The sequence below is a fragment of the Manis javanica genome, chromosome 2, assembly GCF_040802235.1.
Source record: "Manis javanica isolate MJ-LG chromosome 2, MJ_LKY, whole genome shotgun sequence".
Classification (NCBI taxonomy): domain Eukaryota; kingdom Metazoa; phylum Chordata; class Mammalia; order Pholidota; family Manidae; genus Manis; species Manis javanica.
The window spans coordinates 136803020-136875108 of NC_133157.1; the positions used below are offsets into that span (position 1 = coordinate 136803020).

Below are 72089 nucleotides of genomic sequence, written 5' to 3' on the forward strand. Positions count from 1 at the left end.
TACAGACTTCCCCCTTCAGCCCCTCCCCCTCCTACAACCCCTCCACCCTCCGCCGCCGCTGCGCCTCTTTCCCCATGGCAGAAGCCTCCCGTCCTCTCCCTTCCCCTTCTTCTCCTACAAGAGCCCCTCCCCCTTCCTCTACTGCCGCCACCGCTCCCGCCTTTCCCGCGGCAGAAGCTTCCCATCCTCTCCCTTCCCCTTCTTCTCCTAGAAACAGCCCCTCCCCCTTCCTCTATCACCACCGCCGCCTCCACCCCCACAGAAGCCTCCCATCCTCTCCCTTCCCCCTCCTCCACCATCTCCTCCTGCACCTCACCACCTCCTCCTCCGTCCCCCTCACCTTCCCCCCTCCCCCAAATCGAGCCTGAGCCTTTCAGCCCCCCTCTAACTAAGTTCCAAGAGCCTCGTCCGTCTTTGCCCCCTCCGATTCGGTCCCGAGAGCCTCCCAAAATTATCGCGGCTTTGCCCCAATTACCTGTTTCCCCTGCACAGACTGAGCCAGAACCCTTCAGTCCCCCTCAGACTCGGTCCCGAGGGCCTCCCAAAACTATCGCCCCACTTCGGGAGGTAGCAGGATCCGAAGGCATCTTGCGCGTTCACGTCCCTTTCTCCTTAGGATATTTAGCCCAACTAGAGAAACGCCTAGGTTCCTTTTCCACTGATCCCACGACCTACATCAGGGAGTTTCAATGGACCCTCCAGTCTTACAGCCTCATGCATCATGACATTTTCATGCTCCTGGCCAATACTCTCCTCCCTGAGGAGCGTAGACGAGCTTGGGACTTCGCCCAAATGCATGCTACGGAAACCCACAGGACTGACCCCACCTGTCCCCCTGGTCCCACTGCTGTCCCCGAACAAGACCCACACTGGGATTATAACACCGCTGTGGGTCTCCACTCTCGAGATATTTTTGCCTCCTGCTTAATAGCAGGTCTAAAAAAGGCAGCTCGTAAAGTAGTCAATTTTCAAAAGCTCCAACACATAATTCAAAAGAGAGACGAAACCCCCTCCGAGTTCTTAGATAGACTCACTCAAGCCCTATTACAGTATACCAGCCTGGACCCAGAAACACCTGAAGGAAGACAGGTCCTTATGACATACTTCCTAGCTCAAAGCTACCCCGACATTAAAGCTAAACTCAAAAAGTTAGAACAGGGCCCCGCTACCCCACAGACTGAGATCCTAACAGTGGCCTTTAAAGTCTTCCATAACCGGGAGGAGGAGAAAGAACGCCATAAACAAAAAGCCGATAAGGCCAATTTCCAGATGTTGGCCCAGCTGATAAAACCACAACCTGGGCGCCCCTCTACAGACAAGCCCCCCCCAGGAGCTTGTTTCAAGTGAGGAAAAGAGGGACATTGTTCAAGGGCGTGCCCCTCCCCAAGATCTCCTACCACCCCGTGCCCCAGATGCCACAAAAAGGGCCACTGGGGGTCTGATTGCCCAACCACCCGAAGGGGAGGCTGGACGAACAACCCCCATCCTAAGCCCGCCGTAGTGGGGCTGGCAGAAGAAGATTGATGGGGCCCGGGGGCTTCTCGCCCGACCATTTCCATCACCAAACAGGAGCCCAGGGTTAGTTTAACAGTAGACGGTCGCCCCATCTCCTTCCTCCTAGATACAGGAGCCACCTTCTCAGTCTTGTGAGAATACCGGGGCCCTACCACGCCAGCCATTACTCCTATAGTCAGAGTAGGAGGTAAACAGATTTTCCCATTAACCCCCCCCTCTTTTATGCACAATCCTAGACAGTCCCATACCTTTCTCCCACTCCTTCCTAGTTATGCCCCAGTGTCCCATCCCTTTACTAGGACGAGACATCCTTTCCCTCCTCCACGTTTCCATAACTATATAAAATCCCACCACCCCCAGTACTCCCTTTCTGATGGCCCTCATAGCCGACAACCCCCCTCTACCCAATGAAAGCTCCAGTTCTGCCCTTATGCACCCTGTAAATCCCAAAGTTTGGGACATTACAAGCCCCTCCATGGCCCTATGTCCCCCTGCCTCTATCAAATTACGTGACCCCTCTCAGTATATCTGTCAGGCCCAATACCCCCTAACCACTTCAGCCCTCATAGGCCTCCAACCCATCATTCAAGATCTCTTAAACAAAAACTACCTCAGACCCACTCACTCCCCATTTAATACCCCCATATTAGCTGTGAAAAAAAACAACGGATCTTTCCGCCATGTCCAAGACCTTTGCCTCATCAACATAGCCGTTGTCCCTATCCATCCCTTAGTTCCAAATCCATACACCCTTTTATCGCAGATCCCTGCTTCTGCATCCCACTTCTCAGTCCTAGATCTCAAGGATGCATTTTTTTCTATTCCTCTAGACCCCTCCTCCCAAGATTTTTTTGCCTTCACCTGGACGGACCCATACACCAGACATTCTGTATAGCTTACTTGGACAGTTTTACCACAAGGCTTCCGAGATAGTCCCCATATTTTTGGACAAGTCCTAGCTCAAGACCTCAAACAGTTTCACCATGATCACCCCGAGTCCACTTTATTACAATATGTAGATGATCTTCTGCTCTGCAGTCCCTCGTGGGAACAGTCTCAACTTGACACTGCGTCTCTACTTAACCTTCTAGCTTCCAGAGGTTACCGAGTATTCCCTGTCAAAGCTCAAATCTCTTCCCCTTCTGTCACTTACCGTGGATTCCTTCTGTCTCAGCAAAGAAAGTCCATTACCTTAGACAGAAAACGACTCCTGTCTGACCTGCCCGTTCCCAAAACCAAGACAGAAATCCTTTCCTTTCTAGGCTTGGCTGGGTATTTTAGAGCATGGATTCCTAACTTCTCCCTGTTGGCAAGACCCCTATACGACCTCAGCAAGGGCCCCCCTGAAGAACCATTATCATCCTCACCCTGACACTCCTTCATTAAGCTCCGTCAAGCCCTTGTAAAAGCTCCAGCTCTCCATCTCCCTGATTTGTCAAAACCCTTCTCATTATACATTCATGAGAGGTCCAGTCAAGCTCTAGGAGTCCTAGGCCAATATTATGGCCCATCCTTTGCCCCAGTAGCTTATCTCTCCAAGCAATTAGACCCCACAGTTCGGGGATGGGCCCCCTGCCTACGGGCATTAGCCGCTGGACAGCTCTTGCAGAAAGAAGCTCATAAACTAACATTCGGAGCGCCCCTTACCATTCTGTCCCCACATCACCTAAAAGATCTCTTAACCTACAAAAGTTTACAGACTCTCCCCCCCTCCAGACTCCTGACCTTACTGTCCTCTTTCCTCCAAAATCCAAACATTTCTTTCCTCCCCTGCCCGCCCCTAAATCCGGCAACTCTTCTTCCTCTGCCCTATTCTCCTCATACTCCCTCGCATGATTGCCTGGAAGCCCTTCACAACTTCCTTCCGTGCCACTCCACGATCTCCGAAGGAGCCCTCTCACACTCCGACCTCATCTGGTTTACTGATGGGTCCTCCTTTAAACATGAGGGCATCCACTACTCAGGATATGCAGTAGTCTCCCTCGAAGATGTCATTGAAGCACGAGCCCTACCCCCTGGTACAACCAATCAGCAGGCTGAACTCATTGCAGCCACCAGAGCTTGCACTCTGGCCCGGGACACGTCTCTCACATTGTACACTGACTCCAAGTACGTATTCCACATTCTCTTGTCCCACGCGGCAGTATGGAAAGAACGAGGCCTCCTCACCACAAAAGGGAATTCCATAACTAATTCAGCCTTAATTACTAAACTTTTAGAGGCTTCACAACTCCCACACCGACTAGGCATAGTCCACTGCAAATCACATCAAAAAGATGACTCCCCCATTGCAAGAGGCAACAACAAGGCCGACAGAGTAGCCCGGTCAGTTGCCCTATCAGAAAACGCACCAGACAACAATACGTCTGCCCTTGCAGTTTTAGCCTTATCACAAGACGCCCTCTGCTCTCAGGACAAAGAGTCTCTCTTCTGCCTCTTACATGACCTGTTCCATCCCAGCCCCCAATCCTTAATCCATTTTTTACAATCTTTTTTTCCTCTCTCTCCTGAAGACAAAACCCTACTTAACCAAATCACCTGCAAGTGCACCATCTGCCAACGCACTAACCCTAATACCCCCCTCAAAGCCCGACCCTTCCCGGCTCATCAAGCAAGGGGTAATGTCCCCGCTGCAGATTGGCAAATAGACTTCACTAACATGCCCCCTGTACGACGTACCATATACCCACTCGTGCTAGTAGATACATTTTCAGGATGGGTCGAAGCTTTCCCCACCACTAACAAATGAGCATCCGTAGTTGCCTCTATCCTCCTCACCCAGATCTTTCCTAGGTTCGGGATGCCCACTTCCCTCCAATCAGATAACGGCCCTGAGTTCACTGCCCAAATTATCCAGAACCTCTCCAAGTCGCTCTCGCTCCCCTGGCATTTACATTGTCCTTATCGACCACAAGCTTCAGGAAAAGTAGAAAGAGCCAATAGGACTCTAAAAGACATCCTGACCAAACTATCTCTAGAACTACACCTTGACTGGGTTCGCTTACTTCCCTTAGCTCTCCTCTGCATACGAGCCCTCCCAAAGAAACCTTCCTTCTTGTCACCCTTTGAGATCATGTACGGCCGCCCGATTCTACCCCCAGGGCTCCCTTCCCACAAAGGACCAATTCCTCCCAATACCTCCCAATATAGCCCTTCCACTACTCTCTCTCCTCTGCACTGAATTGTGGAAATATCAGGATTGGCTCCTTCCTGATCCATCCGCCTCCCAAAATCCTCCTGTCTTACAGCCCGGCCAACTAGTGTTTTATAAGCCACCAGAGGATCAGCCCTCTCTCACCCCGAAATGGGAAGGTCCACACCCAGTTATTCTCTGCACCCCCTCGGCCGCCAAGCTCTCACTGCCTGATAACTCTGTCACCCCTTGGATTCATATCTCCAGGTTGAAACCAAATACCCAAGACTCACCTTCTCTGGACACCCAAGACCCATCAGTCACAATCCAGAGTCCTTCGGATACAGCCCAAGATGCTGTCTAGTCTACCACGCCTCATCCCTCTGATCCCTTGAAGCTCCGCATCTCCCGTGCACCCTCTTTGCCATCCATACCTGAATCATGACTTTTTCCTCCTTTACTGCTCTCTCGCTTTTTTCCCTCATTCCTATTGTCTTCCCTGCCGCCCCACCCTCCTTTGTATGGTGATTCAAAGTCAAGCAGACTTACACACAGCATCAAACAAAAGTTACTGCCCTCATTGCCACATCAGACTGCCCTCTGAAAAGCTGCTCTGAGCCTTTGTACCTCCACTTTCCTTCCTCCACTGAAGTATTCATTTACAGCTACCTTTATTCTCCCTACCTCTGCTTCCTCTATGACCAAAGACAAGCCTATTGCAGGCGATGGCAAGACACCTACGGGGGATGCCCCTACTGGTCTTGCACCATTCACTACATGGGTGACTTCCAGTACCCACAGTATTACTCCTCCAACCGTTTCATGAAATATCCCAACGGCTCATTCTCCTTATCAATCCCAGATCCCTGGGACTCTCGATGGGCTGCTGGAGTAACAGCCTCAGTTTACTACAAGGGGTCCTCGACCCCCCAGGGTACCCTTCATATCTCTCGAGAGTATGTTCCCTCTCGCTCCCAGATCTCTCAAGTTGCATCAGATATCAGACATTCCGAAAAAGTCATTATCCAAACTCTTGACGGCGCCTCTTCATCTTCTTATTCCTCCTACTCTTGGTTACAGCTCATTCAAGACACCACCATCTTTCTCAACCACACCCTCAACACCACCAATTGTTTCTTGTGCGCATCACTACAGCGCCCACTGCTGGCCACCGTGCCCCTCAATATTTCCAACTACTCCTTCCATGCAGAAGGACAACCCCTCTGCCCCCTGGCAGACATACCCCTATGGGAACCAGAATACCCAGATAATCTCACCATCCACCACTGTGTAGGCCCAACTCCACCCCCCTCCAGTGCACTTCACTGCCTCTCTATCTACACCCCTACCTCTGGCTCTAAGACTTTTACACAACCGGGACACTTCTTTCGGTGTAATGGCAGCCTTTTCAACTCACTACCTCTCAACTCCGATACACCCTGCATTCTCGTCACCCTAATCCCACAGCTTACACTTTACAGCATGGCAGAATTACTTGAGCTCCAACCTCCCTTGCACTCGCGCACAAAAAGGGCTGCTTTCCTTCCCATCATGGTTGGTATCTCTTTAATCACCTCAGCCATTGGGGCGGGGTTTTCGGGAGGAGCCTTGGGTCACTCTCTATGGGCAGTTATAGATCTCGACGCCAAACTTGAGGGAGCCCTGACATCCACTGCCGATTCCCTAGCCTCTCTCAAAAGACAGGTCACTTTGCTAGCTAAAGTCACCCTTCAAAACCGGCGGGCCCTAGATCTGCTTACAGCCAAGAGGGCGGCACCTGCGTCTTCCTCTGGGAAGAGTGCTGCTATTACATCAACGAATCCGGCATTGTAGAAACTGACATCACCAAACTCACTGACCTTGCCTCCAGCCTCCACTCTGCTTCCAATTCCAACCCATTCTCTTCAATACTAACAAACCCCCTCCTCACCTGGCTCTGGCCCATTGCAGGCCCCATAATAGTCATTCTTCTCGTCTGTCTCTTCTTACCCTGTATAATAAAGTTTATCAAATCCCAAGTCAGAAAAATCTCTAATCAAGCTTTCAACCAGCTTTTACTCAGGAACTACCAGCTTCTGGCCACGGAAGACCCCTCACCCTCACGTGACCTCCTCACCACATGCTGAGATGGACCCCTCTCTCCACTGGAAACTGTTCCTGGAAACAAAGGCCGCAGACACCTGGCTCCTGACACCCATATCCTCTTGGCACCATTGGAATCAACAGGTCCTCAACCTATGGTTACAGGGAACCTTCATTGATTTCCAACCTGAAGAAGTCCACATCTACTCATCCTTACTGTGGGGAGTCCTATCAACCCTTTCCTCCCAATCCTCAAACCCTCAATCCCTTCTCCGCCCCTGTTCAGCAGGAAGCAGTCAGAGAGAAAGCAACGTCCACAAACCCATAGAGGAGAAAGGGGGGAATGAAGGGTCCCCACCAGTAAGATGGCGAACTTCCGGCTTCTTTTCGGGGTCCTCGGTTCCCGCCGGCATCACCTGAAGCCCAATCACCTCTCGCCCCCCTCCCAATCCCAGCACCTAGCCAACAGCCACCAGCCCCGTAGAAGTAACACCACAATCACCCTATGCCCCATCCTATATAACCCAGCACCTTTCCCTAATAAAGCGGAACTCTCCGGTGAATTGCTGTTGTGTGTAGCTCCTTTCCTTTCATATGGTAATGATAAATGAGTATAATGCTAATTTTCTCTAATTTAACAATGTAAATAGTTAAAGGCAAATATGTGATGGTTTAGCAATGCAAAGTTATTACTTTTCTGCAGAGAATTTATATACATTACTTAAATGGGGGGAAAAAACACATTATTTTCTTTGATGAAAGTCTCCTGAACTCAGTAATACACTTTTTGCTAAATTAAAAAAAGATTTGAATGTGCCAAGTTCAAAAGTAGAATAGAATTTTACTATTCATATAAAGTATGGCTGTAATTTTCTTTTTAAGCAGTTAATAGACACAAATATTTTCATCTGACATGGCTGTGGGTAAAATTGCAATATTTCCAGAATCTCTTGCCGGACCTTAGTACATCTTCATATCAATAGTTGTTTCCAAGGGGTGGAGAGAATTAGTCCATCTCCATATGAATAGGTGATTATAAGGGGAAGCAAGGGCATATTGTGACCAGAAAGGTTGGGTGGGGTCCCTTTTCTGCAGCCAGGTTGCAAGAAACACAGGTGAGCAAAAGTGGACAACTGCTTGTAAATGATAAATGGCTTTCTCCCACTTTATTTCTTCCTTTAACTGATTTCAACTTGAAAGGTAGTTGCCCTGAGCTGGGAACATATTCCCCCCACCACGGAATTACACATGCTGATACACTGACCCTTAAGTTTTCAGAGTCTGATAGCCACTGAAGACATAGGGTTTTTTAGCACACACATTAGCATCCCATAATGTATATTGTCTGTGTGTGAAAGAAAAAGAAATAAAATGTGAAGGGTCCCCACCAGTAAGATGGCAAACTTCCGGCTTCTCTTCGGGGTCCTCAGTTCCCGCCGGCGCCACCTGAAGCCCAATCACCTCTCGCCCCCCTCCCAATCCCAGCACCTAGCCAACAGCCACCAGCCCCGTAGAAGTGACACCTCAATCAATTCATGCCCCCTCCTATATAACCCAGCACCTTTCCCTAATAAAGCGGAACTCTCCGGTGAATTGCTGCTATGTGTCGCTCCTTTCCTTTCATTGGTGCCGAAACCCGGGAGACGGGACACCCCAACTGGGCCCCATCTTCCCCCGACACCAGCAGCAGCTTGCCCTCGTCCTCTTTTTCCGGCGCTGGCTCATCACACTCACCACTCCTCTCTGGCCTTTAGGTAAGTTTTCCCCCTGGAGTGGGCCACTCTTCCCTGAGCTATCGCAGTGCCATTGACCGTGATCGTCCGGCAAGGCCCTGACGCTCGGGGATGAGGAGGGAAAGCTCCCCGCCTCAGGCCTTCACGGCTGCGGCGGACCCTCAGGCCCCTCCTCCAAAAGCCATAAATCCCTGCCTCAAGCCTTTACGGGTGCGGCGGACGCTCAGGCCCCTCCTCCGACAGTCATAAACGCATTCACCGTCCCTTCCATCAGTGCTGAAAGTTTTTAAGCAAAATTTCCCCGGGGTGAGCCACTCTTCCCCGAGCTATCGCAGTGCCATTGACCGTGATCATCCAGCAAGGCCCTGATGCTCAGGGATGAGGAGGGAACTCTCCCCGCCTCAGGCCTTCACGGCTGCGGCAGACCCTCAGGCCCCTCCTCCAACAGCCAGAAACGAGGTGACTCCTTTGTGGATGAGAACGCTCCCTTTTCCCCCCCTCCTCCTTCTGCTCCGTCCGCAGAAAACGCCTAGCGCTAGGTACCTCGTGACTCCGGCACTCTGCCTTCTTAGGGAAGTCTGGGTGACGACCCACACTTCCTAAGAAATTCCGACTCATAGACGAGTTTCCACAGACCACCAAGGATCATCGGGGACGCCCTTTGTCTCCTTGTGGTCTGCTTCCAGTCCGAGGATCTCTGTTCATCTTCCCCTGTTTGTCTCCTTCTCTGTCCTTTAGCCATGGGAGCCTCCTCATCCCTCCCCGAAAGTTCACCTCTTGAATGCCTGCTTAAGCATCTGGCACCCTCTCCCTGACGCCTGATATAAAACCAAAACTTCTCCGTAAATATTGCTCCCAAGATTGGTCGACATACCCCCCTAGACAATAACAAGCAATGGCCCGCAGGGGGAACTCTTGATCCTAACATCACTCACGATCTTTTTAACTACTGCCAGCGCCTGAAAAAATGGAAGGAGATTCCCTATATCGAAGCTTTCTGCCTCCTCCTCTCCCCGCCCCCTCCCAAGTTCTCCTAGCCTGCAAGCTGCCGCCCCCGCAGAAGCCTCCTGTTCACTCCCTTCCCCTTCTTCTCCTACAACAGCCCTTCTCCCTTCCTCCCCAACCATCTCCTCCCCCATCTCACCTCCTCCACCTTCATTCCCTGCAAATTAAGCCTGAGCCTTTCAGCCCCCCTTTAACTAGGTCCCAGGAGCCTCCTCCGTCTTTGCCCTCATCACCTGTTTCTCCCCTGTTAGGGGCCGCCTTTGTCTTCTCACATGTTTGTAGAGAGAATGGGAAAGCACCTCCCCCCATGTCTGAATGCAGCATGGGAAAGCACAAGCTAGAGAACAACCGGTGCAGTCCTTAGAAATTATCTGTCCACAAAAACATATCTTTCCAAGACTCCTCACTCTGAAAATAGGGAGACCTTGAAGATGTGTAGAAACACCGCCCCTGCTTCTAGCTATGCCCTTCCCCCACTTGCCGATGTGGCAAGAATAGAAAACAACGCATTCCATAAGCAATTAACTGGAGCCCTGCTGTAGCTCAGTAGAGCATGGGACTCTTAACCTCAGAGTCATGAATTCAAGCCCAACTAAAGCAGCAGAGGCAAGCAGCTGGGCTGCTAGCTGGCGACATGTGGGTCTGATTCTATCTTTCTTTATTTTCTTTGCCCCCCTTCTGCACTTCAGGACCTGCTCGACTAGGCACGGCTAGACCGTGTCACTCCCCCACAGACTGAGCCAGAACCCTTCAGTCCCCCTCAGACTCAGTCCCGAGAGCCTCCCAAAATTATCGCCCTCCTCCGGGAGGTAGCAGGATCCAAAGGCATCGTGCACGTTCACGTCCCTTTCTCCTTAAGAGATTTAGCCTAACTAGAGAAATGCCTAAGTTCCTTTTCCACTGATCCCATGACATACATCAGGGAGTTTCAATAGACCCTCCAGTCTTACAACCTCACACATCATGACATTTTCATGCTCCTGGCCAATACTCTCCTCCCTGAAGAGCGTAGACGAGTTTAGGACTTCGCCCAAATGCAGGCTACTGAAACCCACAGGACTGACCCCACCTATCCCCCTGGCCCCACTGCTGTCCCCGAACAAGACCCACACTGAAATTATAACACCGCCATGAGTCTCCGCTCTCGAGATATTTTTGCCTCCTGCTTAATAGCAGGTCTGAAAAAGGGCAGCTTGTAAAGTAGTCAATTTTCAAAAGCTCCAAGACATAATTCAAAAGAGAGATGAAATCCCCTCCGAGTTCTTAGACAGACTCACTCAAGCCCTATTACAGTATACCAGCCTGGACCCAGAAACACCTGAAGGAAGACATGTCCTTATGACATACTTCCTAGCTCAAGGCTACCCCGACATTAAAGCTAAACTCAAAAAGTTAGAACAGGGCCCCGCTACCCCACAGACTGAGATCCTAACAGTGGCCTTTAAAGTCTTCCATAAGCGGGAGGAGGAGAAAGAATGCCGTAAACAAAAGGCTGATCAGGCCAATTTCCAGATGTTGGCCCAGCTGATAAAACCACAACCTGGGCGCCCCTCTACAAACAAGCCCCCCCAAGAGCTTGTTTCAAGTGCAGAAAAGAGGGACATTGGTCAAGGGCATGCCCCTCCCCCAGATCTCCTACCACCCCATGCCACAGATGCCACAAAAAGGGCCACTGGGGGTCTGATTGCCCAATCACCCGAAGGGGAGGCTGGACAAACAACCCCCATCCTAAGCCCGCCGTAGTGGGGCTGGCAGAAGAAGATTGATGGGGCCCGGGGGCTTCTCACCCGACCATTTCCATCACCAAACAGGAGCCCAGGGTTACTTTAAAAGTAGACGGTCACCCCATCTCCTTCCTCCTAGATACAGGAACCACCTTCTCAGTCTTGTGAGAATACCGGGGCCCTACCACGCCAGCCATTACTCCTATAGTCAGAGTAGGAGGTAAACAAATTTTCCCATTAAACCCCCCACCCACCCTTTTATGCACAATCCAAGACAATCCCATACCTTTCTCCCACTCCTTCCTGGTTATGCCCCAGTGTCCCATCCCTTTACTAGGACGAGACATCCTTTCCCTCCTCCACGTTTCCATAACTATATCCACTCCCACAGCCCCCAGTACTCCCTTTCTGATGGCCCTCATAGCCGACGACCCCCCTCTACCCAATGAAAGCTCAGGTTCTGCCCTCATACACCCTGTAAATCCCAAAGTTTGGGACATTACAAGCCCCTCCGTGGTCCTATGTCCCCCTGCCTCTATCAAATTATGTGACCCCTCTCAGTATATCTGTCAGGCCCAATACCCCCTAACCACTTCAGCCCTCATAGGCCTCCAACCCATCATTCAAGCAGACCCACTCACTCCCCATTTAATACCCCCATATTAGCTGTTAAAAAAACCAACGGATCTTTCTGCCTTGTCCAAAACCTTCGCCTCATCAACATAGCCATTGTCCCTATCCATCCCTTAGTTCCAAATCCATACAGCCTCAGCATCCCACTTCTCAGTCCTAGATCTCAAGGACCCATTTTTCTATCCCTCTAGACCCCTGCTCCCAAGATTTTTTCATCTTCACCTGGACGGACCCATACACAAGACATTCTGAACAACTCACTTAAACAGTTTTGCCACAAAGCTTCAGAGATAGTCCCCATATTTTCAGACACGTCCTAGCTCGGGACCTCAAACAGTTTCATCATGATCACTCCAAGTCCACCTTATTATAATATATAGACAATCTTCTACTCTGCAGTCTCTCATGAGAACAGTCTCAACTTGACACTGCCTCCCTACTTAACCTACTAGCTTCCAGAAGTTACCAAGTATCCCCCTCAAAGCTCAAATCTCTTCCCCTCCTGTCACTTACCTCAGATTCCTTCTATCTCAACAAAGAAAGTCCATTACCTTAGAAAGAAAATGGCTCCTCTCTGACCTGCCCATTCCCAAAACCATGACAAAAATCCTTTCCTTTCTAGGCCCTTTCTAAGCCTAGCTAGATATTTTAGAACGTAGATCCCTAACTTCTCCCTGCACCCTGTTGGCAAGACCCCTATACAACCTCAGCAAGAGCCCCCCTAAAAAACCATTATCCTCCTCACCCTGACACTCCTTCATTAAGCTCCGTCAAGCCCTTGTAGAAGCCCCAGCTCTCCATCTTCCTGATTTGTCGAAGCCCTTCTCATTATACATTCATGAGAGGTCCAGTCAAGCTCTAGGAGTCCTAGGCCAATATGCTTTGCCCCAGTAGCTTATATCTCCAAGCAATTAGACCCCACAGTACAGGGATGGGCCCCCTGCCTACAAGCATTAGCCGCTAGACAGCTCTTGCAGAAAGAAGCTCATAAACTGACATTCAGAGCGCCCCTTACCATTCTGTCCCCACATCACCTAAAAGATCTCTTAACCTACAAAAGTTTACAGACTCTCCCTCCCTCCAGACTCCTGACCTTACTGTCCTCTTTCCTCCAAAATCCCATTCACCCCCTTTGCCATCCATACCCGAATCATGACATTTTCCTCCTTTACTGCTCTCTCGCTTTTTTTCCTCATTCCTATTGTCTTCCCCACCACCCCAGCCTCCTTTGTGTGGCGATTCAAAGTCAGACAGACTTACACACAGCATCAAACAAAAGTTACTGCCCTCATTGCCACACCAGACTTCCCTCTGAAAAGCTGCTCTGAGCCTTTATACCTCCACTTTCCTCCCTCCACTGAAGTGTTCACTAGCAGCTACCCTTATTCTCCCTACCTCTGCTTCCTCTATGACCAAAAACAAGCCTATTGCAGGTGATGGCCAGATACCTACAGGAGATGTCCATACTAGTCTTGCACAATTCACTACATAGGTAACTTCCAGTACCCACAGTATTACTCCTCCAACCGTTTCATGAAATATCCCAATGGCTCATTCTCCTTATCAATCACAGATCCCTGGGACTGTCGATGGGCTGCCAGAGTCACAGCCTCAGTTTACTACGGGGGGTCCTCGACCCTCCACAGTGCCCTTCATATCTCTCGAAAGTATGTTCCCTCTCATTCCTAGATCTCTCAAGTTGCATCAGATAGCAGACATTCCGAAAAAGTCATTATCCAAACTCTTGATAGTGCCTCTTCATCTTCTTATCCCCACCCCTCTTCCCATTTCTCCTACTCTTCATTACAGCTCATTCAGGACACCACCATCTTTCTCAACCACACCCTTAACACAGACAATTGTTTCTTGTGCGCATCACTACAGCGCCCACTGCTGGCCGCCGTGCCCCTTAATATTTCCAACTACTCCTTCCATGCAGAAAGACAACCCCTCTGCCCCCTGGCAGACATACCCCTATGGGAACCAGAATACGCAGATAATCTCACCATCCACCACTGTGTAAGCCCAACTCCACCCCCCTCCAGCGCACTTCACTGCCTCTCTATCTACACCCCTACCTCCGGCTCTAAGACTTTTACGCAACCGGGACACTTCTTTTAGTGTAATGGCAGTCTTTTCAACTCACTGCCTCTCAACTCCAATACACCCTGCATTCTCGTCACCCTAATCCCACAGTTAACACTTTACAGCATGGCAGAATTCCTTGAGCTGCAACCTCCCTTGCCCTCGTGCACAAAAAGAGCTGCTTTCCTTCCCATCATAGTCAGTAGCTCTTTGATCACCTCAGCCATTGGGGCAGGGTTTTTGGGAGAAGCCTTGGGTCACTCTCTATGGGCAGTTAGAGATCTCAATGCCAAACTTGAGGGAGCCCTGACATCCACTGCCGATTCTCTAGCCTCTCTCCAAAGACAGGTCACTTCGCTAGCTAAAGTCACCCTTCAAAACTGGCAGGCCCTAGATCTGCTTACAGCCGAGAAGGGCGGCACCTGCGTCTTCCTCTGGGAAGAGTGCTGCTATTACATCAACGAATCTGGCATTGTAGAAACTGACATTACCAAACTCACCGACCTTGCCTCCAGTCTCCACTCTGCTTCCAATTCCAACCCATTCTCGTCAATACTAACAAACCCCCTCCTCACCTGGCTCTGGCCCATTGCAGGCCCCATAATAATCATTCTTCTCGCCTGTCTCTTCTTACCCTGTATAATAAAGTTCATCAAATCCCAAGTCGGAAAAATCTCTAATCAAGCTTTCAACCAGCTTTTACTCAGGAACTACCAGCTTCTGGCCACAGAAGATTCCCTCACCCTCACGTGACCTCCTCACCACATGCTGAGATGGACCCCTCTCTCCACTGGAAACTGTTCCTGGAAACAATAGCCACAGACGCCTGGCTCCTGACACCCATATCCTCTTGGCCAACCTATGGTTACAGGGAACCTTCATTGATTTCCAAACCTGAAGAAGTCCACATCTACTCGTCCTTACTGCGGGGAGTCCTATCAACCCTTTCCTCCCAATCCTCAAGCCCTCACTCCCTTCTCCGCCCCTGTTCAGCAGGAAGCAGCCAGAGAGAAAGCAATGTCCACAAACCCGTAGAGGAGAAAGGGGGGAATGAAGGGTCCCCACCAGTAAGATGGCAAACTTCCGGCTTCTCTTCGGGGTCCTCAGTTCCCGCCGGCATCACCTGAAGCCCAATCACCTCTCGCCCCCCTCCCAATCCCAGCACCTAGCCAACAGCCATCAGCCCCGTAGAAGTGACACCTCAATCAATTCATGCCCCCTCCTATATAACCCAGCACCTTTCCCTAATAAAGCGGAACTCTCCGGTGAATTGCTGCTATGTGTCGCTCCTTTCCTTTCAAAATGTGTACTCTTAATTCAATTAAAATCTGGCAAACTAACAACATTCAACTGTCTGAAATACTTATGAGAAATACAGTAAACTTTGTTTTGGTTTGATATTCTATTAGGCAATAAATTATTTTAATTCATGTTTCCAATTAATGTGACAAGAATGTTTTATGCAACTGCTATTGAATGTAGTATTAGATTTAAGTTGGGAGCATTTACACACAGACACAGGAGAATCAAACCACAAGGAAGTTAAAATGCTTTTAAGACAACAGATAGAAATATTAAAATACTTAATTCACTATAATGATACTGTTATTTCCATATGATTTCATATGGGTTTGATCTTCAAGCAAATAATCTAGCACCAATATTTTATGTACAAAAAGTTATTTCAGTGAAAATACAATTAAATAGCAGATTTGTAAATAAATGCATCCTCTTTTTTTTTATTCAGTTATCTTACCATTTTAATCTCTGTAGTGTAACTTCTTACCTCCTGGCTATTAGAAATATCCAGAAACTCAGTTTTAGTCATAATTAATTTTTGTTCTTCCTTGAACAGTTTTTAGTTTTGATGAAATGTGTCTCAACACTGGCTCTTTTATGAATATCAATACTTAACCTTCTAATGTACTGTTTTTGGTCCTTAGACATGTCAGGATCACGAACTTGATCTCCTACTTCTACTCTAGAATATCATGTTGAGGGGCTGGGAAGGATTTGTACACCCTGCAGAGTTGGGGTGCACACCTGTACAGGAGCTATCTTCTCCCTTGCACAACACAAAACACCACCAACAGCTCTGAGCCATGACTTCCATTTTGTTCTGGACACTAATACTTGCTACTCTATGTCTTTGCATAAATTTCTTGGTATCTGTAACTTTTAGTTTTTTTCATCTGTAAATCTCAATTGACTCCACCTTCTCACCTGCTGGAGTCTCAGTAGTGTGACTATCAGAAAACAAAAATCTATATATTATCATAATTAGATTTTTCTTCTCAGTAAACTATGAGCTTCACATGTACCTCATGCATGGCATATAAATGTGGAACTATCTAATTTATTAAATCTTGAATCATGTGGGAGAGTAGCCTAAAGCATTTTTGGGAGTTACATAAGGTTAATAATTTACTTTGAGAAGGGAGTACTCACTAGATGTCTAAGAGATATGGTAGAATTTTCTTGGTGGACAATGATGTTTGTTTGTGTGTGTGTATTTGTGTGAAAGAGAGAGTGTTTCTGTACTTCTTAAAAATTTTCAAGACTAGAGGCAAATATTGGAGAGCTACTTTCTTATAAATGATACTTGAAGCCATTGAAAGATAGAGAAATTCTTCATACAGAATCTTGAGAAGAATTAACTTCCATAAGATAGAGGAAGATAAAAACATATGAGGGATGACAGAAATATAATCAGCAGCAATGAAGAATTAGAATTTTGCATAGAAAGAAATGGTCTGCAATGTTGAATTTTGCTGGGAAGTCGTATCAGTGAGGATAGGCCAGGTTATGCTGTGGTAACAATAGCGCCCAAATCAAGTAGCATAAACAACACAGGTACCTTATCCTTCCCACACTCTCATCATACTTGCTTGGAAAACCTGGCCTATGGAGTCCTCACTTGTTAAATAGTAACTACCATAGAAAGACAAACAACCACACTCAGATTTGTTCACCAGCCAATGCATGTATGACCCAGAAACACAAAGTTTCTTCACCACACAACTCGTATGTCACAGTCACAAAACTCCGCACAACCACAAGGGGATATCCAATCAATTCTGAACAATGTCTGGGAAGGGAACGGTGTTGAAAGAGAAAATGTTTTTCAAAAAATGCAACTATCACAGATATGGAGTAAAATGTGTCCTTAAAAATGTTCCTTAGAGTGAGTGACACAGAAGTGAGAAATCACTGGAGACAATGAGGACATCAGTGTCTGTGGAGGACTGTACACAAGAGGACAGAGTTAAAATGACATTCGACACCACAGGACAGGCTGAGGTGAAAATAACCTTGTCTACTTTAACAGGAAGGAAGGATAGATCTGGTGGCAGGAAACCAAGGCCAAGATTTGCTTATGGGTCACATTTCTCTGTAAGGTATAAGAAAAGTTCCTTAAGAATGAAACTAGAATAAATGGCAAATCTGAGCATTAATATGGAATTTTGAAAAAACGACTGTGGAGGACAAATAAAGAGGAGATTTGGAATTGCAATTTAAAAGCATGGTATCATATAAACTGATCTATGAAATATTGAACAGTCTTTACAATATTCAGTCTTGCCTATAAAGGCACAGCACTCTCTCTTTACTTGTTTAGTTTCTCTCAATAACTTGCAAAATTTTCTGTTGGCAGCCGCGCTCAGAAAATAGCGCCCAATGCAGGGCAGCCGGAAGGCCCCGAACTTCCTAATGACAAATCATCCCACACCACTAAACTACATGCTAATTGCGCCTTGGCATAAGGACCAATGAGACCCACCAAATGGTTATGCTAATAAGGCATATGGAGCCGCACCAACCAGGTCAGAGCATGAGAACTATATAAGCAAGCCTCTCCTTCCCCTCTGAGTCCTGCCCAACTCATTTGTTTCACAAAGAGCTGAAGAATAAAGCTTTCTGCAGAAGAATCCTGCTGTTGTTGCATGCTGTTCTTGCCGGCGAGGACAGGGCACGCGACAAGTGGTGCCGAAACCCGGGAACCAGAACATCACCGGCACAGGGAGGACCCTTCAGACATCTGGAGAGGATTCAGAACTGCAGGTCAGAAGAAAGCCCGGAGGGGTAAGTTCCGAGAGGCCCCTGCCTTTTAGGATGATGGTTGATGGTTCTCTGTAAATAAGGAGGCACCATGGGGAATGCACCGTCATTAGTCACGGCGCTGCAGACAGCTCTCAAAGAGCGAAACTTGAAGGTCTCCAGCAAAATCTTAGGATCTTTTGTGAAGGAGATAGACCGTGTGGCCCCCTGGTTCATTTGTTCAGGGTCCCTCTCAATCCCGAGCTGGGACAAACTGGGGAAAGATCTTGATAGAGAGGAGGAGGAGGGTAGCCTGAGGGGAGGCACCAGGCCCCTCTGGAAACTGATTAGAGCTTGTCTGCAAGATGAGAGATGTGAAAAGGTAATAAAAGAAGGTCAGAGAGCATTGACAGATATCCAAGAGAGCATGTCAGAAACGGAACGGGAAACAGAGAGCGCGCGCGGCCGAAAAAAGGCCACAAAAACGAAGGTAAAGAAACCTCAGAGTGAGGGAGAAAGCCCGCCTAGGGCAAAAGCGAAAGAGCCCCGAGAAGCGAGTGACGATCGCCTCGGAGAAAATAGTAAATACCCCTGGAAAGAGTTGAGGGACCTCCAACTCTCCAATAGGGAATCTGAGGAGGAATTAACATCCGCAGAGGAAGGGGAAGAGAATAAAACCGCAGAGTGCAGAAGTAAGGGAACCAGCAAAGTTGAAAAGCGGACCAAGGAAAAAATGAAAGCAGGGTGTCCCCTGACGCCCGTTGCCCCGCCACCTTACGTGAGTGGCGCACTCTCCTTTTGCCACCCAGATACTCTTCAGGCAATTAGACAAATGTTTCCTATATTTGAGGATAATGGCGTACGCTCTCACCAGCCCCTGAGCCATAAACAAGTTAAGGAGTTAGCAGAATCCGTTCGGGCTTATGGAGTCAGTGCTAACTATACCATAGCACAAGTTGAGAGATTAACAGAGACAGCCATGACACCCGCAGACTGGCAATATGTAACTAAGGCATGCCTTTCTAGTATGGGGCAATACATAGAATGGAAGGCATTGTGGCATGATATCAGTATGACCCAGGCACGCGCAAACGCGGCCGAAGGACAGCCTGCGTGGTCATATGATATGCTGACGAGCCAAGGACAGTGGGTAGCCAACCAGACCGCCTTCCCCTTACAGGTATACGCACAAATAAACACGTGCTCCGCCAAGGCATGGAAAGCCCTCACCAACAAAGGAGAAGTATCAGGCAATTTGACAAAAATTATTCAGGGGCTGAGCGAGCCATTTTCTGACTTTGTCGCTCATATGATGGAGGCCGCAGGCAGAATATTTGGAGATCAGGAACAAGCAATGCCCCTAGTGGAGCAATTAGTATTTGAACAATGTACCAAGGAATGCAGACAGGCGATAACACCCTGGAAACAAAAAGGGATACATGCCTGGTTGAAAGCCTGTAGAGAAATAGGAGGGCCACTCACCAATGCGGGCCTAGCCGCGGCCATATTACAGAGCCACAAACAAGCCAGGATCACTAACAGAAGTATCAAATGCTTTCAATGCGGGAAATTAGGACATATAAAGAGAGAGTGTAGGAGCCCAGCTTCAGAACAAACAACCCAAAAGACCCCTGGGTTGTGCCCTAAGTGTAAGAAAGGCAGGCATTGGGCCAATGAGTGCCGGTCTATTAAAGATATAGAAGGGAAACCCTTAGAACTGCCAAAAAACGCCCAGAGGGGCCCCCGGCACCAGGGCCCGCAAATATATGGGGCAACCAGCACGCAAGTGTCATTCGGGAACAACCAGGCCCTCCAAGGAGAGCCACTTCAGGTTCCGCGGGATTGGACATCCGTGCCACCACCAGAATAGTGTTGACTCCACAGATGGGAGTTCAGCCTATCCCTTCAGACTTTAAAGGCCCCCTACCACCAAATACCGTTGGGTTGCTCTTAGGGTGCTCTTCTGCTGCCTTGAAAGGCCTGACAGTCCATCCCGGAGTCATAGATCAAGATTATGAAGGACAGGTAAAAATCATGTGTTCGGCTCCCAGAGGAATCTATCCTATATCCCCGGGAGACCGCATAGCCCAGCTCTTAGTTTTACCTAGTCTCCACGCCAATTATCCTGCTACCAACACGGAGAGGGGAGAAAGGGGCTTCGGCTCCTCTGACTGGGATTCAGCCTTCATAGTATTAGATTTAGCAGACAGACCAAAATTAACTCTTCAAATAGAGGGAAAGAGCTTTGAGGGAATCCTAGACACTGGAGCAGATAAAAGTATTATCTCTGCAACCTGGTGGCCCTCCAAGTGGCCTGTGACCCAATCCTCACATTCATTACAAGGTTTAGGATATGAGTCAAGCCCTTCAATTAGTGCCAAACCATTGAAATGGCGAGCCCCTGAATGACAAGGGGGTACAGTCACCCCTTATGTACTCCCTCTACCGGTCAATTTATGGGGGAGGGATGTCATGAGAGACTTAGGCCTCAAACTCATTAATGAATACTCCACCCCCGCCCAAGGCATGATGATGGACATGGGATACATCCCTGGCAAGGGGCTGGGGAAACACCAACAGGGACACATAGAGCCCATCCTGCCCAAAGTAAAGAATGACCGTCACGGCCTGGGTTTTTCATAGGGGCCATTGAAGATGCCATGCCCATACCTTGGCTCACAGAGGAGGCCGTATGGGTTCCTCAGTGGCCCCTATCCTCTGAAAAATTAGAAGCAGCTCATTGCTTAGTGCAAGAGCAGCTCCAAGTGGGACACCTAGAACCCTCTGTGTCCCCATGGAACACACCCATATTTGTAATCAGGAAAAAGTCAGGATCATGGAGGTTGCTTCATGATCTGAGAGCAGTAAATGCTCAAATGAGAATGCTTGGACCCGTACAACGGGGACTGCCACTCCTCTCTGCCTTACCCAAAGAATGGAAAGTGCTCATAATAGATATTAAAGATTGTTTCTTTTCTATACCTCTAAGCTCCAAGGACAGGGAAAGATTTGCTTTTACTTTGCCAGCTATTAACCATGAACAACCCGATGCCAGATTTCAGTGGAAGGTCCTCCCTCAAGGAATGGCAAATAGCCCCACCATATGTCAACTGTACGTTCAGCGAGCGCTAGACCCAATTCGTAAGACCTATCCCACGCTAAAGATCATCCATTACATGGATGACATCCTTCTTTGCTCCCCACAACCAGCGGAAATAGAAGAAGCATATATAGATCTCACTAGATCCCTAGAAAATTGGAGACTGAATATAGCAAGTGAGAAGGTCCAAAAATCTAGTGTTAGCAAATTCCTAGGAGCAACCATTTACACAGATGTAATTTGCCCCCAAAAGCTTGAGATAAGACATAATCAATTGCGAAATTTGAATGACTTCCAAAAACTCCTAGGGGATATTAATTGGTTGTGCCCATACTTAAAGATACCCACCACTGAATTGACTCCACTATTTAAAACCCTAGAAGGAGACCCACAACTAACGTCACCGCGCTCCCTCACACCTGAGGCATTACAAGCCATTCGCAAAGTAGAACAGGCTTTGATGACAGCACAATTAAATAGAGTGCAATCGAATGAACCCTTTGAGTTGTGTGTGCTTCCCACCCCGGAGCTGCCAACAGCAGTTTTATGGCAGCACGGCCCACTGATCTGGATCCATCCCCAAGCCTCTCAGGCTAGGACAATAGAGTACTTTCCGGCAGCCGTGGCCAAACTTGCTTTGAGAGGAGTAAAAACCTCCATGACACATTTCGGAGAGGCTCCAGCTAAAATTATAACCCCTTACAGCATAGAACAGATACAAGTATTATGTGCTATGAACGATGATTGGGCCATACTTGCTTACAGTTTCTCAGGAACCTTTGATAATCATTTCCCTAAACATCCCCTCATCAACTTCGCCAAAAATCATCTCCTAGTATTTCCTCGGGTCACTAGCCTAACCCCGCTGCCTCATGGAAAAACAGTTTACACGGACGGGTCTAAGACAGGCACAGGTGCCTATGTCCATGATGGCAAAGTTGTGACAAAAGGCTACACGCCTGACACTCCACAAATAGTGGAATGTCGCATAGTCTTAGAGGTCCTACAAATCTTTCCTGAACCTTTAAATATCGTGTCTGACTCCTGTTATGTAGTTAATGCAGTCAAATCTCTAGAAGTGGCCGGGCTAATCAAAGCGTCCAGCCCAGTAGCCACTTTGTTCAAACAGATACAATCAGCACTACTTCATAGGCAATCTCCTTTGTATATAACTCATATCAGAGCACATTCAGGCCTTCCCGGGCCTATGACCCAAGGCAACCACCTAGCAGACCTCGCAACCAGAAATATAGCTTTTCCCCTGCTAGACCCTATCACCGCAGCTTCAAAATTCCATACACAATTTCATGTCACTGCCGAAACACTGCGCAAGCGGTTTAGCATAACCAGGGCCGAAGCTAGGAATCCTTGTCCTTAGCTGCCAACATTGCTGCAGCTTCCTTCCCACACCTCATGTTGGGATAAACCCCAGAGGTATTAGGCCTTTACAAGTTTGGCAAATGGATGTGATGCATATTTCGTCTTTTGGGAAACTGAAATATGTACATGTATCCGTGGATACTTGTTCAGGAGTCATCTTTGCCTCCCCATTGTCAGGAGAGAAAGCTTCCCATGTCATCCAGCACTGCCTTGAGGCTTGGAGCGCATGGGGGTTACCACAGATTCTGAAAACAGACAATGGCCCAGCCTATACCTCTACAAAATTTGCTCAATTTTGTCATCACATGGGGATAAAACATATCACTGGCCTTCCCTACAACCCACAGGGTCAAGGGATTGTGGAACGCGTGAACCGCACGCTCAAATCCTATTTACTTAAACAAAAAGGGGGAATTGAAGATATACCCCCCACACCAAAAACTGCCATAGCCCTAGCACTTTTCACTATAAATTTTTTGAATCTGGATGCTCAAGGCCATACAGCAGCGGATCGCCATAATCAGTGGCCAAAAGACCCACAAGAACTAGTAAAATGGAAGGACGTGTTATCTAACCAATGGAAGGGCCCGGATCCAATCATAATCAGATCCAGGGGAGCTGTGTGTGTTTTCCCCCAGGGTGAAGAAAATCCCTTCTGGATCCCAGAGCGCCTAACGAGGAAAGTTCTAAACAAAGGAGATGACTTCGCTGTACCTCCTGACCCTGCTCCTGACACTGGAGACCCCGACTCAGGGAGTATTGAGATGGGGAATCCTGTCTGCCTTTCCTAAGCCTATGCCTGTCCGTTTCAATGCAGCCGTTTTTCCCCACTTTTTCACCACCAACTCTAGTATGAACTTGCCCTACCTAGAAAAGGACACCCTAACAGCCCCGTTGGGAGAAAACCGATCCTTCGTAACTAATGGGTCATTATGCTTCACCACTCAGAATCTAGCTGGCTGTATCTCCCTGAAACGGAGGAAATACGGATGGTTCAGTGACATAATTCTAGAGGCCAGTAGCCTCCCCGTTATGTCAGCTAAATTTGAAGGGCCTAATAAGGAAGGGAGCCCGCCCTATAAGAACATGACTATCCACCAGATGGTTTTCTGGATCAATGGCACATTTGTACACTCTCCCAGGAACAATTCCACCAACAGGCCTCGTCAACCCAAATATGCCTCCCATTGTGTGGGCGACTATGAGGGAGAGCTGTGGCCCTGGACTGACTGTCAGTCAACTGTAGTAACGTGGGCAACTGAGAGGCAGGAGTTAACCATCTCCCCAGATATGGAGGGACGGCCAGCCAATGAGGCTTGGTGGCCAGTAAAGGTGCTCGAAGGCGAGTTTTGTCAGCAGCTGAGCATGAACCCCTTCCATAAATGGATGCTGTGTGGAGTCAATGGCTCGTGTACTGACCTCTCCCCCTTTTCCGCCCTCCAGGGTGGGGGAATCGGTGTAAAAAATATCACCTTTTGGTGCGAGAATAACCACATGCGCGCACACTGGAACATGATCATGACCCATAACAACGAGAACTACACGTGTTCAGCAAAATCACGTCCAGAGTCACCTAATTCCCTTTTTCCACCTTCTCCAGTATGCGTATACCCCCCATTTCTGTTTATCTTATCCAATAGTAGCTTTGACTCCTGCTCCAATGAAACCTGCTTTCTGTCTCAGTGTTGGGATGCGCGTAACTTTACCAATGCTTTGGTAGTCCGCATCCCCCGTTGGGTCCCTGTTCCCGTAGACGCCCCTAACACCATGACTCTGTTTCGAGAAAGGCGCGATTTCGGTGTTACAGCCGCCATAGTGCTCCTGATCTCCGCGACCGCGGTCGCAGCCACCGCCACTGGTATAGCTTTAGACACCTCCATCAAATCGGCTACAGAGCTCAATAACCTTGCAGCCTCAGTAGCTTCTGCCCTGGACCAACAGTCCACACTTGATGGCAAACTGAAAGGAGGAATAATGATCCTCAATCAACGCATAGATCTCGTGGAGGAACAAATAGAGGTGCTCTGGCAAATGGCCCAATTGGGATGTGAGCGGAAATATCGTGCCCTCTGCATCACTAGCATTCAATATAAAAATTTTACACGGGCAGCTAATCTGTCACGAGACCTGTCCCAGTATCTTTCAGGAAACTGGTCCCAAGACTTCGATGGGACACTAGAAGAGCTGCGGCGAGAAATTATCCACATCAACTCCACCCGTCTAGATATCTCCGTAGCGGAAGGACTCTCTTCCTGGTTCCTCAGAGCTCTCTCCCACGTCAAGGAGTGGGCGGGCATGGCTGGGATGGGCGTGTTCCTGCTTGGAGGTCTCATGCTCTTACTCTGGTTGTTATGCAGACTCCGCAACCAACATAAGCAGGACAAGGTGATCCTTGCTCAAGCCCTAATGGCGATAGACGTTGGCGCCTCTCCCCAAGTGTGGCTCAACATGCTTAAGAAGGAAGCTCGGCTTTAGCTTGAGGTAGCTCTTGCACCCTGAGCCCATGTGGTACTGCACCAGGCCCGAGTACCTCAATGCTTAATCACAGCTTTCTTTAAGAAGCTCATGGTGCAAGAGGGTTGAGAAAAAGGGTCCAAACCCTTTGTACCAAGCGGTCCCAACGCCAGCCAGAGGATGCGAGGCAAAGCACTGCAAGAGGTCTTGGACCCCTCTGAGAGGCATGCCTGACTGCATAGGGGTAGATGCCCAGAACCCCTCTCCAAAAAGGGGGCATCAGGAAGTATGATGGAGGTCAGGCCTCTGTCTCCGCCTCTGCTGACAAGTTCCGCCTTGAGCTTCTGTTAGACAAAAAAGGGGGAGATGTTGGCAGCCGCGCTCAGAAAATAGCGCCCAATGCAGGGCAGCCGGAAGGCCCCGAACTTCCTAATGACAAATCATCCCACACCACTAAACTACATGCTAGTTGCGCCTTGGCATAAGGACCAATGAGACCCACCAAATGGTTATGCTAATAAGGCATATGGAGCCGCACCAACCAGGTCAGAGCATGAGAACTATATAAGCAAGCCTCTCCTTCCCCTCTGAGTCCTGCCCAACTCATTTGTTTCACAAAGAGCTGAAGAATAAAGCTTTCTACAGAAGAATCCTGCTGTTGTTGCATGCTGTTCTTGCCGGCGAGGACAGGGCACGCGACAATTTTCTTCATATTTGTTTCTGTGATGTTCAAATTTATTGCAAATATGTTTATCAGTTTTTTTTCTATTGTCAAAAAGATGATTTTATCATTACATTTTCTTCCTGACAATTTTGGTATATCAGAAAACTGTTCATTTTGCATGCATATATCAAATCAAATTACATTAATTATAATATTTTTAAACAATTATTTTAAGCTATGTGGGGAAAAAGTGATCATCTGAAAATTGTAATTGTGCATCCTTTCTATGGATATATCTTTTATTTTTATGCCATATTCTATTGTATTGCCTGAAATTCTAGGCTAGCAGTAAATGATTATTTTGAGAGAATATGTATACTTATTACTGAAAATTATTAGAATGCCTCCATTTCAGTTAACTTGTAAGTATCAAGTTGAGGAAGTATCATTCTATCCTTAGTAGTAATAGTTTTTTTTATTGACAAGAGAAAAAATACTCAAATTCTTTCAGAAGCTTTTGAGATATCCATAGGTTTTTAATCCTTTGATTTATTGATGTTACATCACATTTCCTTCCTATTCATTTTCAACATGACAACAATGTTGCTTGGTATAGGAATACTTGAAAATTATTTTTTCAATCTAGTTTACTAGTGGGAAATTTAGACTATCAATATTTTTAAATTAGAAGACATACAAGATTTATGTTATCTAAATCTGTTTTCTTGATTATTTTTCACCATTTATAACTGTCATTGATAATATAGACTAGATTTTATGGCTTTCACCTCATCTCTGAAGGCTTATATATGTGTCAAATACTTTGATTCTAAATTCTTGTATTACTTAAATATTTATTACCCACAGAGACACATGCACACATATATAAATATGTATATAATTTGTTGGAATTAGTCAAATATGACCTAAATATATCTTCCCCTTTGAGATACTACAAATGATTCTTGACTCCTCTCAATACCTCAAATTTTACTTTTTATTAACAAATTCCCTATAATTTACTCTTTATTAACTCTCATATAACTCTTTATTTAGATCTTTCTCTCCCTACAGGCCCCCTTATTCTAAAGATGCACTTTTCAGGTTTAACCTTGAATTTCATACACAAGATTTACTTAATGGCTGAAATTTCGTACTCAGTGTCCTTCAAGTGTATTTACAGAAGCAGTTTTTGCCAGTATATTATTGTTGCAAGAAAGAATTCAAGAACTGATGCAGATAAGCCTTTGAACATTAAAAGTTTATTTGGAGATTAAGAGTTTAAAGAAAGGAGAGATTATGCACCCAAGAGTTGGGATACAAACAGACCAGAGGGGGTGGCCCTGAGGGAACAAAAGGGAGCCCTTTTTATGTAAAGGGAAATAAATATTCATCAAGTGGGGTTAAGTTTCAAAGGGAACAGGTGGAATTTGGAATTCTAGCTTGTTCCACCCTTACATGGGGGGGCAGATGAGAGGCCCTTTTACTATATTTGGTCCCCGTGGAACTGTCTTGGCATGGAGAGGTGTGATTTTTATCACGCTAATAACAAAGATGTATGATTTCACTATGTTAATGGATTTTGGGGTGAGGTTTGGGTCAATTTCTCGTCCATGTTGGAACTAGCCAGTTTGGGCCAGTCTGTTATCTATAGTCTCACTCCCCATTGGATGGGAACAGATTGCACGGAATGTGTAGAATATAAGCAAGCATCTGACTGAATCCCCCCTTTCCTCTCCCTGCTCATCTACCTACTATAACAATTTCAATTGTCAGAATATAAAATACAAGATAAATGTCTGATATCCTAATTTATAAAACTACTTACATAATAAATTATGTTCATCATTAATATGGTATTTTGTGTTGCTTGGTTTACCACAAGGGGGTAGCATTTTTGTACAATTGAGTTAAAAATGAAATTTATAAGCTGACAAATATAACAGGAAGTATTATGTGAAAACCAAAAAGGGGTTCCTTTGTCAAGTGTTTTGGAAAACACTGAATGAAACAAAAGTAAGTAAGATTCTTTATCCCAGAATTTCTTAAACCCTTTATAAATCAAGAGGAAAAGCATATCTATAGTGTTTCCCAAATCTACTTAGGTATTGCTTTTTTTTTTTCAACAGAACATCTCTAAGGAAAAATATTCTGTGGAATCCAATTAAAAATAATTAAAACAGAAATATTTGATGTCATTTAGCTATTTTTGTTACTATCAGTTTTTTAACAGAATTCACATTATTGAAATCTTCACTTTTATTGGCTTTTAATTGTAATTGTCTTAATCATTTCAAAAGTTTTATTTTTATTTTATTTGAAAATTATTTTCTGTAAGATTGCATCTATGAGAATTCCTTTCTGTAACTGTAACTTACCATACAACCATCTGGCACTAAAATCCTATATTCTTGTGTCATAGGTTTGTTGGGAGAAAATACTGTTTCCTCTTTCAATTTAGGTCTACTGATCATGGGCAGCGAGTTAACTGACAATAGCTAGTCATCAGGAGAAAAGACAAAGTTTATTTACATATGCTTGTGGGAGTTCTCAGTAATAAATAACTCACATGTTGAATAGGCAGAGTTAAAATTTATGTATCGATTTAACAAAGAGCAGGGTGTTGTGGGGGTGGGGTAGTGGTAGGACTTCACTGGGATAGTTTGGAAGCAACTAGTGGGCTCTTTGGTGCTAATGGACAAGCTGGCTTCATACTTCCCGATTCTAAGCTTCAGTCTTTTCCTAATAAGGAAACTCCAGGAGGGGTGGCATGGTGCGGGGGTTGGGGGGTTAGTGGCAGTTGTATTTTCAGGAGGCTGTGCTCACGTTTAGAGAATGTTTCTTTCTGTGGCTCCTGAATCTTCAGATATTTTTAGTTTAAAGTAATTGTCAGACCACTTAGATGGTCGATTAACCCCCTTCAGTTTTCAGATTCTCATTGCCTGGTGATTTTTTCACTTCTGTAATTGAGTCACCTGTTATCAAAGGAGCAAATAAGCAAGCAAGAAACACATTCCAAAAGAAAAATAAATGCAGAACTGAGTAAGCCTCCAAGTTCACTGCTGGCCTAGGTAGCTTCTCCTCCAAGAATGGTCCCCTGGTGGACATCGGCTGCCCAGGGGTGCACCAAAGGCCTTCATACACAGCACAGTGATGGACTGAAGATGGAGTTGCTGCCCTCACTGCCAGGTTCTGTGATATAAGGGAAATGATATCTGTCCTGGGAAACCCAGGCAGCTTGTCCCTGTCATGCCTTCCCCAAATTATGGTGCTGCTCCCCAGTGCCTCTGCATCTGCCACTCTTCAGCCCCTGACTGTGCTCATCTTTCCTTGAATACTCCAAAATGTAGTTTTCCAACAGAACTAGAAAGTAGTGGTGAGAGATTCAGCTTGCCTCAGCATGTACTTGCCATGGATGTAGCTGAGGGAGGCCAGCTGGCAAAACGTTGATTGTTGTAGATTTTATCACTAACTAGTAGTACTAGTAACTATGCCAATGGCACTGAGCTTTGTCTTTTCTTTAATACACAACCTCTGTTATCCTTAAGTGGTAATTATCTTATTTGTAACCTATTGTTTGCCTGAATGTGTGCTCCTTAGACAACATGATTAGAGAAAATTTTCCAGAATCATGATATACAGTGGATCTGTAATTGTTTTCAACAGCAGTGCATGTGCATACCTGTGTGTGTGTGGGCATTGTGATTTTTTTAATATATAGTCTAATATAAAATGTATTTTTGTCTTTTTCTTCCTTTAATGGTGTATAATGGTGTATTGTATCTCACACTGTTATCTCAAAGCCTCAAAGCATTCATATGCTTAATGTTTTGTGACACTGTATACATAGTTACATAGTTGGAGTATTTTAACTGCTATTACACAATCGATAAAAGATGAAGCAGCTGCCGGGATGTTTTCAGCTCTGTCTTGCCGGGTAATCTTACGGAGGATTTCAGGGAGCTAATTGCATGCTTATCAATTTTGCTGATGGCCCAAAGCTGGGTGGAAGGCCTACCTGGACCCAAAAAGGAGAATGGGAAACAGCATGACAAATGCCTGTCTGATTCTTCAAGTCTATGGAAGTCACTATCTTAAAATCTGACTCAGGAAACCATAATGTCAAGGCCTGGAATAAAATGTTGGTGTATAAACCAATAATTCTGCACACAAAATAATTCTATAAAAGTAAGCCTATTATTGGCCTGTCTATAAAATCTTGGTTGAGGCCTAAGAAACTTTTAATAGAATAAACAATGGCTTTGAGAATCATATTTATGAAAGGAATTTTATAACCAAAATTTGAAAGCTCCATGGTCAGTCATAAATAAAATTTAAAGTTAGTAATATATGTTAAAAAATAAAGCAGTTCTGAAATAACAGTAGCAATAAAATCATTCAAATTAACAATTAATGTAATATCTTACTTTTCAAAATTATTCCAAAAAGTAAACTTTTGAAAAGATGGAGTAGAAATATAGAAATTCTTTCCCTATTCCTCCTGCTAAATACAGCTAAAGCCCTGGACATTCCACATAAAACAAACAAAATACTCTGAGCAGTAAAGAAAATAAGGACTTGGAGAATGACATGGCAGACAGTTCCCTGGATTTTCTGTTCTTCATTTTTCTCAGACTGAGTTCAGAGAAGCCAGCAATGTGAAAATAACAAAAAAGACCCAGGGAAGCTTACTCGGTCTAGCCAAAGGACAGGAAAGTGGCAGCCTAGAAAGGTAGACAAGTTTTAGACAATAACCACTTCTCTCCAGATATATACCACAGGAAAACTGCAGCCCCCTCCACTCATAGCAGCAATGTTTCTTCTGTGGTGGTTTGAGAGACAGGTGAGTGAGAGGCAAGGAGTTTCATAGCTGGTGTGTGGGCATGGTAACAGATCTCCTTCCCTTGGGGTAGACACCACGGGAGTTTGGACTTCTGCCCAGCCCCGTGGTAAAGAGGCTCTTCTCCCTCCTCTTGCTGGAGTAGTCTCAGAAGTTCTCTTGTACCCCACAGTTCACCCAGCAAAGGAAGCGTCCTCTACCTTTTTATCCCAGGGGTCAACAGAGGCCACATGAAAACCTGGACTTCCACACACAACCTCGTAGTGATGAGGTGGCACTCTCCCACCCTGCTGCCCTTCTCTGCAGTGGTATCAGAAGGACTGCTAAAACACAGATTTCAAGTAACACCAAAGACTCACAAAATAATAATAATAATAATAATATCTATATTTTAATAGAAAATTATCTTCATACTAAGAACTAGGAAACTCTCAAAAAGATTGAATAAAAAATGTGATAGATGCCAACACCAATATGACAAAAATGTTAGAAATATCTAACAAGGATTTTAGGAACAGACACCATAAAAATTCTTCAGTAAGTAAACATGCTGCAACAACAGCAAAAATATTCTCAACAAAGAAGTAGAACATCTTACCTATCACACAGAAGACAGAAAGTAAAGCAGAATTGAAATTTTAAACTGGAAAAATATAACAAGAAGAATAAAAACCTCAGTAGATGGTCTCAACAATAGAATAAATAGGATGGAGAGAACCATCAGTGAACTTAAAGGAAAAATAATATAAACTACACTATTAGAACACACAGAGGAAAGAGCCTAAAAAAATAAAGATGAATATAATCGCAGGGAACTGTGAGATTAAAATAAAATGTCTAACATGTGTGTCTTCAAAATTCCAGAAGAGAAAGTGAGTGGGGTTGAAAAATCTATTTGAAGAAATAATGGATAGAAATTTTGCAAATTTGTCAAAAGGCCTGAAGTTATAGATTAAGATGAGCAAACCAAAAGCATCAAACACAAAGAAATCCATGCCAAGACACATCATAGTCAAACATCTAAAAACTACGGGAAAAGACAACTCCTTGGAAGCAAGCAGAGAAGATGATGCCTTGGCAAAAAGTGAAAAACAGTGTGAGTGACAATCGATTCTCCACGAAGCCATGAAAGAAAGAAGGAAATGGCATTGATTTTTCTTCAATTGCTGAGAGAAAAGGACCATCATTGTAGAATTCTATATCTGGTGAAAACAGACTTCTTGAATAAGGAGGGAATCAATACATTCTCATATAAAGGAAAACTAAGAGAACTGACAGACTTGCACTAAAAAGATGACTTACACTAAAAAGGAATTTTCCTGAACAGAAAGGAAACAGTGAAAAAACCAACTTAGAATGCACAATGTAAAGAGAAAAATGCAGTCAAATATGATGTTTCTCCTCTTTTGAGTGTGAAATTATATTTGACAGTTGAATCAAAAGCTTATAATACTCTGTGTGGTTTTCAATATGTACAGATAAATATGTAAGACAATTATTATAAATGGTAGAAGGAGAAAAAAAGTTAAGGGTTTTATACTTCATTCAAACTGGTAAAATGTTGAACAGATGATGATGAGTTGGGTATGTATAATATAATGCTTAAAGCAACCACTAAATCATCTTCAAGAAATAACACTCAAATAACTATGTATAAATCTCACCGGAATTCTGAAAGTATGTTCAAGTCAACCAGAGGAAAGCAGGAAAAAGACAAATGAAAAAAAAAAGAAAACAGAAAAACTAACAGAAAACAAAAAATAAAATATGTGGGACTTAAACAATATACATAATGAAATGTAAAAGAAGAAATTAAAAGTAAATTTATAAAATTTATTGAGACAAATGCAAATAAAAGTACAACATACCCAAAGTTAAGCAATGCAATGAAAATAGTACTAATAGGGACATTTTTTTTTTTACTATAAATGGTTAAATTAAAAAGGAACAAAGTCCCAAATCAACAGCCTAACTTTACAACTAACGGAACCATATAAATAAGAGAAAACTAAACCAGTCAACAGAATGAAGGAAATAATAAAGATCATAGCAGAGGTAAATAAAGAGTAGAGAAACAATAGAGAGTGCCAACAAAGCCTAAGTTCTTTGAAAACAGCAAATAGACAAACAAACCTTTACCTAGATTTCTTAAAAACCCTTCAAAAAATTTAAGAGTGAATACTTTCTAACTCATTTCATGAAGCCAGCAGTACCTACACCCAAAACCTGACAAAGAAACTATAAGAAAACTGTAGACTAATATCCCTTATGAATTTTGATGCAAAAATTCTCAATAAAATAATAAGAAATGAAATTCAACAGCAGATTGAAAGAATTATACACTGTGACCAAATGGAATTTATTCCTGGATTGCAAAGATGGTTCAGCATATGAATTTCAATCAATGTAATATACCACCTACCAATGAAGGAGTAAAGTCCCATGACATCTATTTAATAAATGTTGAAAAAGCATTCGACAAAATTCAACATGTTTTCATAACAAAAAACATCCAATACACTAGGAACAGAAAGAAACTGCCTCACATAATAAAGGCTATATATGAAAAACTCACAATTATTATTATATCAATGGTGAAAGACTGAAAGTATTTCCTCTTTGATGAGGAACAAACAAGGATGCCCACTCTCACCATTTCTACAGAGCATAAGACTGTAATTTCTAGTCAGAGCAATTAGGGAAGATGAAGAAATAAAAGACATCCAAATTGGGAAGAGATAACATGACCTTTTATACAGAAATCCTTTAAGATTTTACACACAAAAAAAATTATTAGAAATGATAAGTTAACTCAACAGAGTTTCAGGATACTAAATCAGGATGAAAACATAAGTTGAATTTCTATATACTAACAATGAACAATCTGAAAAGGAGGTTAAGAAAACAATTCTAATTATAATAGCTTCAAAAATGTACTTAGAAATAAACTTAACCAAGGAGAGAAGAGATTTTTATACTGAAAATACAAAATATTATTGAAAAAAATTAGACACCAATAAATGGAAAGATACAGTGTTCCTAAACTGGAAGACTTAATATAGTTAATATAGCAATACTTTAAGCAGTCTACAGATTCAATTAAATTTCTATGAAATCCCACTGACTTTTAGTCAAAAATGGAAAGATCCATCTTAAAATTTCATAGGGAATCTCAAGGAACTGTGAGAAGCCAAAATTATCTTAAAAATAATGAATTTGGTTATCTTACACTTCATGACTTCAAAATTTACTATATAACTGTCATAATCAAACCAAGATGGTGCTGGTGTAAAGTGAGACATGGAGACAGACCAAAGAAACAGAATAGGGAGCCTACATATAAATCATGACCTATGTGGTTAAATCATTTTCAGAAAGGGCGTTAAGATCATTCAGTGAGGAAAAGATTGTCTTTTCAAGAAACAGTGCTGGGAAAACTAGATTTCTGCATGAAAAAGAATGTTGGATCCTTACCTTACACCATATATAAAAATTTACTCAAAATAGACCAAGACATAAAAATGTCCAAAAATTATAAAACTCATAGAGTATAATTCATAGAGAAATACTGCAGGTTGCTAAAGACTGGTCAGAAAGGAGGATGGGCAGTTTTTTAAAGGCACAAATTTTCAGTTTGGGAAAATGAAAATTTTTGGTGTTTGCAGTGGTTGTACAATATGAATGTACTTAGTGTCACTAAAATGGCTAAAATGGTAAATGTTGTGGATATGTATTTTACCACAATCAAGAAAATATTACCTTGCTATGCTACTATCTGATAAAGTATGTTCGAGTGAATGATAGTACTGGAGCAAAGAGAGGCATTTAATGATAAAAGAATTATCTAAGGGAAACAGAATGATCCCTAAATGGTATGTACAATAATTACAGGCTCAAAATACATTTAATAGAAATTGATAGAGTAGAAAGGAGATATAGACAAATCTACAATTACAGTTGGATACTTTAAAACCCATCTCTTAATAACTGCTGGAACTACAAAGAAATAAAAAACATAAATTTCAAAGTAATTTTTAAATAAAAAAACTGAACAAAATTAAATACAACAAATCAAAACACTTTGTATGCAGCTACAGAGGTTATGAGAGGGAAATTTATAGCACTAAATTGATATCAACTTAGAAAATCCTTAGCTTATAGAACCTCATCAAGAAAACTTGAAAAGAGCCAGTAAAATAAATGAATACACATTTTTCCAAAAGACATCCAAATGACCAGCACATACATGAAAATATTCTCAGTGTCACTGATAATCAGGGAAACAAAAATTAAAACTACAATAAGATATCACCTCATACTTTTTAGCATGGCTGTCATCAGGAGGAAAAGAAATAATAAGCATTGGTGAAGATGTAGAGAAAAGGGAAGCCTTGTACACTTTTGGTGGGAATGTAAATTAGTTCATTCATTATGGAAAACACTTTAGAAGTTCCTCAAAAAATTAAAAATAGACGTGACACATGATCCACTTCCGGCTATATACCCAGAGGAAATGAAAACAGGATATGAAAACATATCTGCACTCTCATGTTTACTGTAGCATTATTCAGAACAGCCAAGACATGAAAATAAACTTAAGTGTCCATCAATGGATGAGTGTATAAAGAAGATGTGAGAGATATATACATAAGAATATTATTCAGCCACGAGAAAGGACATCCTGCCATTTGCAGCAAAATGATGGAACTTGAGCACATTATGCCAAGTGCAGATGGAGAATGATAAATTCTCTGCATGATAAGACCTGTACATGGAATCTAAAAGAGCCAAACTCATAAAAACAGAGGGTAAAATACAAACAGAGAGTACAGGGATGGGGGCAGGGGATTGGGCAATTGTGGTTTAAGGGTATAAACTTGCAAAGAGTAGTAAATAAGTCCTAGAGATTTAATGTTAAGAGTAGTTAATATAGATAAAATATTTTATTATAATAATCAAAGTTGCTAAGAGACTAGAAATTAATTTTTCCAATCACCTGAAAGAAATGATAGTTATGTAAAGTGATAGATATCCTAATTATTGTTACAATGGAATTTATATTACAGAAATCTCACCTCACAATCTACTCGCTCCCCATATTCTGCAATGGCCCCTGTGCAAGAAACCTGGAGCACTGTAACCAGACTAATAACATACAATAACAGCAATAAAATCATGATAATCTTCAAGCCAGAGCATTCAGGTAGGTTCGAAGTCCTATGCAGATTAAGTCCATAGCTCTCCCATTCCACAGGCGGTCAGTAGCTGAACTGATAAGGAGTTTAGAGCAATCATCATGTGGTAGCTGCAGCCAGGGGGCACATCCAGGCCCCAGGAACTGTAGAAGAAAATAACCTTAAGGGTGATAAGATACATGTTTTAATGGCACCAGAATAGGCAAATCTTGTCCATCAGGAAGGATGCATACAAGAGACTGGTCCCATGATAGGACAGTGGAAAGAATGGGATCTCATCTTGGTCTAGTATACCAGACTTTCACCACTCTCCCTGTGGGAGTTACAGATGGGTCAATATATAGGGCTACAGGAGGTACATGCACTAACCATAAAGATAAAACAAAACTTCCCTGTAAGATGCTCTTACCTCCTGGACATATTGGGTACACTACCGTGATCTTTGGTGGCCACTCTGCCGTTACTCCAGGAATATACAGGAGGTCAACTTCCAGACCTTTTCCCCAAAGTGCCAGAAGGGTCAGCCATCTCTGGTCTCTGTGTCAAAATGTCCAGCGCCACATCCACTCAACAGAATCTCCAGGGTTTAATGCAGTTGGTGCTGGCAGCAGGATGTTACTCTGCTGGCTATATCCTGGCTTCAATAGCTCCACTTTAGTTTACACATACAGTTCTATAGGAGAGACAGCAAGTCCACAGGGCTCTAAGCTCCTTTATGGGGATTCTCTTTCAAACGCCATAGCACTGTCCATAGTGAAGTGACCAGCTCTGTTGACTATTGGTATCCGACTTCAGGCCAGATTTCAACAAACCATTGTACCTCTCTATCATGCCTGCCCCAGTAGGGTTATATGGTAAATGAAATTTCCACTTTATTCCTAATTGCTGTACCCATTCTACCCATTCTTGTAATTATACAGTAAAGTTGGTGTCTTGATGGCTCTCAATTACCTGCAGCCAGCCATAGACTGCAAAGAGATGCTCTAGGCCCCTTTTGGGTGTTTGGTGATTTGCATAATGTGCAAGAAAAGCAACCAATAGCCCAGTAGCCATGTCCACACAAGTCATGGCAAAACAATATCCTTCTGATATGGACAGCAGCCCAATATAGTCTATGTACCACCTGACAAGGGGTATTGACCCCCTTACTATTGTATCATGTTGCTGCAGAACTCAGTGTTCACAAGGCACTCCAGGGCTCTTCTGACTTCTTCAAAGGTCAATGGCAAGCCCCACTGATGGGCTATAGCCCAGATTGTCTTTTGCCCCACGTGCAACAAATGCTGATAAAATCATTGGGCCATGTCAGAGATAGGCTTTCCTCCTAGCCCGTGCACATGGGCCAATGTGTCTGCTTCATCATTTCCTGGGGATGCCAGAGGCAAATGGCCAGTCACATGATGTACAGTAATGGTCTTAGTCTTACCAGAGGCCCATAGGTCTTGCCACAACTCTTGCCCACAAAGGGACTGGTGACCAACCATCCAGTGGGCATGATACCACAGGGTCAAGCCCCGATAGATGGCCCAGCTGTCATTGCAGACAACTATAGGGGAGGGCTCCTGGGTAATCATGAGCCATACTTCCCATGACTCAGTCCATTGACTGCTCTTCCCCCTCCATTATCCATCCATATAGTCTCAGTCTTAAGATGGAAAGTCACAACCCTCCACTTCAGGGGCTTCCCACAACTGGAGCGTCTGTATACCAAGCATTCTCAGCATAGGGGCTTTTCCATCCTGATAAGGACTCTCAGCTACCAATGGCTCAGAAGCAAGTTCTTCCTGCTTTCCACTGGTATACATCACTGGTCCCAGAAAGCATTTGTGTTCCCCACTAAAGGGGCTAGTAGAAAGGGTGCTACACTGCTCTAAGTATGAACCCAATTTGGCCAGTTTAGGCATCTATGCCACACTTCATGGCCTTTGGGTCCAGTCTTGCATGCACCCTGCAATGGGATGGGTGGTTATTACTTTGGTCAGAGCTGTTCCAGTGATGGGCTCCATAGCTAGAAAGGCTTGCTACACAGCAGTCAGTTGTCCTCTATCAAAGTGTACTTGATCTGTGCTCCTTTCCATAGTTGTGACCAGAATCCAGTAGGTTGGTGTGCCTATTCATGCTGCTGCCAAATGCCCCATCCATAACCATCTTCAGTTGCAGGAACATCTAGCTCACAGGGTGTTGATGAGTCCATTACACTCAAAGCCTGTACAGCTTTGACTGCTCACTTAGCAGCAGTAAAAACAGATGTACATGTTTCATCCCAGTCCTACCTGATACCCAACCAGTACAAGGGCTTCAGAATTTGTGCCAAGTGTGGGATAAACACTCTCCAGTAGCCAAAAAGACCCAAAAACTCTTGTAATACTGAACAGCGATAGGCGTAGGGAAATCATAGACCTTGTCTATGACTGCTTCTGGGATAAATTTAGTTTTACCCGACCAGACAACACCTAAAAACTCCACAGACATACCAAGTCCCTGAACTTTGGTGCTGTTCACCACCCATCCTTTCTCCTGTAGATGTTGCAGCAGTCTAGGAACTACCCTTTCTAAATCTTCAAGAGAATCAGATGTGAGCATAATATCGTCAATGTAGTAATATAGCCACACATCATTTGTGGTTGCTTACAGGTGGCCATCCTGGGCTTCAAGTCTGTTACAAATGGTGAGACTGTAGAGGTATCCCTGTGGAAGGACAGTGAATGTCCACTGCTGGCCTTCCCTGTCAATAGAGAAAAAAATAATTAGCAAGGTCTACAACAGAATGATACATACCTAGTTCATGACTGAGGGTGTCCATAAGGGCTGCTATAGAGGGGACAGCAACATGCAAAGGGGGTGTGACTTTATTCAATTCCCTGTAATTCAAGGTCATACACCAAGAGCCATCTGGCTTTTTCACTGACCACATTGGGAAATTAAAAGGACTATGAGTGGGCTTTATGATGCCCACCTTCTTCAACTCCTTCAGAGTTTCTCCAATTTCCTTGTGCCCACCAGGCAATTTATACTGCTTACTATCTGTTACCTGTTGAGGTACAGGCAGACCTACAGGTGGGTGCTGAGCATATCCCCTCAGAACTGCCTTTACCACATGTACCCTCAGTCTGAACTCACCTGCAGGGGTCTGTAACCACAGGCCCTGCAGGATATCTAACCCCAAAATATATTCAGGGATGAGAGATATGTACACAGTATAGTCCTTTGGGGTTAAGTGCCCTATCACCAATGGGATTTGGGCTTTCTTCACTCTAATTGCCTTACCCCGATAGCCATCTATCACAGCAGGAGTCCCAGGAAAATCCTCAGGTTGCCATAAATCAGAGAACATTCAACTCCTATATCCACCAGCACCAGAACATGTTGTACATTCACAGTTAATTAATGAACTGCTAATTCTACATGCGTCCTCTGGTCCCCACTATGTCCCCCAAGGTTGGGGCATTGAGTCAAACAGTGATTCCCAATCATACTCCTGTGGAGTTGAGTGCACAGGCAGAGCCTGCGTCCTGTCCCCTAGGAAGTTTTGCAGGGACTCAGGCTGGACATGGGGCTTTGCTCTGGTTTCCATGTCCTGGAACTCAGCGGCTGGAACTACTGCTCTGGCTCTAATTTGTGCCACAGTTGTAACAAGATACTATTGGGCTGCCCATCAATTTTTCTTTCACTACCCCAGCCTTTATCAAATAAACTCACATCTGGGTCCTCAAGATTTTTATGAGGCCCTTTGCACCTCTGCTTTCAGTTGTAGCCTGTACTTTCTGCTGTGCTCTTATGTTTCAACTTCTCCCAGATCTGCTAAAATACAAGTAGCCTCATTTATGGGTTGCCCTATTTGGAAGGCAAGAATAGTCACCAGGGACCCAAGGAGAGATGAGGTGCTGTATGGAGCACCAGATTCCTCAACCCTATGGTGAACAGCTCTTCATCAGGGCTTTGGGTTTCCATATTATAAATGATATTTTTTCATGCCCAGTGCCTGTAACACCTGCTGGAGCTCTGCATATGTTTTCCAACTTGTGGGTAAGTATGGTAAATCACCCTGATTTGGCCAAACTGCCCTAATGGCTGCTGACAGCCAATCCAGAAACACCTGATTCCCTGAAATGTGACAGGCACTTTGCAACTGCTGCCAGATGGAAGGGTGAGTCATCAGGGAAGCAAGTCTACCCATTTCAGAACCTGACATAGCAATGTTTTCCATCCCCATATCCCAAAGACACAAAAGCTGTGTAGGCAGAAGTTCCAGTGCTGAAACCCGATGTTCATGTCCACCAGCTCTTCCTGGATATAGGGGAGGAGCATGGAGTGCTCCACAACCTGGAGAGGGAGCTGCTCCTTCCCCTAAGGAGCCTGCAGTTGTTGTGTTTTTATTTTCTTAATTACAACAGGGTGGGCCTTTAATACAGAGGAGGCTGGTACCTCCAGTGCTGGCCTCATCAACAGTTCGGCCCTTGGCCCTAGCCCCTCTTTCTCCCCTGACATCAACTCTACCATCTCCAAGGCTGAAGGTATCACTTTTTCCTCCTCCTCTGTCATGGCCTCTTGCAACATGGATTCTCCTACCTCTTCCCTTGCTGCTAATGTATCTTCTAGGAGCACACCCTGTCTTCTCAATAACTGTCTCTCTTTCTTAAGGGCCTCCCATAGGTCATTGCCCAGCTCCTCCAAGTGATGCTGAAGTGTGTCTTTCTCCTCGACAACCCTTTCCACTATCTCGAAAACACATCTCACAATCCTGACTGCTACACATCCATTCAGGGCCTCTAAACAGTCTTCGAATTCACAAAGGGCTAATTCCACAGCTTTCAGTGTCTCCACACCCAATTCTGGGGAAGACCCCACTCCTCTAGGAGGTGCTTTACCCTAGACCAGTTCCCCACTAGGGGCTCCCCAATTGGAAGCTCCATGGATAGGGGGCTCCTAGGTGAAGCTGCACCCTCCACCACTGCAGCCACTGGGGCCTTCCCACCATCCACAGGGACGGTTCTGGGCATCTCCTCACCATCTCTAGGGGCAGCATGCCCAAGGGTCACACCAATGAAGACAGATTTTGGATCCAGTAGTCCTGCCAACTTCCTCCAGATATAACATCAGGGGGAAAATATTTTCCCAGCCCAGGGCAAAATACTTTTGAATCCAAAATACCTTTGAGTCAAAGAGAGAAATAAAGGGGGAGAAACTGTTTACTTCTTACAAGCAGTCATCCACTTCTGCTCACCCGGGTCTCTCCAACCCAGGTCCAAAAAGGTTCCCATCCAACTTCTCTAGTCCAGTTATACCCTTCCTTCCCCCACCCTTATAACCACCTGTTGATATGGAGATAGACTACTTCTCTCCACTCTCAAAAACACCTATTGATACGGAGATCCACTAAGGCCAAGTGAGAGATTCTGGAAATAGTGCATTTGTACCCACACCCTCTAAGATGGGAAACAATGAAGGAGCTTATTCTACTACTCTGATGAGATAGCACTGGAAGTTCTAGCCAACACAATATGAAAACAAAAGGAATAAATGGCAAGCAGATCCAAAAGGAAAAAAAATAGTCCTTTTTGCAGAAGACAAAATTGCCTTAGTAGAAAGTTCCAAGGAATCTGCAAAAAAAATTTGGAACTAGTGATTTCAGCAAGGTAAAAAAATACATGACTCACATATTAAATTCAATTGAATTTTCACTTACTAACAAGGAATATGAGGGAACAATAAAAATAAAGAACTGTTAACAGATGCTCAAAACAATGAAATACTTAGGTAAATGTAAACAAAGTACATAGGACTTGTATGCTAAAAAGTATAAAATGCTGGTAGAAGTAACCAAATAAGGTTTAAACAGAGAGACATACCAAGTTACTGGATTAGAAAACTCAATTTAGTAAAGATAACAATTCTCCCCATACTGATGAATGGGCTTAGGAGAATTCTTATCAAAATATCAGCTAGACATTTTTGTAGTTGTAGATAAGATTACTTTAAAATTTATATGGAAAGCAAAGGAACTAGACCAGTTAAAAACAATTAAAAAAATAACTGGGAGAATTAATCTGTCCCAATTCAAAACCTATCATATAGTTATAGTAATTAAGACTGTGCATTATAGATGAAGGGACACACGCATATATATATCAAAGGAAAAGAAGAACCCCAAAGAGCCCCACACTACACAGTCAAATAATTTTTGAAAGAGCAATTCAGTGGAGGAAGGTTAATTTTTTAAACAAATGGTGCTGAGGTAAACTGGCTATCCATATGTTGTAAAAGGGAACTTTGATAAAAACCTTACACCTAATTAAGAAAAATTATATCAAAATTGATCATACATTTCTTTGTAAAGTTTAGAACTATAACACTTTTAGAAGAATGTATATGAGAAAAATCTGTGATATCTATGACTTGGCGAAGAGTTCTTAGCATGATACCATAAACATCTAATACATAAAGTAAAAAATCTGATAAATCAATCTCCATGAAATTAAACATTTTGATCACAGAAGACTTTGTTAAAAGGATTAAAAGACAAATTAGACTAAGAAAAGATGTTTTGAAACCATAAATCTGAATATTTTGAATATATGAGGCACATATTTATCTCTTTATATAATATATGAAGTATTTAAAATATATAAAGAACTCTCTGAACTCAACAGTAAAATACACAGTCCATATAGCAAACTGGCAAAAAATATAGATATTTCACTGCAGAGAATGATGAATAAGCACATGAAAAGATGACCAGTAACACTAGGCCTTAGGAAAATGCACATCAAGACCACAGTGAACTATCCATCTATACCTGTTAGTGTAACTAAATTTAAAAAAATGACAATATCAAATGCTGGCAAAAAAAATGTGGAAAACTGGATCTCTCATGCTTTGCTGGTGAGAAGGTAAAATGGTACAGCTACTCTGGAAAAGAGTTTGGGTTTTCTTAAAATACTAAACATACACTTTGCCATAAGACCCAGCACTTAACTCCTGGACATTTCTGCCTACATAAACATTTGCGTGTGATTGTTCATAATACCTTAAAGAGAATAACCAAATCATCATTCTTACAGTACAAAAATTATAGAGATGGGAAACAGATTAATGATTGCCAGTGGTTAGGGTTGGTGAGGGAGGAAATGGTGCTGTGAATATTAAGGAGTAGCAACAGGGAGATCTTGGTAGTGACAGAATGGTGCTACACATTGCTTGTGTGGTGGTTACACATGAGAGAATGGCATAGAAAAATGCATGAGAACTATTTCAATGTCAGTTTCTTGGCTTTACTATTGCCATATAATTATGCAAGATGCATCCACCTGGAGAGTCTGGGTATAGGTATACGAGACTGTCCTGTATGATAATTGCAACTTTTATAAAAGGTCCTGTTAGTATTTCAGTATATACATATTTTTTAAAAATGATAATCTACAATTTGCCATAGCTTTTTTCTTGTATCATAGACTATAGACTTTTCATAATGAAGACACAATTAAGCCTTTTTTAAAAAATCTGCTATCTATATCATGTTGATAATCTATCATCATATTCCTTCTCTGTTTCAATTTTTTCATTCCACAAACAAATGGAATGTTCAAGATGTAACATTCAAAATTGTTATTCACTTAAAAACACTGGTTTAGAAAAAAATCCTATGTTAGGTAAATACTTAGAACAGTGACAAACAAGATCTATAATGAAAGCCACAAATAAGAGTCACAAAAGTCTTTCAGATTAGTGTGTATTTTGTATTGTCAGCATACTTCAACTCAAATTAGCCATATTTCAAGGGCTCAAAAGCAGTATGTGGTTAAGTTGCTACCACATTGGACAGAACAGGTTTAGATGCTCCATAAACACAGCTACCTTCCTTGGGAAAACATTTTATTTATGACAAAAAGAGTTATGTTTCTTCAGAAGGAATGATAAGTACTGACCTTCTCAATCATATTTCTCAGCCCTATGCCCATCACTAATGTATCACATCCTCTTCCTTCCTTTCCAGGTCTGAGAATCTTCTGACTTCCCTTCAGGCAGCCAGGCAGCCATCAGCATGTTGCATGGAGGAGAGCCCTTTCTGTGGAACACTGAAGACCAAGCTGCCCTGGGCCCCTTCCAAGCCTTTGGAGGGAGGGCTAGCAGTGTGCACACAGTCACTTCTCTGAACAGTTTGCAGAAGTGGGACATTTTAACTGCAATTGCTTCAGATGACTGTCATTTTGCCACCTTCCTCTTCTCTCCCATGCTTCTTTTGTATATGGAGTAATGTTACAGAGACTAAAGGGCTTTTTGTGGACCTGGGAAAGCAGAGTTTGGGGTTAATAGGATATATTTATGTAATTCACAGTCAATTCCATTTGTAGCCTTTGAGTGTACTCTGCAACTGGAGAGTGTGATGTGTGAAGATCCATTTTTAATATAACCTAAATATAAATAATAGAAGTTAATAATCAACCATGCTGGAAGAAAGCTGACTCATCTTTCTACTCCCTCCATATAAAACAACAGTGCAAAGTCATTGTCATATGAAAAAACAATGAGAGCATATGCAGTGAAAAATTACAGGATGGCATAAAGGTTATAAGGCTATTAATAAATATTCTACTTTTCTGGACTTTTTGATGCTCATATGCATTAGCTTTTTTAAATGTATGATTTGTTATGATTTCCTTTTTATTCTAAGCAAATATTTACTTTCAAATTCATTTCTGTAATCTTAATTTTGTTTTAGTTTTTTTAATGAAAGTCTTCCAAATTGTATAAACCACAAAACCTATATTTTTCCCACTGTCCATGCAATACATTCAATTTGCAGTATCTGTTTCATTATGTTTTTAGTCAAAACTTTTCTCTGGAGAACTAAAAAAAAAAGGTCTTGCTAGTAGAAACTTATCATAATTTGTTTCCACATTTTTCTCTTTATTTAAACATGTCTTTATGGCTAATAGAAAATGTCAAAATTATTTTAAAATAAATAAAAGGAGAGCTGCTGTTGTAGTGTGATTTAATGATTTTGTTTGTGCCATGGCAGCTGATGAATTCAGACTGGTGAGCTGTTTTTTAGAGAACTGATAAGATTTATACAGCACATAATTGCATATAAATGATTTGCAATATAGGTGAAAGAAAGCAAAGACATCAGTTCTCTAATAAAGAAGCCATAATGTTTGAAGATTCTCATTGTATATACACTCCTCTGGAGACCTTTCTCAAGTCATTCAAGCAGGTGGCTCCCCTCAGCCAGCTCCAGCCCCAGCACACCACAGGGCAGCTGGACTTGGGGAAACCACAATTTGTGCTTCTGAGAAGGGAATGATCTATTACTGTTAACTACCATTCCCACAACTGTCCACATTCTATTTCTTGAGCCCACATTCACTGGCAGGCTTTCAGTTTATGTCTCTCTTCTGTGTAGAGCATAAAAAAGTCAAAAATAGTAAACTGTTTTGAACAACTGAATTGGAAAAAGTCCAAAATCCTCTGTAAATGCGGACCATTTACATTTAGTGTAATTAAATGTGGACTCTGCATTATAGCACTTATGATTACAAGAAGTAAATGGCAGGGAAATCCCCCCAAACCCACTGAGCTCCAGCATGACAAAACAGGGCTCTCAAAGTCAGGGGGTTGAAACCACCCTTTTCAGAAGTGCTAGAATTCCCATGGGACCAAATATCAAGTAAATATTCAGAGCAGAAAACAAGAAGCAGTGATTCTGAGTAATGCCAAACCATAAAGAAACTTGAAACCAGAGTCGTTACATACACACATAAGCATAAGTACATAAATATTTGCAAGCAAAATTCAAGGTCTTATATGTGGATCATTACTATTTTCCATGTTCATTTTATTTTCAGTACAAATGTATCTTCCTCTCCACTTCTCACCACCACACAGCCTGGAGCACCTCATAAAATCATGAAGTCACACTCAAACTTATTTTCCCATCTTTTGTTTTCCCTACCCGGCCTATTGCCCAACTCTGCTTGCTTCATCTCCCACCTTCTCTGGAGGGATGTGAGATAATTTCATGTAATCACTTCACTTGAAGTTCTTAAGGAATTCTCTGTTTCCTAAAATATATAAGGTAAAGAGCTAATCATTATAGGAAAAGCCTTCATGGTCTGGCTCTACATTGTCTTTTTGGTTTTTCTTCTAAGTTATCCATTATATAGCTCAATGTTCTACTTACATAAAATCACCATTCATTTTTTCTGCAAAAAAAAAAAAAACAGGTACGAAAAGAGCTCTCACTGATATCTGTTTGCTTTTTTACTTTTACCTGAAGTCTTTGTCTCCCTTTAACCTTTCCTGTCTTGTAAAACTCATGCTTCCGTGATCAAGTATCATTCTTTGCAAGGCGTTTTCAAGAGATAGTGGTATATTCCTTCTGTTCTAATTTGCATGACAGCAAAGAGCCAGCTCTTCTTGCCTGCTCCCTCATCCCTTATAGGTAATGGAGGAGCAGTTTTTAATGCCTAATAAAGTGAGTATTTGAAAACCTTTGCACTAAACATTATTAAAGGGTAGGTCATGTCTTTTCATAATTTATTCCTATCACCCAGGCACACTGCTCCATAAATATTTACTAAATGAGTGAATGAATGTTGAATATGCCTGGCTGTTGACATGACTTATTAATTTTGCTCTAAAGCAATATGTAAAAATGACCTAGAGCAATGAATCCAAGAGCCAAGCAATGGTGATTTACTACTAAGACGTATTATTTATGTCTTCTGCGACTGATGTCTTTGCTTTCTTTCACCTATATTGCAAATCATTTATATGCAATCATGTGCTGTATAAATCTTATCAGTTCTCTAAAATTCATGTAAAGCATCAGATGATGACCTCCAACTTTAAATATTTTTATCCTTTTGTAACTAGAATTTAAATTGTCTCTTAAGAACACTTACAACTTTGAGGAAGAAAATACATCCTGTGTTATTAGAAGATCATTACTAGAAATAGAGTAGTTATGGCCAGTCTCAGTTCTTTTATGTACAAACAACTATCTCTAGCCATCAAATTTAATGGTGGGTAACTTACAAAATTTATATTTGACCACTGGTACACATATTTTTTGTGTGCCAATTTAAGGCCACTTCCTATACTAATTTAAATTCTATTTAAATTATTTCAGAACAGAGATGTGTTTTATTTGTTTTATGGGAAATTGTGATTATAACTCATTTTGAAAGCAGGAAGATGTTTCTGGGTACATAACTAGTGTTGATACCTAATTATCAAGGAGGGAGAACTGAGTCATAGTGGAGGAGAGCAAATAAAATGTCCTTCAGTGATTCCAGAAATACATATGGGTATCTAAAATTACAAGGTAACAGAAAGTTAGGATGGAAGAATGCACCACATTTAGTTAAAGATACAAAACCACAAAGTAGTTCAGAGTATAGTAGATGTTTCAAAAAAATACCAATATGAGAAGAGGGCTTGTGTTTACTGATTCAAATTATTATTTTCCTTGATTACTTTCATAACATGACATATGCTTTATATTTTAAATAGAACACATTAATGGCTTCTGGAAAATATTTTGGATATATTCTCTGTTTCAAATACTTTTAAAATGATCACAAAATAAGATGATTTTTTCCCATCTGACTGGACTGACTCTTTCCTGTCTCCTCCAGGCTAGTAAAACGCTGCTTTCTCCTCACTGGACCCTCTGGGCTCCTCTACTTTTTCACTCCCAAATGTACTGTTTATATATTATTACAACACATGATATTTTACTGCAATTTGTCTGTTTATATGTCTCTCTCCACCACTAGAATGTAAATCTCTTTACCCATAGGGGCCAGATTTCCATTTAACAGTGTAAACAAATCCTATCCCTCTGTTGTTACATTGCAGTACTTGGTTCTCAATAGTTATTCTCAGTGTGTGATGAAGGGACAATTTAAGAAGCACTTAGTGTTTCTTATTTGAAATAAAGACCAGGTTGAAACACAGTGAAGCCCACAAACGTAGTCAACTCTCACCTTCTATTGGAAGTGAAAATGACACAAGTTAGCTATACAATAACTCTCTGAATAGAAAGTTCTAGTCACAAGGTGAATACTAGAACTTTCACCCAGGCAGTCTCACTTTTAGTTTTTACCATACAGCTAAGAGTGAAAAAACATAGAGCTACATATGGCTTGAATATTGAAAACCTGTTAGATAAATAAGTAAACCTGATGAAAGGTCAGCAAAATATGCTACCTTGGGATCACTACACTTAGGGAAGCATAAAAAGCTGAACTGCAAAGTTGTTCCCAAGACCTAAATTGTTAGTGCCCCAGCCTGACCATCACCTAAATATCTGAAAGCTTCTTGACTCATAAAAGTAAAATTATCTTTTGCTATGAAACGATAATCACTTTTGAAATTAAATGTGAGAACATACTAGCAGAAACATAGCTGTTCTTTTCAGAGAAATTTCTCAGTGGAATGCATCATACTTAAGAATACATTAATGAAAAGTTGAGACTGAGATACTAACATTCCTAAGCATGTGAAAGTCCAAAAAGAAGTTTAAGTGCATTCTGCATAAATTTCAAAGTAATTGGACAGGAATCATTTCAAGGGCTGTGAAATCAGAAAGGAAGACTATAAAGAGGTAGAGAGCAGAAACTAAAGGTCCAGTTTTTGAAAGTGTTTCTTTGGAGAAAGAGATCTTCCATACCCATGTTGTGCTTCTGCCCACCAGGGGGAGGGTGGCATGGTTTTATTTTTTCACTTTAAGTCTAGAAAAAGAAGCTTCAATGAGACTCCTAGTAGATTAGTCCTGCAGTCTGCAAGTTCAGTAAACGAGTATTTGACCTACACATGACAAATCTCTTGATCAGGGCTGTTTAAGTTCTCTAATACTGGGGTTTAAGAGATAGGGTTTAGCTGGGCTCTTCATGCACTCCCCAAGTTGGTGCAGCCAAGCATGCACAGGTGGTGGTGGTGTGTGTGAGGAACAGAGTCCATGGGCAGCCACACTAAAGTATGTTCAGGGGACTCCCTAGAAGGGGGGCCACGGGAGGAATGGAATTCATAGGAAGGCAGAGGGAGAGGTCTGACAAGAGACCACAGGGAAAAAAAAGAGCTATTTTCATACCCCTAAGAGAATCATCTTGATACAGAAGGTACAGTATTCCTATAATGATTAGCTATGAGTAATGATTAACTAACTCAGTGGTTGTTTAAATAGTATTTAATAATTTAACATGAGATGATTTGTGTCACATAGAAATTTGTGATTAAATTGATCATGTGATTTTCTAATATGAATTATATCCAGATGAACACAGGCATTTTAAAAAGCAAGAATGTGTGCCTGCATTTCTAACCTGGTTTTGTGAACTCTGACTTCAGGAGTCAGTGTGAGGATGTTGGCAGAGATTGCTAAGATTGCCTTCTGGAGAAAGCAAACTGTTACATCTGTTTCCTCTGGGCTCCATATGCCACAGAGAAAAATATTTGATAACGATGTAGACTATATGCAGTGAAATTCAGAGATCCATGGTATACAGCTCAAGTAAAAGCAGTCTTGACAAATTCAAGCAACGAGGTAAGTCTGATCTCTTCTGGGTACCCTAAGCTATTCTTGTCCCACATTGTTCCATTTTTGGATCTGTTGCTTTTCTCATTAATTTATCCCATAAAGTTTGTTGTATTTGCATCTGCAATTGCTCAAAGTACATTGGTTAGCAAATAAGTATCATAACACACCATGATAGCATTTATTTATCAGCACGAGGGGTCAGTATCAAATAAGGCCAGCCTATCAGTTCCTCCATCTCTCCTTCTGTCTAGAATGTTAGTTATCTATGTCACAGTGAAATCTAACTCCTGTGTTATAGGAAATACTTCTTGATTAGAATTAGAAGTATAAACAAAGTTTACTTCCATTAAGCAAAGAATTCAATGTTACAATGAATTCTGTGTAGTGGAAATTATAAATATGTCTGATTTGTGTTGTTTTATTCTTATTTAATAAACTTGACATGAAATGTTATATGTTTAAGGTGTACAGAGCTTTCCTCTGATACATTTGTATATGATAATATGATTGTCTTTATAGTGATAGGAATCACATCACATAATTATAGTACAATATTATTGACTATATTCATTATACTCTGCATTAGATCTCTATGGCATGTTACAAGCTTGTACTCTTAACCACCAACAAGTTTATCCCTACCTTCGTAACCCTGTGTAATCACCTTTTTATCCTCTGTTTTTCACAGGATTGACTGTTTTGGACTACACGTTTAAGTGACATTACACACTATTTGTCTTCTGCACAGCAAAAGAAACAATTAACAAAATGAAAGGACGACCTACAGAATGGAAGAAATTTTTGCAAATCATTTATCAGGTAAGGGGTTAATAGCCAAAAAATATAAAGAACCCATACAATTTAACAACAACAAAACTACTAAATTAAAAAAATAAGCAGAAGAACCAGGTGGATATTTTTCCAAAGAGGACATCAAAATGGCCAACAGGCACCTGAAAAGAAGCTCACCATTATTAAATTATCAGGGAAATGCAAATAAAAAACACAATGAGATATCACCTTGTACCTGTTAGAATGGCTATTATCAGGAAGGCAATAGAAAACAGATGGCAAGGAGGTGGTGAAGAAAGAACCCTTCTGCACTGTTGGTGGGAATGTAAGTTGGTGTAACTATGGAAAACAATACAGAATTTCTTCAAGTAATTAAAAATAGATCTTTCATAAAATCCAGGAATTTGACCTCTGTGTTTATATCCAAAAGAAATAAACATAGGATTCTGATGAGATATATGGGGCTGAATGGATAAAAAAGATATGGTGTATATATATATATATACAATGGAATATTATTCAGCCAGGAGAAAGGAGAATACACCCTGTCAGTTGCAAAAATGTGGATGAACCTTGAGCACATTAAGCGGTAAGAGAGACAGAGAAAGACATGTACTAATTTGTTTCAATTCAGCTCTAACTTCACTTGTACTCTTTAATAATGAAGACTTAATTAATAATAGACTTAATAATTATTTAATGAGACCAGAATAGACATTATATTTTTATATAGATAAGGAAAAATTTATACATACCCTAGTAATTTAAATTTATGATGTTGATTTTTCATTTTAACATCTTTACCTCTCTTCCAGAGAGATTTGTAGGGATTAAGGAGAAGGAGATGTTTTGGTGAGTGGGAACCTACTACAGTTTGAGATAAGCAATAATAGCTCTTTGAACTCAGACTCCCCATAGGAAATAATGTAATTGAAGTAATGGAACAGAGTTCAGCAATACAGAATTCTCTACAAATTGGTAAGAATTCCAAGTGTATAACAAGAATATTTGTTGTTTTTGAGGTTTCAACTGCTGAACTTTTGCATATGACAGAAGCAATTTAGAATACCAACTATATAAAAACAATAGTATACTTACTTTTCTCTTTTCATTTCCATTACTCTAATATTAGTTCACATTTCTGCCCCAAACATCAGGTATATTGTATCCCATTTCATTATAATAGGAGTGAGTGAGGAAGTCATAAGGCACAATTTCCTGATGGTGGTAGAATAGGTTATTGTAAGAGATCACATAGATTGCTGAAAAATTCAATGTAGGATTCCAGTATGTTACCTCCCCCTGAAATAAAGGAAGCTAATGATTTGATAATATAGCCAGTTAAGTTCCTTGTCAAAGGGGCTTCTAACACCCGCCAGGAGCTCAAACTCTTCCCTGGAGAATTAGACAGGACAGAAAACATACTCTATGATCCCATTCTTTAGAAAGTTTAAGAATATGCACATGTAACTGGTTGGCATGTAATAGTGATTAACTCTTGGAGCAGGATGTTTATTGCCTGGAAATGAGTATGTGAGATGATAGAATGTTTCTGTCTCATAATATTATACCCATGTAACTTAGAAATGATTACACAAATATATCCACATATAAAAAAATTCATCAAGCAGCATTTAGCGCTATAAATAGATTAGGTACAATAAATTCTTTTCAGAAGGGTAGGGGAATACTAAATGTTATACCTTCCATTGGGAAAACAATGAGAAAGTGTTACTTGATGCTTTCCATAAAACTAAAGTTGTAAAAATGAAAGTCAAGGCTTTAAATATTTAGAAGAAAATATATAAAAGTCTCTTTGTACTTGGGAAAGGGAAGCTACATTATGGAACAAAATGGCAAAAGGTATTTGCAATTCATATTGCAAACAATTAGTTAACATTCAAAATATACGAAAATTCCTAAAAAGCATGAAGAAAAGAAAAATAACCACTACAACGAGTGAAGTACATGAGGTGACATTTCTTGGCAAAATAAATAATATTATATAAACATATGAAGGTAATGTTCAATCTTTAGTATATTCAGAGGAATAAAATTATGAGCAGAGTAAGATATTATTTTATGACAAATACAATGGCAAAAATTAGGAAATATAGTAAGAATGTAAGTATAAAAACAAATTAAGAGAGTTATTTGGCTCACTCTTTAAAGCATGTGCAAACATGTTAACAGTATTTTTCATAAACACCAACAATGGAAAACAACTTGGATATCAATTGCTAGTTTAATGTATATGTAAATTATGACACTGCTACAAAATAGAATGATACAGAGAAATAAACATTACAGAGGAGAAAAATAAAGTACAAGTACAAAATAGCCACATAGATAAGTTTTAAATATCATAGTTAAACAAAAATGAAAGCCAAAGAAAGCTACATGCAAAATGGTACTGTTTTTATAATGATTGTGAACAAGCTAAACTTAACAATATGTGCTTTAAGGGGCAGAGCCAAGACGGCGGTGTGAGTAGGACAGTGGGAATCTCCTCCCAAAACATATATATTTTTGAAAATACAACAAATACAACTAATCCTAAAAGAGAGACCAGAAGACACAGTACAACAGCCAGACTACATCCACACCTGCAAGAAACCAGTGCCTGGTGAATGGGTAAGATACAAGCCCTGGCCTGGCAGGAACTGAGCGTCCCTCACCCCAGCTCCTGGCAGGAGGAGAGGAGTCAGAGCAGGGAGGGAGAGGGAGCCCAGGACTGCTAAGCACCCGGCCCTAGCCATCTGCACCAGAGTGCAGACATAGTGCATGTGTGGGGTGCTGGAAACTAGGGAAACAGGACAGCAGGACCTTTGAGCGGGTCACGAAGCCGGTGCCCCTGTGACAAAGAAAAGCGAGTGCTTTTTGAAAGTCTTAAAGGGACAGGGACAACACAGCTGGATGGAAGCTAATCGGGTCAAAGTCCAGCAGCAAGAAATTCCAGGGAACCCCGGGCACACTAACCCCCTGGGCAACAGCTCTGAGACCCCTCACGGAGGTAAACAAACAGCCCCCCCTATCCATGACCCCTCTGGGGCTCTGCCATAGCAAAGCAGCGGCCTGAGGATGGCCACGCCCACAGCAAGGGAGCTTCCTCCATAATGGTGGGGCAAGATACAGAGACCCAGTCTACATGCAATTACCCAACACAAGCCACTAGGGGTCGCAGTTGTCCCAGTAAAGAAAGGCCAGGAGCAAGTGGAAAAAGTCTTGGCTCTCCCAGCTGACAGATGAGTCAATAGCATACCACTGCACCTATCAACATGAAAAGGCAAAAAAGTTTGATCCAGAAAAGACTAACCCAGACACCTTCGACATCTTCTACATCTTCCCCTGAGAAGGAACCTGGGGAGATAGATTTAACCAGTCTTCCTGAAAAATAATTCAAAACAAAAATCATAACTATGATGGTGGACTTGCAGAGAAATATGCAAGAACTAAGGAGGGAGAATACAGAAATAAAACAAGCTTTGGAAGGACTTCAAAACAGAATGGACGAGATGCAAGAGACCATTAATGGACTAGAAAACAGAGAACAGGAATGCAGAGAAGCTGATGCACAGAGAGATAAAAGGATCTCCAGGAATGAAAGAATTTTAAGAGAACTGAGTGACCAATCGAAAGGAACAATATCCTCATTATAGGGGTACCAGAAGAAGAAGAGAGAAAAAGGGATAGAAAGTGTCTTTGAAAAAATAATTGCTGAAAATTTCCCCAAACTATGGGAGGAAATGGCCTCTCAGACCACAGAGGTACACAGAATTCCCATGACAAAGGATCCAAGGAGGGCAAAACCAAGACACATAATAATTAAAATGGCAAAGATCAAAGACAAGGACAGAGTATTAAAGGCAGTCAGAGAGAAAAAAAAAGGTCACCTACAAAGGAAAACCCATAAGGCTATCATCAGACTTCTCAACAGAAACCCTACAGGCCAGAAGAGAATGGCATGATATACTTAATGCAATGAAACAGAAGGGCCTCTAACCAAGACGACTGTATCCAGCACAATTATCATTTAAATATGAAGGAGGGATTAAACAATTCCCAGACAAGCAAAAGTTGAGGGAATTTGCCTCCCACAAACCACCTCTACAGGGCATCTTACAGGGACTGCTCTAGATGGGAGCACTCCTAAAAAGAGCACAGAACAAAACACCCAACATGTGAAGAAGGGAGGAGGAGGAATAAGAAGGGAGAGAAATAAAGAATCATCAGACCGCGTTTATAATAGTTCAATAAGCGAGTTAAGTTAGACAGTAAGATAGTAAAGAAGCTAAACTTGAACCTTTGGTAACCACAAATTTAAAGCCTGCAATGGCAATAAGTACATACCTTTCAATAATCACCCTAAATGTAAATGAACTTAATGCACCAATCAAAAGACACAGAGTAATAGAATGGATAAAAAAGAAGACCCATCCATGTGCTGTTTACAAGAGACTCACCTCAAAATGAAAGACATGCACAGACTAAATGTCAAGGGATGGAAAAAGATATTTCATGCAAACAACAGAGAGAAAAAAGCAGGTGTTGCAATACTAGTATCAGACAAAATGAACTTCAAAATAAAGAAAGTAACAAAAGATAAAGAAGGACATTACATAATCATAAGGGCTCAGTCCAACAAGAGGATATAACCATTATAAATATATATGCACCCAATACAGGAGCACTAACATATGTGAAACAAATACTAACAGAATTAAAGGAGGAAATAGAATGCAATGCATTCATTCTGGGAGACTTCAACACACCACTCACTCCAAAGTACAGATCCACCAGACAGAAAATAAGTAAGGACATAGAGGCACTGAACAACACACTAGAACAGATGGACCTAATAGACATCTACAGAACTCTACATCCAAAAGCAACAGGATACACATTCTTCTCAAGTGCACATGGAACATTCTCCAGAATAGACCACATACTAGGCCACAAAAAGAGCCTCAGTAAATTACAAAATATTGAAATCCTACCAACCAACTTTTCAGACCACAAAGGCATAAAACTAGAAATAAACTGTCAAAGAAACCAAAAGGCTCACAAACACATGGAGGCTTAACAACATGCTCCTAAATAATCAATGGATCAATGACCATATTAAAATGGACATCCAGCAATATATGGAAACAAACGACAACAACAACACAAAGCCCCAACTACTGTGGGATACAGAAAAAGCAGTCTTAAGAGGAAAGTATATAGCAATCCAGGCATACTTAAAAAAGGAAGAACAATCCCAAATGAATAGTCTAATGTCACAATTATCGAAATTGGAAAAAGAAGAACAAATGAGGCCTAAGGTCAGCAGAAGGAGGGACATAATAAACATCAGAGCAGAAATAAATAAAATTGAGAAGAATTAAACAATAGCAAAAATCAATGAAACCAAGAGCTGGTTCTTTGAGAAAATAAAATAGATAAGCCTCTAGCCATACTTATTAAGAGGAAAAGAGAGTCAACACACATCAACAGAATCAGAAATGAGAGAGGAAAAATCGCAACGGACCCCACAGAAATACAAAGAACTATTAGAGAGTACTATGAAAACCTATATGCTAACAAGCTGGGAAACCTAGGAGAAATGGACAACTTCCTATAAAAATACAACCTTCCAAGACTGACCCTGAAAGAAACAGAAAATCTAAACAGACCAATTACCAGCAACGAAATTGAAGTGGTAATCAAAAAACTACCAAGGACCAACACCCCTGGGCCAGATGGATTTTCCTCATAATCTTATCAGACATACAGAGGAGACATAATACCCATTCTCCTTAAAGTTTTCCAAAAATTAGAAGAGGAGGGAATACTCCCAAACTCATTCTATGAAGCCAACATCACCCTAATAGCAAAACCAGGGAAAGACCCCACCAAAAATGAAAACTACAGACCAATATCCCTGATGAACATAGATGCAAATACTCAACAAAATATTAGCAAACGGAATTCAAAAATACATCAAAAGTATTATACACCAAGACCAAGTGGGATTCATCCCAGGGATGCGAGGATGGTACAACATTCAACAATCCATCAACATCATCCACCACATCAACAAAAAGAAAGACAAAAACCACATGATCATCTCCATAGATGCTGAAAAAGCATTTGATAAATTTCAACATCCGTTCATGATAAAAACTCTCAACAAAAAGGGTATAGAGGGTAAGTACCTCAACATAATAAAGGCCATATATGATAAACCCACAGCCAACATAATACTGAACTGCGAGAAGCTGAAAGCTTTTCCTCTGCGATCAGAAACAAGTCAGAGATGCCCACTATCCCCACTGTTATTCAACATAGTACTGGAGGTCCTAGCCACTGCAATCAGACAAAACAGAGAAATACAAGGAATCCAGATTGGTAAAGAAGAAGTTAAACTGTCACTATTTGCAGATGACATGATATTGTAAATAAAAAACCCCAAAGACTCCACTCCAAAACTACTAGAACTGATATCGGAATACACCTATGTTGCAGGATAAAAAATTAACACACAGAAATCTGTGGCTTTCCTATACACTAACAATGAACCAACAGAAAGAGAAATTAGGAAAACAACTCCATTCACAATTGCATCAAAAAGAATAAAATACCTAGGAATAAACCTAACCAAAGAAGTGAAAGAGCTATACCCTGAAAACTATAAGTCACTCTTAAGAGAAATTAAAGGGGACACTAACAAATGGAAACTCATCCCATGCTCTTGACTAGGAAGAATTAATATTGTCAAAATGGCCATCCTGCCCAAAGCAATATACAGATTCGATGCAATCCCTATCAAATTACCAGCAACATTCTTCAATGAACTGGAACAAATAGTTCAAAAATTCATATGGAAACACCAAAGACCCTGAATAAATCAATCCTTAGAAGGAAGAATAAAGTGGGGGATCTCACTCCCCAACTTCAAGCTCTACTACAAAGCCACAGTAATCAAGACAATTTGATCCTGGCACAAGAACAGAGCCACAGACCAATGGAACAGCATAGAGACTCCAAACATTAACCCAAACATATATGGTCAACTAATATTCGATAAAGGGGCCATGGACATACAACGGGGAAATGACAGTCTCTTCAACAGATGGTGCTGGCAAAACTGGACAGCTACATGTAAGAAAATGAAACTGGATCATTGTCTAACCCCATAAAGAAAAGTAAATTCGAAATGCATCAAAGACTTGAACGTAAGTCATGAAACCATAAAACTCTTAGAAAAAAACATAGGCAAAAATCTCTTAGACATAAACATGAGTGACCTCTTCTTGAACATATCTCCCTGTGCAAGGGAAACAAACGCAAAAATGAACAAATGGGACTATATCAAGCTGAAAAGCTTCTGTACAGCAAAGGACACCATCAATAGAACAAAAAGGTATCCTACAGTATGGAAGAATATATTCGAAAATGACAGATCAAATAAAGGGTTGACATCCAAAATATATAAAGAGCTCACACACCTCAACAAACAAAAAGCAAATAATCCAATTAAAAAATGGGCAGAGGAGCTGAATAGACGGTTCTCTAAAGAAGAAATTCAGATGGCCAACAGGCATATGAAAAGATGCTCCACATCGCCTGTCATCAGAGAAATGCAAATTAAAACCACAATGAGATATCGTCTCACACCAGTAAGGATGGCCACCATCCAAAAGACAAACAACAAATGTTGGCGAGGTTGTGGAGAAACAGGAACCCTCCTACGCTGCTGGTGGGAATGTAAATTAGTTCAACCATTGTGGAAAGCAGTATGGAGGTTCCTCAAAATGCTCAAAATAGAAATACCATTTGACCCAGGAATTCCACTTCTAGGAATTCACCCTAAGAATGCAGCACTCCAGTTTGAAAAAGACAGATGCACCCCTATGTTTATCCCTGCACTATTTACAATAGCTAAGATATGGAAGCAACCTAAATGCCCATCAGTAGATGAATGGATAAAGAAGAGGTGGTACGTATACACAATGGAATATTACTCAGCCATAAGGAAAAAACAAATCCTACCATTTGCAACAACATGGATGGAGCTAGAGGGTATTATGCTCAGTGAAATAAGCTAGGCAGAGAAAGACAAGTATCGAATGATTTCACTCATATGTGGAGTATAAGAACAAAAGAAAACTGAAGGAACAAAACAGCAGAAGAAGCACAGAACCCAAGAATGGACTATAGTTACCAAAGGGAAAGGGACTGGGGAGGACGGGTGGGAAGGGAGGGATAAGGGCGGGAAGAAAAGAAAGGTTGCATTATGATTAGCATGTATAGTGTTGGGGGCCATGGGGAGGGCTGTGCAACACAGAGAAGACAAGTAGTGATTTTACAGCATCTTCCTATGTTGAAAGACAGTGACTGTGAACTTGGTGACAAGTAGTGATTTTACAGCATTTTAGTATTTTGATGGACAGTGACTGTGAACAGGGATGTGGGGGGGACTTGGTGAAGGGGGGAGCCTAGTAAACATAATGTCCTTCATGTAATTGTAGATTAATGATACCAAAATAAAAAAAACAAAACAAAATAATATATGCTTTAGAATATATACATGAATGTTTGAGATATTTTTTAACAAGGCAAGGTGATGGAGAAACACAAAGTCAACATAGTGTTAAGTCTGAAGAAAAAATTGAGACCTGAAATTGAGAAGGAGTAGGTAGGTGATAGCATTCTATTTCTTCAATTTATAGTCAACATAGTTGCATTTCATTAGATTGATGATATAGGTAGATAGGTGATAGATAATAAGATAGTATATATCTGTGTGTCTATATCTCTCTCTATATAGAGATACATTTGTATCTCTATATAAAGATATATATGTATGTATAATAAACATATTATATGTTTGGATGTGTGCATGTGATGAAGGAAAAAAATGTATAAAATTTGTTTCCATGCATCACTTCAGTAATATTATTTTACAGAGAAGGGTGTTTTTAAGCAGAGTGGCTTTTTTAGAAAAGGAGAAAGAGGAGGAGACATGTCTGAAAGCTTGTGACAATAGCAGGTAACTAGAGCTTTAAGGTAACTAGTATTCCCATCCAAAGGAAGAAGCCTGTCACCAGAATGGACCATGTTTAGTTTTCACACATGGTCTTCATTTTATTTTCCTTTTCTGTCTGAGAGAAAAAAAGCTTGAGAAACAGACCCTGACAGGCATGGCCCCAGGCTATTAGTTTCCCTGCAGCTGTTGGGGCTCAGAGGAGCTCCCCAGATGAGAGCAGGAGCTAAGATCTATGGGAAAATGCTACCTGGTAGGAAAAGCTGGAGACATTGGAGGTTTGTGGCAGAGGGGAAGCAAGCCCAGGGACAGCATGATTCCAACCCTTAAGAAACTTAAGCAGCTTGAGGTAATGTACCATCAAAGCTCTTCCTGGAGCAGTAGCTTTGTGAGTGCCAGAATGACAGGCAGAGAGTCATAATTCTGGAGGAAGGAACAGGCATTAAAATTATAACCAGGGTGGAGGTACACTGCAGGTTTAACTTAAAAACAGAAAACTTTGGCATTCTTGAACAAATACATTTTCTCAGAAATTTTAAAGAAATTTGAGTTATATAACTATTATGAAGCAACAGGCAGACTAATGTTGCCTATATATTCTGTGAATGCTTATATTACATTTAACTATCTGGAATGGTTAGTAAAATGTACAGCGTACTGGAATGATTAGTACACTATACAAAAAAATGACATTTTGTGGAAGAAACCTTAAACTGTGTCCTTAGAAATCCTCAGGTTCCTAGAGGCAGTGGCAGGGCATTAATGTGTCTAACTCGAGGATGACCATGCCATCTCTACAATTTACTACCTATTCGAATCAACATTTTTTTTCTCTCTTCACACAGGCAGCACAGTTGCAAGGGTAGTGAAAAACCCATACTCTTCAGAGAATACAACAGCATTCACTCATTCATTAATTCATTCAGAGTAATCCTTCACATTCTTATAAGCTATACAGCATATGTTAGACAAACTAATGGAGACCTGAGATAAAGTGATCAATGTAATACACTGCCTATTCAAATGTCACATGATCACTTCATGCAGATTTATATTATTACTGTGTCTCCAGGAGGGACATACAATACCAACAGTTTATTTTTCAGTATGATTTTTATAGGTAGTTATGATTGAACACCAGTACCCACTGCATGGAGATATGATGAAGATGAAAATATCCTACTTGAAAATTGCATCATTTTGCTAAGCATCACAATAATCAATTCTTTTCTAAGGTGTAGAGTAATCGGGAAAGAGATGATAGAAGTGACAAGTCTAATGGTAACTTTAAAGAAAAGTGTCCTTTTTTCAATCACTTAAAAGAGAATATATGGATGTAATTTAATACTTAAAATTAAATAGGGCTTGAATATTCAGGAAGAAATTGTAGACAATGGTGTGGATGCAGTGCACATGTAGATGCAGAAAATTAATTGATGTGCATTGATGACACTGTGTATACAGGTAAAGAAAACAACTGCTTTTGCTGACAGTGATTGTTCAATGACTCCATGCTATGAAACTGTTGATAACCAGGAAATATGACAGATTATTCAAGGCAAGCAGAATAGAATATACTAATGCAGCCTTGAGACCGATAAGGGCATGTCTGTGTTATGAAATAACAGTGCTTTCATCTTCCGCATAGTGTGAGCTGTCTGTATTTCAAGGTTTCACATAAATCTGCCTGGATGGAAAAATACTGATAGCAAATTGTCCTCTGTCTGCATATACTTGATGATTTGTTGGAAAAATTTGTGTCTATTTCCAATATTCGTGAAGAATAAAAATAATAAGCAACCAGTTAGATTCAGATGGACCTACATTATAACAGTCTTAATGACCCTCCAGTTTAGAAAATGTCCAGAGCATGTAAATCATGTGAATGGACTCATGGAATTGTTATTTATACTATTTGACATGTGTGCAATGAAAATACATACAAATGGCCCAGCTGAGATTCTAAGGCTAATATACAGTCCCAGCTGCCTTGACATTCATGCTGAGAACATTGCAGGCAGATGGTGCCTTTGGTTTCTGAAAGATGAATGAAAGAAATGGGTATATAATTAGGAAAACTTTAGAATGAGAAGATTTAACAAAATCAAAAGAAAAAGGGGAAAAACTGTTTCTAATAACACCAGACAAGTACTAGTGAAAAAGATATAAAGTATTAGAAAACAAAGTCCATGGACAAGAATTCTGAGCAACATCCTAAGCATGTGGTGAAGGTTGGAGCCAGGCTTTGAACATCTTAATGTGGTGGCTCTGAGATGGTGGTATCACACAAACGCCACCCATGGACCAAGTGGTCTTCCCAACCATCATCTGGAATCCCCACTCAAGTGACATATTTTAAATTAATGTTCTCCATGTGTCCATTTAGGTCTTCTGAGAATAAGGAATGAAGATGATATTCCATGTGCAAGAGATTTAGTGGGGAATACCTAGGACAGATAAAACCAGGGAAGGAGATGGGAACCTGGAAACCCCAGTGCAGGTGTAACACCTGTGAAAGATAGAGGGCAGTAGGACAGTTGGATAGAGAACCTGGTTGCAGTGCCATTCTGAGATAGTTCCCCAGGCCAGTAGGAAGCAGCCTCAGAAGCTGCTGTTGAGCCCCTGTGCTGGGCACAATGGCCTGGGAGCAGCCATGAGTGCGGTCTGGGCCCAGGAAGCAGTGAGCAGAGGGTGGAGTGCAGAGGGGTGACAGAGGGCATCCCCTCCCACAGCAGGTTCTCCTGAGTGGGGCATCCCAGGACCCAGCACACTGCCTGAGGGGCACTTTCAGATGCTCAAGTGCTCTTGTGGACAGCTTCGGCATCCCAGGGCTCATCTAGAGAAAAATAGGAAAGACCAGGCATAACTATAGACAGGATGAGAGATGACATGGAGCCTGAAATACTGAGTGAGGAGAAAGGCCCAGAATGTGGTCTATTGGTGTAGGTCAGGTTACAGGTGATGAAACCCCAATGTAACTTCACCTGAGGAGAAAGGAGACCAGGTTGGATCACATCTAGTTTGGGCCAAATCAGTGGAGGCACAAGGTGGTGCAGGTGCTTCTCTCCATGTGGCCTTATCATCAAGTGGGGTCTCTCTGTCTGTCCCTTGTCCCCCATATCCCACAAGTCAGGTGAAGTCTAGTCTCATGCTCATTCCTGAACAAGATACTGTGAGAACTGGATTGGAGTACTGTGATTACTCCACCTGAAATCACAGGGGAATATGCAGTTTCCAAAAGCCAGATAGTGAATCTACAATCAAATCAATAAGCTACACATTTGTAATCTTTCCATATAGGAGTATACTCAGAAGAAAACCATCAGATTTCCCCCTTCAAAGAAAGATAAACAGAGAAAAAGAGCACTGAAAAACAAACCCAAACAATGAAATTGTCAAATAGAAACAGTAGGTAAAAATCTATATATGAGATAGCAATAATGCATATGGTTGTTATCTTTGATAATATGACACACACACAAGCCCAAGAATAAGTTTTCCACTCATTTTAGCATTTACATACACTCTTGATGTTATGTAAGATTGTTGACCCATATTAGTTATTATGGTGGAAGTAGTGAGTCAATTGAATGACTAAACAACATAGATTCTTATATATAGACTAGATGAAACTGTTAATTTAATTTTAAGTAGGGAAATTTGGTTCTTGATTTATTAGCAAAGCAATGTACAAAAGAATTAATTATGAGAAACCCATTTTTCTCTAACTTTCAAAGAATAAATACATAAAACAAGGTCTGGGTGGGTAATCTTAGCTTTATCACTATGGGGAGCTGCATTAGGTTAAACCAGAGTGTGCTGCATTAATAAACAAAACCTGGAATCACAATGACTTAATACAGCAAAGGTTTATTTCTCTTTCAAAACACAATCTGATGTGGGTCAGAGACCACTGTCCTTGTGAAAATAAAGGAGTTGGGAGGGTGCAGGGGGAGGCCTCATGCCCACCACCCATCAATTATAAACCCAAGGGAAGGAGAGGGAGTTTACAAGAGTAGTGTTTGATACCACTTTGCATCCCAGCAAAAAGGAAGGGTCTCCTCCCACCGGCAACAGCCCAGCTAATGAGAGGCTGTCACAACTCAACCAGTGAAAAGCCACAATACATGGACCTCCCTGTTTCCTCCATGAGACTTATTGTTTATAAGAGCCCCTCCTGAGTTTTTTCTTCTATAAAAGAGTGCTCTTCTCCTTTGTTCTGTAGACTTACCAATGGTTTTGCTATAGCTTCCTTGTTACAAATTTGTAATTTCTCTGCTATTCCCGAGTAAACCCATTTTTGCTGAGAAAATAACTGACAGTTTCATTTTTAAGGTTAACATCTACTGGTGACTCCTTTTCTGCAAACCCATCATCTTGAAGTGTTTCCTTCTGGTTGTGCAGATCTGAAAAAGAATGCATGTGAATTTATATCTATTTCAGTTGACCTTATTCTGAAAGTAACACACATTCCTTTTGCTAATATCCTACAGTCCTGAGGCCTGAACCTAATTGTAAAACAATCTGGAAGATGTAAGAAAATACAAGAAACACTGGAGCTTTCCATTTGGCTGGGTATAAAATTACTAATAAGGTATTTTTTTGACATAATTATTTATTTTTCCTGTGTTATTTTCCAAAGAATGGCTTTTTTTCTATCACAAGTAACATTTGAAAGAGTAATGTATTTTTAGTCATATGCATGTGTGTATATGTGTGAATTATATATCATATGTGTTATACACACACACATGCACATTCCATATATTGCACGGAATGTATCCAAATGTAAATAAAATATAAAAAGCAGATGGAAAAAAACCCTAATTTTACTTTGACTTGTTATTTAATTGATTCCAAAACCTGAAGACTTTTGCAGAAATGAAATTCTAGTTTTAAAGTTACAACTCTACAACTTATTGAGAGGTTGGTCTAGGGTAAATGACTAAAAAAGGTCAAGTTTGGGGGTTGTATTTTGTTTTTGTTTTTGTTTTAATCTTAATTATAATATTACCTGCATAATTTAACACAATCAACATGTATTTTCCAAAAATAGCTACAATTTGATGTTTTATATTTAGATGCCCCAAACAAATACACTGTCCACAATTACATGATCCATTTAATCTGTGATAAAATATTTTTTAACTTAATATTTACATGTTTATAGTTCTTAAATTAATCCTTATCATTTAGTCACAATCACTGGTTTTATTCAAAATGTTTACCAGTAGAATAAATTTTTATCCACCCACTATTCACAACTTATTCATCTGATAATATTAATTAAAATTCACAAAATGGTAAATTAAATTTCTTAATAGCCAGAATATTTTGCATATTAAAATATGTTTTAAATGTGAAGATATTTTAGCTTTTGAAGTATGCATATTAATCATGCCTTCAGGATTTTAAAAAGGTCTAGTTTCTAATTTTGTAGTCTGTTCCTATCAAATACAAAATTATTTTGGGCATGATCTTCTCTTCTTAACTCTTGCTATTTGAAATATTTTAGCTATATGAATGTAAGAACACATTTGTAATTCATAAATCTCTAGTGAATCTACATATGATCTTTTCTTGTTGTAAAGAAAATGTTCATTACCTTTCTTGGAGTATCAATTTCTTCAAGTAAATGGAATTCAAGAAGGACTATGGACTATACATGCTGCAGAAGTAGGATGATGATGCCTACCTTCCAGCTCTATGGTGCCCAAAATCCATGTAATGAACACAATAATGATGGCATGATTTTTTAAAACCTGGCATATTATGACATTCTAATTCTGATATCTTACAACTCGGTAATAAATATTGTTAGTATTTTATTTACTATTATGAGCAGCTATCGTTATAAAGATTTTTATATGTAATAAAGGTGTAAAATACTTAATTATATATGAGACATATAAATGTATGTGAATTGACTCAAGTCATTTATACACATTAGATAATATAAAGTTTCATTTTAATTAATGATTAATTTTTAGCTAAAGTTGACTGCACAATTATCGCAGTTCAGTCATTTTGCACAGGCGAAAGTAATCCATTTAGTTCCCTTTCATGACTTATTTCAACATGCCACTGATGTGCACATCTCGCACATTTGGACTAAAAATGCATACTTTGGCAGTGCACTGCAGAGGCTGAAGCTCAGGCTGCTGCGTCCAGCAGCCTGATGTCCCCCTGCTCTGCCACGTTCTGTGCTTGTGAGCTAGGGCCAGCATCGCTTCTTCAACTATAAAAGTAGTTTACAGGGTTGTGAAGTAAAAACAGAAATAATGGCAACACAAGCAGCTTAAAATAGAACATGGACCACAGTAACAATCTAACAGGTAAGTATCCTTTGAAGATTATGCCGTTGTCTCAAGATGAAAGGAAATGACTAAGGATGTAAGCTTTAGCAGAAGAATTTATATAATTCAAAGTATAAATGTATCTGAATTATCTGTGGATCTGTGTTATTTTAAGAACACTAAGCTCAACTGTAGTCTAAGAGTGAAAATGCTGAAGGCACTGTTTCAGCAACATCTTCAAATATTGAGAGTGGTCATCACTTACCATATCCTATCCTTGCTGAAAGAGACCAACTTCCTACCAGCCACGAGGAACAATTTTGCTGTATTATTTTTAAACTAACACTACTGATGTGATAAGAAATGAATTAATTTTGTATTACATCTACATTTAAAGAATGTAGTCCATCAATTCAGTCAGGTTAGAAATTTTATCCCCGTTATTTCTATTGAAACATTCAAATGAGTTATAAGTTTAGAATTAATATATATACCAATTAACAAATTTAAGGACAGTAAGATTCAATGAAATTAATATCAGATATCAATTAGGTAGAGATTGTAATTCTTTGACATAAAGGATTTCAAACTACATCACAGTAATGAGTATGTAGAGAGTGCGTCATTTCAATGGCTATACAGATAAAGACAGGGAATTTTCCCAAGCTGCTTTTCCTTATTTAGAGTCTAGGAATGTGAGGAACAAATAAAACAGAAATAAAATAAATACAGAATGACAGCATTGATTAGCAAATGAATTGCAATAAATAAAATTAATATAGTCTTGTATCGGAGTGTGATTCCCTGTAACCATTCTTCATGTTCCCTTCACATTCCTGAAGCAATCTTTTATCGGTCCAAGGGTATCACCTGTCATCACCTGAAGCACTATATGTAACCCAGGGCTCTCAGGCCATGTGTCTCAGGATCACCTCAGGAGCTGGGAAAATACAAACACCCAGGCCGCATTCTATTCCCACAATCCTGGGTCTCTTGGGGTCTTATTAGCTCTTCAGGAGGTGCTGGTACACATCAACATTCAAAAAACCTAAAAATGACAGTAGTGAAATAGCACTGTCGAATTTTCTAAAACATTCTCTTTTTCTAAATTATTTTTATAGAATTCCTCATGATATTCTCTTTCATACCCTTTTCCCCATCTTGGCACATTTAAAATATTTATATTCTCTGATTTTTCCAAATGTCCAAATGGCTTCTTATATTCCAATAGATAGATACTTGACAAATCAGGCATTGCACAGACAGACTCCATCAAGGCATGAACAGCTGTCCCAGTGGTTTGGGCAATTCTAAAGTCTCAGCAGTACCTCTTGGTATGGTGATTGTCTACAGAGCATTAGCTTGAAGAAATCCCTGGTGGGTAGAGAAGACACAAATTCAAATAGATACATGGGATATTTTCCCTCTGATGAAAGTACAGGAGGATTGCTCTGTCTTTTAATAAAAGAAAAATTAATGTTAATAACATGAAAAGAAATATCCAATATCAATTCAATGTAATATGTAGTCTCTTGATGATATAACTATTTGAACAAATACTGAACATCCAGATTCTGACATTGCCAAATAGTCTGTTTCTTCTGTCAATTAGTTATCACATGGGAAAGTAAATGTACACCTGGAGGTATCAAATGATATCACACTGAACTGTGATAATTGTGCAGTCAACTTTAGCTAAAAATTAATCATTAATTAAAATGAAGCTTTATATTATCTAATGTGTATAAATGACTTGAGTCAATTCACATACATTTATATGTCTCATATATAATTAAGTATTTTACACCTTTATTACATATAAAAATCTTTATAACGATAGCTGCTCATAATAGTAAATAAAATACTAACAATATTTATTACCGAGTTGTAAGATATCAGAATTAGAATGTCATAATATGCCAGGTTTTAAAAAATCATGCCACCATTATTGTGTTCATTACATGGATTTTGAGCACCATAGAGCTGGAAGGTAGGCATCATCATCCTACTTCTGCAGCATGTATAGTCCATAGTCCAAGGAGGGAGACTGAACTACATATAATAAACACTCATTGGTACATATGGAAAAGCATGTGTAATTGTACTGAGTACTGAAAACTAAAGATGCTTTAACTAGTTTTGTACTAAGGGAAGTTTAAGGACACAAATGTATTATAGCACCTGAAGGGAAATCAGGGCCACTCAGTAAAAGGAAGGAGGTGGAAAAGGAAATAGCGTAGGGACAGGCCACACTGGGGGAAATATTTTAGAACTAAGAAATTGAAGAAAATACTTGTAACCAAATCATTCTAAGAAAAATTGTGGGTCAGAAGATTTTTCAAGATGAAGCTAAGGTGTATCTGAAAAGATATTTTGGTCGCATGAAGAAGTCTGGCAGTGGTAAGCAATCAGATGGTCTGTAAGTTGAGGAATGACATGATTCAGTTTGCTTTTTATAGTGATCATTCTGAACACAATGTACTTGTCTTGAGGAGGAAGCATTTGATATAGAGAAACTAGACAGCAGACTATGGGGTGGGTTGGGAGTTCTTTATAAAATCAGTTCACTAGGAAACAAGGAGTACTTGAGAGGATGAAATGAGACCATTAGAACCAGCTGGCCATTATGTGGGGAGATGAATAGCTCATTAACTTAAAAAAGAGAAACGGAAAAATAAAGAAGGGAGGCAGAATCATTATTGCTTAAAAAGTCACTGTTGAGGAAATCTCCTTAGGTCTAGACTAAGGAGACTGTTTATTCTCTTAAGGGAAATGTGCATAACATAAATTGAGAGGTTTTCTCACCTCTTTTCTAAGAGTGTAACATGAAAATGGGCACACATCTGTAAATTTAGAAAATTTTTACAGTATTATCTTGGTTAAAAAAACAAAAATAAATATAGAAGTTATGGCTATTGGAAATACTATAAAAACAAAATTAAAGACATGAAAAGGAAATAAAAGAAAAAAACTCTTGGTTGGTGATTTTAGAATTCTAACTTTCCTAAATGTCACCAAAGCAACCTCTGGAAAGACAGTACTGGGGGTAAAGTTCCCATAGCATCTCAGAGAGGGAAGGGTTAGGATTTTACAATGTGATTTTAGGTGCACATTCCAAAATGAGGGTGTTGTTAGGATGAGTGGACACAGCACACTAAAATCTTGATGGGTCATTTAGGAAATTCCTAGAATGAAGAATAATATAATTTGCAATGTTTCTTTTTTTCAGGCAAATTTTTCCTGGAAAGATAAAGTTATGTTAGTGAATATAATGGAATAGTAAAGTCATTTTAATATCAAGTACATAATACAGTGGGCTACAGATATGTTTAGTTTTTACCATGAGTAACAAATTTTCAGCTCTGGAATTCAATGAACTTTCAGTAACTCTGTTGACAGGAAATGATATGTGAATGAAGCAGCATTGCAAATTAGCTACTAAAGAGATGAATTATCAGATGAAGAGCATATCATAAAATAGCATTTATTGCCAGTTTAAAATACATCCAAGGCTATATCAAAATACAGCTGATAGTTTTGAAAGACAGAACAGACTGAACAGTTAAGGGGGTGACAACTAGGGTGACTGAGGTCTACATTCATTAATGAAGAGCATCTCAAAGAAAAGGAAGGGGCTGAGTTTTATAGGAGCAGGTAGGCAAGGATTTGCTTGTTATTCACATCACAAAGTTAAATTTAAAACTAATATATGAACGTGCTTGCCTTTCAAAAAATACATGACATAAATGCAATACCCAATCACCCCTAGTCTAGAAAATATAACTTTCTAGAGAGAATAACTGTAATATAGAACTCATATTATATAGAGCTCATTATATTTTAGAGAGTTCATTGTATGTTGGAGATTCTCCCAACAATCTTATGAGATAGATGCTATTATTATCCCCATTTTACAGATAAGAAAACTGGTAGAGAGAGAGGTTTTCAGTTAGTTCACCAAGTCGATACCTAGTGAATAGTAGAGCCAAATTTCAAACTCAGGGAAAAAAGTCCCTTAGAAGCTTCTCACTTCCTGAGGATAATAACCATCCTGCTTCCTAACAGTACAGATTCATTTTGCCTGCTTCTTTATTTTATATAATTCTATAATTTAAACTTGGCATATCTTGCTCAGTATTACATTTTGAAATTCATTCACTTTCGTTGCCTATCGCTGATCATTCTTCTTGCTGCTATGCCATTGTGTGAATATACTTCAACTCTATCTGTCATTTAGCTGTTCATGGGCATTTGGATACTTCCAAGTTTGGGACAATAATGAATACTGCAACTATGAACATTTGCAAACATACTTTTGGTAAACATGTGTATCAGTATCTGCTGGGTATTTACCCATGACTGGAATTCCTGTATTAGATCACAGAGTATATTCAGCTTCAGTAGATACCACCAAATACTTTTCTAAAGTAGGTTACCAATTTATACTCCCACTGTGGGTAGATGAGAGTGAAACTTAATCTACATGTTGCAATACTCTAACAGACAATAATACATAGACTTAACAGAAGGAAATAGAAATTTCCCAGGTAATTTTAATTTCTAATTCTATCCATTATCTGAACATCACTTTTTTGTTGACTTCTGAGGTGGAAGAGTGTTTCTGTGATTTTTGCATGAGACGGAACTCTCTAAAATATCCCTTCCATATATTTTACAAGAACTGTGCTCCTTAAAAATAACTCTGTCATTAAAAAATAGTTTGCATTTATTTTTACACTTTCATAAACACATTAATATGCACTATAACAGGTGATTTCCAAAACAAGGTTTTGATATTCCCAAGGCTGTACCATTAATCGTGTGGAGGGCTGCCAAAATAGAGGTACAGCAGTCACTACCCAGAGCAGGTTTGGTGGATAGGGACACATTGCCATGGCAATCCCTTAATACTCCATCTAGTAGAGGAACTTGTTACAATAAACTAAGGAGGTAATAAATTCCAATAATAAATGGTAAATCATACCTTGAAAATAAAGATAGTGACTAAAAAGTCAAATAGGAATACAAAAAAAGTATATGATGAAAATTGATAGATAATTACCCTGACCAGTTTAAACAACATACACTTTTGAGCCATAATTTTTGTAGTTCATTTAGATTTCTGAAGAAAATGAAAGTATTTTTTACTTGTCCAAAAAAGAAAACTGTATAGGTACTGATACATGTTTACTTGTGAAGACTTTAATAGAGTAAGATTAACTTACTTTTGCTATTTGAATCATTTAATCATTTAACAATCCATAAGTTTTGGAGTACTTTCAAGAATCGTTTCTTTTTTTAATTGAAGTATAGGTAATACACAATATTATATTGTTTTCAAGTATACAACACAGTGGTTCACCAGTTACCCACCTTATTAAATCCTCACCCCAACTACTGTAGTTACTATCTGTCAGCATAGAAAGATGTTACAGAATCATTGGCTATATTCTCCATACTGTACTTCCATCCCCATGACCAAATTATATTATGATTGAGATTTTGTGCCTCTTTATCCCCCTCACCCTGCCCACCTACCTATCCTAAGTAAGCACTTCCCCATGGTAACCACGTCACTTTGTGTCTAAGAGGCAACTGCTGTTTTGTTCATATTTTGCTATATTTTCTAGTCCCAGTTTCATTTATTTCTGCTCTAATGTTATTTTCTCCCTTCTACTAACTTGGGTTTATTTATTTTTTTCCTATTTCCTTGAAGTATACAGTAGAGTGTTTATATGATATCTTTTTTATTAATGTAGGTACTTATTGCTATAAATGTTCCTCTTAGAACTGCTTTCGTTGCATTCCATAAATTTTGGTATGTTGTGTTCTCCTTTTTATTTGACTGAAAATACTTCATTATTTTCTTTTAGATTTCTTTTTGGCCCTTGGTTGTTCTGAAGTGTGTTGTTTAATTCCCATACATTTCTAATTATTTCTTTTGTCTTCTTCCTATTATTTATTTCTAGTTTCATACTGCTGTGGTCAAAAAAGTTAATTTTTTTAGGCCTGCTTTGTAACCTGACATACCGTCTATCCTGGAGAATGGCCCTTGTGCACTTTGAGCAGAATGTGTCTTCTGGTGTTGCTGGTTGGAATGTTCTATGCATGTCAATTAGATCCATTTGTCCTACAGTGTCATTCAGATCTGCTCTTTCTTATTAATTTTCTGTATGGATGATCTATCCAATATTGGGGGTGGGCTATTCAAGCTCTCTATTATTTTTATGTTATTGTCTATTTCTTTCTTCATTTCTGTTAATATTTGATTTAAATATCTAGGTGTCCCAATGTTGAGTGCAGTTATATTTACAATTGCTATATCCTTTTGATTAATCTACCCCTTTAATATTATATGACCAGTTATAGCTGTAAGTCTATTTTACTTGATATAAATATAAAAAACTTCTGCTCTTGTTTGGTGACCCTTTGCATGGAATATCTTTTCCCATCTCTTCACTGTCAACCTATGTGTATCCTTAAAACTATAGTAAGTGTGTAGCAGGCAACATATAGTTGATTTTGTTCTTTTATCTACTCAGGCACTTTGTGTCTTTTGATTAGAGAATGTAATTCATTTACTTTTAAAGTAGTAACTGATAGGTAAGGACTTACTATTTCCATTCTGTTTCTTAGCTCCCTTGTTCCTTTCATGCTGTCTTTCTATGTTCCTTTGTGATTAAATTCTTTTCTCTTTATCTTTTGTGTAGCTACTAGAGGTTTTTTCTTTATGGTTACCATGAGGCTTATGTAAAGCTATTCTTATAGATATAATGGTCTATATTAGATTGATAACAATTTACCTTCAATCTCACACAAAATCTCCACACTTTTACTTTTCTCAACCCC

The 72089-nt window shown here is 40.8% G+C and overlaps 1 protein-coding gene across 1 annotated transcript; it reads left to right on the top strand.

The window, feature by feature from the left end:
* The first annotated feature begins 17558 nt into the window (after positions 1 to 17558).
* LOC140847888 (uncharacterized) lies at positions 17559 to 25490 on the top strand. The gene is made up of 2 exons (XM_073229493.1): positions 17559 to 17993; positions 23067 to 25490. The coding sequence occupies exon 2, from the start codon at positions 23128 to 23130 to the stop codon at positions 24901 to 24903; it is 1776 nt and encodes a 591-aa protein (XP_073085594.1). The 5' UTR covers positions 17559 to 17993; positions 23067 to 23127; the 3' UTR covers positions 24904 to 25490.
* The last annotated feature ends 46599 nt before the right edge of the window (positions 25491 to 72089 follow it).

What these genes read in the sequence shown, in the direction of transcription:
- LOC140847888 (XM_073229493.1), top strand. Translation starts at nt 23,128, where the DNA reads ATGACTTCGCTGTACCTCCTGACCCTGCTCCTGACACTGGAGACCCCG.